The following is a 72089-nucleotide window of genomic DNA, read 5'->3' on the forward strand; positions in this document are numbered from 1 at the left end:
CATTTCATTTCTCTCAAAACATAATTGACGATGACATTTTGTTGTATGGTTAGGTAATCTTTCGAATATATTACTCAACCTCAACAACTAGTGTCTTCATCCATGAATCAACACACACAAGAGACAACAAGACAGCAAAAGGTGAGGAGAGTCGAGCTGCCATGCATGGGAGCAGAGAAGATGAAGATACATTAAACACACTTTATATAAACCTGGCTCCACCTGGACTAGCTGAACAAATTGCTGAGGCAAATTAAATTAGATTTTTAACTTTTTAATTGAAATGTTTAAAACTGCAGGAGATTGTCAAAAGCATGTCTACACGTAAGTTTGACATTGTAAATATTGTCTTGTTGCCATTATGCTAATCAATGTCAAACAGTATTAACAAAAGATCAAATGGTTATGTGCATGTATCCTCATCTCTACAGAGCGCTTCAGCCTCTTTCAACCCTTTTGATTTGGATTTATAGCCACCAACTTTACCATTTTGGTTCATTTCCAGATGTTCTCAACTAAAAAGCTCTGATAATCCCAAAGTTAGCAACTAGCTGGTGAACATTGAGGAGCATTTAGCGAGATTTACAGTGGATTTGTCAGGTGGACCGAAACACGTCTCCAAACAAATGATCACACGTAAGTTGCTCTGTATCTGATATGTAAGCCACAGTTAGATATAACATGTTCCCCAAATCAATTTATAAGGTGATAATGTGTCCAAATTGTGTTTATAGCTATTTGTCCTGCTTCCAAATGGCCCCCCAAGAAATCAGGTTCAACCAATCAAAACTCCTTTTATCTTCCTGACTATCCACCAGGACTATTGGAAAAATGATGAATAATTAGCTCTTCAATTTGTCAGGCAAAGCTGTCAGAAACGTATACTGTAAACACGCCTTCTATGATGTATTATGTGTACAATTATTGTTACCTTGTAGCCATATACTTTATTTTTGTAACAAGCCAAGAAGACACTCACTTGCCTCACAATTCAGTCATCCTCACACACAGCAAACAACCTCTCAACAGGTCGCTTGATCCTTGAATGGTCTCTTCCTGCTGACAGCATCACATGTGTGACTCGGGTAATGAGCATCAGATCAGTGTGAGTGTGTGTGGAAAAGGTTTGTATCAGTGTTGTTTGTATTGGTTGAGAAAAGCAGTATCCTAATGATGAAGAGGCTGCTCTTTTATAAAAATATTTGTCACTTACTGCTGTGAGCGTTCTGCTTTTTGTCAGGCCTAGCAACCTTCATGACAGCATTGCTTCCTGGTTATCATCATTTGACCGTTTAGCTGTTTCACTCTCATATAAAGTAACTGCAGCAGATTATCCTCACCCGACGCATCAGTCCTCTTGGTCCTTTGCACCACTTCTCATCTGCTCGCTCCCTCTCCATTCAGCAAGTGACACACTTTCCCCACTCGGTCAGACTGAATTACTCTTTGAAGTTAATGAGTCAAAACTATCAGTCGTTTCGCTTTTAATTAGAAAACGGACAGAATGATTACATTTTTAATTGAAGCTGTCACTTTCCATTAAGATGACATCCTTGAGAAGCCCTCTCCTCTCTCCACTCTTTATTTATTAATTTGTCAGCAGCTTATTCAAGATGTTACAGTCATTTGCCTCCTGATCTTTTTTCTCTTCCTATGTCGCTGTTAGGGACCCTTCTCGTCTGCAGATGACCACCGAGGCTCTGATATCAAGCACTTCCTCTGTCTTTAATGCTTTCATTTTACTTACATCTTACAATCATCATTTAACCCCCATTATATTATAGGTATTGTTTCTTGTATCTTTGGTCGACTCCCCTCCACTCCCTTTCTCCCCCACTAACTCATGGGCCTTGATTTCCTCTTATTCTTTTATAAGTATCACTCTTTCTTTCCTCTTTGATAAATGATTGAACACAAATATTAGGACGTGTGTCTTGCATGGCATCATTATTGGAGTTGATTTTGTTATTAATTGAATTACAAATGATGTTTGGTAATCTCTGCAGTTACTATTCGACAGCACAAAATGTTAAATTATTATATTATCTATGTATTATTCTCATGAATGCTAAATAAATAATCAATGCAAAAATACTGGGCCTAGTACCGTGTATAAACATACCTCTTTATTGTGCATTCAATACTAAGCTATTCAAATAATACACAGGTTCATATATTCATGTTTTTATTTTAAACATGTGCAAGGTACAGTGAGTAGGGAGGCCGTGCCACTGCCATTCATAAACATAGCATGTCAGCTGATACCAATGCCAATATCAACATTGACTGTCAATTGCATGATAATCATGCATACAAGCTATTCAAATTGACAAAATTCAAATATTCTAATATTTGTTTTTTTTAAACATAAATGTGGAAACGAAAAATGAGTGATGGCCTATTAGTGCCACTGCAATGCATAAGCATACATGTTATCTGTCATACAATACTGAACTATTAAAATAATGGACAGATTTACAGGTTTGGGAAAAAATAAATAAATCAATTGTCTAATCAACCAGAACTTAACCCCCTGAAGTACCCCTGCCTGTTGAAGACCTCTGCTCTAACAGATTATTTTCTGTAGAGAACAGATACATGCCAAGCCAACCTTTAATGGGAAAAGTACCCCAAAATTTAGTTGAGCTGCTGCAAAATCTAATAATTGGTGAGCTCTCTTTGTAATTTTTGGTAGCAGATTGTGAGCACACAATGCTCTCCAGAAAGAAACTGTGGTGAGTGATCAAGGCAAGGAAATGTGCTGTTGATTTTTCTTGACAAATGCATTCTAAAAAAAGATGCAGGGTGGCTGTCTTTCAAGGCACACTGTCAGTTTGTTTTGCCAGGCTTTAATGTGACATGTTTGTGTGGATTTATATATATATATATGTCCTATTCATTTTATTTTATTTTCAGAAAAGTCTTGCATAGCATTTCAAGCACTGAACTGTGAACCGTGAATCTTTCACACCAGCTATAATACATTATGATTTTAAAAGAATTTAGTAGGAGCATTAAAATATCAGAAAAATGCAAATGTAGAAGACTGTGTGCTTAATGTATTTTAATAGGGAATGAAATGAACACCATAAAGTGTGCATACATCACTGCTGCATATACTCTTTTTATGCAGGAGCATTGCTGGATAGCCAGCAGGATGCACAGAATATAAAAACAGAAGTTGCAGTTTTCCAGCGCTGTTTTCCTTTTGTATTTATTCTTTTGTTGGCAATTGGAAGAAAAGCATGTTCAATAAAAGGACATCATGTCTGACACCAAAACAATGGTGAGCAAGTTGTTAACCAATAGAGAAAACGTCATTTGGGCTTTTCCTGGTAGCCAGTGGAAGCAGCAGCGTATCTAACTGGTGGAACTTGCAGTGTTGCATTTCACTGACAATATAGACATAAACAATCATTTCTAAAATAGAAATGAAAAGCTGACTGATTCAGCTTCTAGTGACATACCGTATATATTATAATTCCACAAGTTTGTATAGTAAGTGACATTAAGGTTAATGATTCAGATTTCTCTTGCATTTTGTCTTCAAACTTCATTGAACTCAAGTTCCGTTAACCTAACTCCGTTGGTTTTACATTTTCTAAAGTCATAAGAAGACTTTGAACTAATTATTTAACCAAAAATCACTTAACTCACATTTTAAAGGCATCGGTTTTCTAACATTGTTAAGTTGAACCTGCTGAAAATGATTTACAGTCAGCAGTAGAGTGAAACCACACTGAAACTGATTAACTGCATTTCTGTGTATCTATGTTGTATCTATTATAAACAGTTGCTGAGCACAGTACAATTTACGGTGTATTCACAGAGCACGTTTCAAAACCTGGAGTGTTTCATGCCCAATTTCAGTTCCGATATTAACACAAAAATTGAGTCCGGATGAGGGGCAAAACAAGTGGGTCCGAGATTTCCTAGAGAGGGTGGTCTCAACTTGTCTCAGTCAAATCATGCAGCGGTTTGTTTACGATCAGAACGCAATAGACCCTTCATTCCGAAACAATAGACTTATAAACGTAATCAAATCAAGTTTACCTGTCTGAAGAACAATTGGCATGCGAGTGTGTGACGGTATGCACCCATCAGAGCTTATCTCTGACGGCGAACTCTTGAGGTGACACGTCTTCTAATAAGATGCACCAGGACATTGTTTTCTAGTCGCAGCGCAGATGCTCGCTGGAGCTGGATACTTTGTTCATTTAATGAACGCTGGTATATAAACCACATAAACGCAATGAAAACAATTAGCAATATATGTTGTTTGAGCTCCATAATTAAGAAAAAAAAAGAAAAAGGAGAAGGGGCTTTGAGCCGAATCTTTCCGATTATATTTCTGACCAATGAGAGAACAGCATGCTTAAGGCATTTGTTAACAACGTGTGGACTGCTCTTGAATGTTGCCATGTGAACACAAACAAACCAAGGGGCAAAAAAATATATAAAATAAAAATAAAGTCCCTGAATTGTAACAAAGCAAACGAACTGCAGACCTGAAAATGCCTTTGGTTGTATTAGAAATGGGTTATAAGATACAGTAATTATCTATCATTGTGTTTGTAGCCGCTGTACTATTCCACATTTATGTGCCTTAATCATATACAGTATTGTCTTTTCTTCTTTTCCTGTCCTTCACACCCACATTTTTTTCAACCCAGTCTTTGCACGTTCTCTATTGTCTTCCTCTTCTCTTCTATCCTCCTCCCAACCCAGAGGAGTGAGTGGCTGGTGGGGAGGCTCTTGAGTGCAGCCCGAGCCATTCTTTCCCCGGACAATGCTGTGTTCTCATTAACTCTTATCAAAGTTCATCTTGCATCCAAATGCTGCACTGAAAAAAGAAAATGAGAGAGAGAGAGAGAGAGAGAGAGAGAGAGAGAATCATGTAGATAAAGGACAGAGAAATAATGGTTTAATGGTGATTGAGAACAGGCAGAATAATCACTGCAGTCCTCTGACTATAGACTGAATATTGGTTTGATGTTAAATTAACTGTGTTCATATCTGAAACTCTGATAAGCATGTTATGTTGTTTTTTTTCTATAGACCAATACGTTTCTTTGTCCATTTTGGATTTGTAGAGCTGGAAAAGAAGTTAGAGAAGCATAACTGGTTTGGACAAATAATTAAATAGAATTTATAATCATAATTCAATCTCACTCACACAATATAGGCCCTTTGATGAATACCCTCATGTTATTTGCTTTCAGTCCAGCATCAAAAGAGAAATGCCAATACTCACAAACCACTAGAAGGAGCTCGGCAGAGATGAAAACACTGTCCCAGCTTCAGTAAACAGAGCACACGAGCAGGTGGAGACATAAAGCGAGTACTTAGTGCAATCTTTACTTGATTTGTTCAGATAATTAAAAATCACCCTGTAATTCTGTCTGTAAGTATCATTTACCTCTTCTCAAAAAAACACACAGTTACTCCTCCTAATGTATCATCAGATCCTACAGTGCAGCTGGATTTCCTCATTGAGATGTAAAGAGCGATAATTGGAGACTGATTGCAGCCTTCAATGACTAACACAAGATGCTTAAACACACAAGAACTCTGCTTATGATAAGAAATCCTGCTGTCTGATGAGAGCTTTCATCTAAACTTGTAAAATAATCTGATGGATAGCTATTTTGTACTGTGTCTGTATCTAACTTTGCATATGATGCCTAGCCAACGTACTGCTAACAGCCCACAAAACCTGTGCCCAATTGCTCTAGTCCCTGTTAATGACTGTGGTGTTTCAGATTAGCAGTCATATTTTCCTGACATCAGCACACTAAAAATGTCAGGAGCCAATACTGTTGTCCAGGACTGAATAGTGTTTGTAGAGGACAGTGTTTGTAGAATTGACTTAAATACACTACAGTGCCCATATTCATTGTAATCTCTGCCAGTATAGCAGTGTGGCTAACTGATTTGTTTTAATAGTTTTGCTAAATGGCACGGAGGAATAAACTGTATCAGGCTATGACTACACAGGAAATACTATTCAGTTTTCTTTTTGTTTTTCTTTTAGAGGGGTTTGTTTCCCAATGAGAAAGGGATAGAAAGGAATAAGTTCCACTCCATGTGGTCAGAGAAGTTACTGTCGTAGTATTGGGGTATTGTTATTATATGTTAGCTGTCACGGTTCAGTAAAGGACTGGTTAAAAAGGGGTTACACGGGTCAGAATGTGGACAACAACTCTTTACACAGCTTTACAGATGTGTGCTTTTATAGCATTTAAAACAGCATGTCAAAGACACGCAACCCGCTGCCTGTACTCTCCATCTGAAGTGCTTGTTAGAACAAGAGGTCAAATACCTCACACCTGTCCGATGTCCGACAATTTCAACTTTACAAAACCTCAATTTGACATTAAGTGACAAGACGCTGTATGTGTGCTAGCAAGTTACACCATTGCCTAAAAATGCTAATAATACAAAAATAAAAATAAATTTTTCAGCATACAAAAGTTTGCAATGATATTTGTAGATCTTTGCGAGTAGTTTGATATGACAGCGGTCAATATATCAATAACAGAAGGAGACAAACAGGACACTTGCTCTTTGAGCATTGTGCATGCCCCAAGAAGACTGAACAACACACATTTAAACAATTGAAGATATATATGTTATTTCAATAAGTATCACAAAATGTTTTTGACTGTGAAAACTGGAATTCTAAAGAGGATGGAGAAACGCGTTTGAATAAGCAGTGGAAATAAAAATTTGAAAATGTTTTGGAGGGAAGGTGGCTGCAGATTAAATGAAGCATTCAAGAGGAGTGTTTTTGTCTCAGGAGAATTGACGGTGCTGCGGCGGGTGATTAATAGTAGTGTTGCTTAAAACAAACTCATCTGGTTCAATGGGCTTCTTCTTAGTTCAGGGCTTTCTGAGTCCCACAGCACACATGCACTTTACTCACAGCTCAGTAGCATGAAGAACTGTGGAAACCTCCATCGTGACTCAGATAAACACAGGGGAGACTACCTGCTACTATTAACACCATGGAATTTAACCATGATAGATGGTGTTGGAGAGTGTTTCCACTTTTCCCACGAACTCTGTCCCCCAACTCCAATATTTAGGCATTTTCAAATCAATATCTTGTGTCCCTGAATCTGTGGACATAGTGTGCTGAATAAACCTCTTGAGTTATTTAGTGTAAACTGCCTGTTCCCCCAAAATAATCACTTCTGTAAGGAAAAAGATAGTTTAGGGGATTAGATGTTCTTTGTACAAAGGAAAATACAGCGACTCCCTATTGCTTAATGTGTGTGTTTAGAGACAGCCTTAGGTCTTTGCGATGGCACTGTCCTGCTGCTCCCACTTTAATTGGCTGCTGGCCCCTCAGCCTCGCCTGAATGGGAAGTCATTTAGGGACCTTTCACTCTCATAGAGGATTGTCGGTTGCTGCTGCAGGAGAAATTGCATTCCTGTTTCCATACAATGGCTGGTCTGAGTTGGACGGGGCAAGAGTATCACTGTCATTATCATGACAATGGAAGCTAATTCCACTGCCAACGGCGCCATTCTGAAACCCTCTGCAGCATCCGCTTATCACGGGGCACCATGAGACCAGCAGGAAGCTGCGCTAGCGCCGCGTCTGTGGTAAAGATTTACACATACAGTACACACTCACAGGCAGCTACACACAAACACAATCGGAATTCATATTTTGTTTAGAGAGGCAGTCACAGGCATGAACCAACTAATCAGCAAAAAAAGTTTATTACACAGCACATCTCACTTAGTGACACACTGTGTGCCCAGACAATAATCTAAATGAATGTTGTTATTTCTTCAACATGGACATGATACATATCTGATCTAGTGACAATGTAAAAGTGTTAGTGTTTAGTGTTAGTAAAATAAATGTAACTTCTTAATCCCAGTGACCCATCAGTAGCTTAGTGATTACAAATGTTTGTTGTGCAGCCAAACATTGTCAAAACCAACAGAAATGTATTTTCAATTCTCAAAAAGAACTTACATTTTCCAAACATATCAGTGATACAACTCTCGTTTTTGTTTGTTCAATAGAAAGCTGGACACACAAGATTTTGGGTTTAGCTTAGCATAAAGGCTGGAAACATTAAACTGTCAGCTGACTTGCTCTTTCCCCCTGTTATCAGTAAAGCCCTTTACACACGTTTCGTGCAATTAGTTTGCACGTCAATATATTTTTTCCGAGCTGTTTTTTTGTTTTTGTTATGAACATTTTCACACACAACGTAAATATCACACCGTGAAATAGCTACATACTTTTTTCGGCACAAGGTAAAATTTTCAATCTTTTGCAGTGCGAATAAAGGCATCAACCAATCAAGTGATGCGGAACAGGTTGAGTTGCGCCTATATATACGAAATGACAACACAAAGGCTCCGTAGTCCGAACCAAGTGAGCAAACTTTATTGCTCCTTTCAACCTTGACAAAGGCAGCGCAGACCAGATCCACTCCTTATAAGTTATTAATTATACCACATTGTAAAAAGTGATAATATGAAAACAATATACGAAATAGACTAAACAACTCCTTGACTGTGTGACATATTGAGCATATACTTTATATGTCAATTTCTTGTCATCTTCTCTAACTTGTGGCCTCTACATGCAGACAGATCCAGTTTTGTTTCTGGCTGCTGAGTCAGTGTTGATGAGCGCTGTGGGCAAATCAGCAGCAGAAACACATTAAGCACCTTGAGGTTTGTTGTTCGATGTGATATTTAAACAGAGGTCTAGTAAATCTATCGCCTCCCGTATACTGAAGGCATTACCATACCTGTTACATCACAGTAATTTCATTGGTAGGTGTGGATAGTCATAACCTTCATAGAGGCCCTAATGTTCCAGAAACCTTCGCTGTCCAAGGTGCTGAATCAATCTTTCATCAAATATAGTTTTCTCTGCAACGTTTTTCATGATGATAGGACCAGGATTTGAAGCCCAGTAGGCCAACATTACATTTTTTTAAATCTATTTTTTGTAAGCTTGGTCATAGTTTGCTTTTTCTCTTCCCGAGATCATTTTACTCGTCAACACTATAAGCACTGCCTCACAGGACTGCTCTCTGCAGTTGGAAAGTGATTTTAAATACCTTGTTTTTCTTTCTCAAATGAAACATTTAAATCCAACTTTGTTGTAAAGTTGTTATTATCAACTTATTGGGGATCAGAGAAAAAAAAAAATCAGTTCACTTTAAAAATAAAACACTCTTACTGTATTGTGCTATTTTCTTCCTCTCGGGTGCCTATCTGCTCTATCAACGATACTGGTATGACAGCTGGCTCGACTTACAGGAAATCTGAGCTTTAATCATCCAGTTCTTTGCTTTAGTGTAGTTTTAGTGCTTATGTTATTTGCCCTGTCTGCACTTTTCTCTGAAATGATGTGGTTTCAACGTGGCCCACCATCACAACTGTAAGAGTTCTTCTCTTTTCATTCTCCTCATTTCACTGAGCAGCATTAAGAGAACTGCCGACCAAATCGATTTTCGAGGTCACATGATGGTGGGTGGAAAGGATACAACAGCCTTTTTTTATTTCAACTGAAGCCACTCACTCAGAGGACATATGCAAAGAATGAAATAATTCATTTTCTGAGTAACATTCAACCATTTAATGATAAACAATTGCAAACTCAAACATGTACAGTATATACAGTACATCTAAACTACATTGATCTGTGTACAATGATTGAAAAAAACATGGCCATTGTCCCAACCGACATTAAACACATACTGCACAGTTAGTTTCACCCCGTTTGAGAAATCCAAGTCAACTGCTGTCCTCCCATTGGGCAATGTGCTTAGCAGCTGTGAAAGGCACACAAACACACACATTATAGATATGTGCAATGCAAACATTTACAGAATTTTGCATGTTGAGCACAAAAGCATTGTCAAAAAAAAAGGAAGTTAAGTGTGTGCATGAATCCCCAATAATCCTTCAATACTATACGCAAATGTGGCTGTGAGGAAACTTTTAATCTGAAACATGACATAAGAGACTGAGACTCTTTAAATGCATATGGAAACACGCACACACACCCAGACAGCGCTCTGGAGAAACACAGCTTAGTGTCTGCCTCAGGCTGTGTTATATCCACTTATCATTTTATCACCAATTAACACAACACTGCAATGAAGGCTGGAGATCACTCTGAAGGGGTGGAGGGCTCTGTGTGCTTATAATCAGCTGAATTTATGCATTTCACTCTTTGTTGCTTCAGTGAAAATGTCCTTTTATTTCGAGAGGACGGGTCGGAAAATTATTGATCAAAGAATATTCACATATGTTTAGCTTTGTTAATGACCACTACAGTATGCAGTTTAATTAGCTCTGATATATAATTTGACCAATAAAGCCCCTTTTGATCATGATCTGCTAGTCCTGTTTTACACTAACATAAACTACACAGAGAGAGACATTAGCAGGTCGTCAAAAAGCAGGTTGTAAAAAGGTGGCACTGGCAATGTTGACCACATTCAGAGCAGATCACTCATTCAGCTATGGGTGATCAATACCAGATTACACAGCAACCACGAACAAAGACACACTCAAGTGGGAAAAACTAAACATCTGCCACCCTCTCATTCCTTACGATCAATGTAAGTGGTATGTGTGTGTCCAAACACTGCAGGCCTTTGTGGGGCTGATGTATATTGATTGCTCAAAGGCTCTGGATGGCGAGCACAGAGTGCCATTGATTTAGACTGAGTGCCTTGTTTAAATGTGTAGGCAGGATCACACAGATCTTTCAATGGTGTGTTCATATCATTAATGGACACACTGGATTAACATTTTAGACGTCACTCTGCTGTGATTATCAGCCACAAATAATTAGAGAACAGCAGGTGCTACTATCCAAACGATTACAAAAAGTTGTTAAGCTCCATTAAGTGATATTTTTGACACTGAATCTAATCAATGTCTCCACTTCAGTCTTCACACAGATCTTCAACAGATCACTGTTCAATCCAAAGGCTCCACAATAATCCCAGTCCACAAGAAACCCTCCATCACAGGTTTAAATGACTACAGGCCTGTCAACTTGACGCTGTGGTCATGAAAACCTTTGAGATACTGGTGTTGACCCACCTGAAGGACATCACAGGAGCCCTGCTGAACCCCCAGCAGTTTGTCTACCGGACAATGATGCACTACATCCGGCAACACCACGACTTCAGACTGGCGCTCCATCATGCCAGTCATCCTACTCACCAAACTCACCCAGCTCACTGTACCGGCTTTCGCCTGACAGTGGATCACAAACTTCCTGACTTTATTCACCCTTCCCCAGATGGAGCCTTACCATGCAGGCAAATGTATCGGTTCTGCGTTTTACATCGCTGGTCGTTCCAGTTAAAGGCACTTGCTGCCTGCAGCTCCACACAGTTTCCAAAGCTAGACAGAGAGAGATACGTAAGTGACTCTGTGGACAAGTTTTTCTCTGCATCTTATTTTTTTGAGCTGTTGATCAGAAAGCATTATTGTAAAGTTGAAAGGAAATTTCTTAAATACTTTTTCAGACCAGTTTTGTTTGTTTGAATTTCTGATGAAGCAGAGGATAATATAGGTTTTTACTACAGTCATTTACTAAGCAAACAAACACATATTTTCAAATGTGGCCAAATATATTCAGATACAGATAAAGAAATCAGAAAATAGTATTTAATTTAAACAAGACTACATGATAAAAACTTGTTATTAATAACTAGTTTATTATGAAAGTATTACAGACATATATGATAGCTGTTTAGATGGATCGATAGAACAGAGGAAGAGAGTGAGGCAAACACAGAAAGAGAGAGACATCTAGTGGTAAATGCGGAGGTTGCAAGTTAATCTCACTGTCTTTTCCAGGTAATTCCATTTATAAACAATAAAATGTATTTGAGTCAACCTTAGTGGATCATTTCATATTAAGTGCTATTCATGCTGGATGTTATTTCAGAGATGAAAACAAATGAAAGAGCAAACTACAGAAATCTCTTGCAGTAATAAATTATACATGTTGCAGATCCTTAGCAGACACATCAGCAGATTGAAAAAAAGCCTGAATCTCACACCAAAAAAGCAATTTTCTACCTTTCACATTATCTGCTTTTTGTCTGTTTGTTTAGCTCCATTGCACTTGGCCGTCTGTTTATGATGTGCTCCGCAGGAGCTTTTGTCTGTTAGTGAATGTGTCTCTTACCCTTGGTTGTCAGGTTGCCCGAAGGCAAAGCTGCTGAAAGTAGGGATCTCTCCTGTGTCCCAGCGAAATGAGTCTTTCAGAGGCTTGTATGTCAAACCTGCGGAGCAAAAACATTGCTGTCTTATCCGTGCAGCATCTCCATAACCTCCACCCGGTAGAACATCTGTTCAAAACTACAGCAGTGTCTGCCACCTAATCTGGCATTGCTGTTCGGTGTTAGAAAACATTATCGTATCTTAAATTGTTTGGAGGAAAGACTATACCCATCCAGAAATTTCGGGTCTCAAAGTCACTGTTGGTGACCTCGTTGCTCGTCTCCAGCTGGCTGAGGTAAAACGCCAGGATGTCCTGAACCTTCTGATTGTGGATCTGAACTAGAATACCTCGTCGGTCCTGGTGGTGTAAACAAAAGACAAGGCTACACTGGAAGTTGAATGAAATATGTAGAGTTCTATGACAGTATGACTGTAGAGCTTGTCTCACTCTCTCAGTGGACGACACACACCTGTCTCTCACCTGACAGTGACTCTTTGCTCCATAGTAGGTGTCAGTATCTGAAGACACCATGAAGCAGTCACCATCTATCATCACATCACAGCTGTGGAAGGGAAACTGCACTTTCTCTGTTGGGACACAAGCCACCAAAATACGCTAAAAATGAACAATAGTGATTCATACCATCCATAATGGCTCAAGCTCAATGAACAGACTTAAATATCTTCTAATCTTTTTAGCCATTACAGTTTTGAAACCAAATCAATTTACAAAAAATGCACAGAGACACATTCTGACAGTGTACGTAAAATATTAAAGGTGTAAAAATGTACCTTCTACTTCCTATACTGTGGATCATATTGCCACAAAATGGTGTTTGATGCCACCTCTAATAAATCACTATGATAGATATTTCACCATGTTCTCTTCATGTCACCAGACTCTCTTAAGATAAATACAGAATGTAGCAGCAACCACATGAATCTCCTCAGTATGTGTGTTTCTGTGCGTCTCAGAGTGTAAATTGCTGAGGTATATGAAAACACAAAGAAGCATACTGCACTTGCCTGCGCACTCAGCACCACCATAGCCAACATCACACAAGCAAGAGCATTCTTCTTCTTTGAACCGACCGTGTACACACTGCACACTGCACCGTACTGAAAAACAGACACTTGGTACAGTGAAACCGGCCTCTCTACTTTGAACTTTAAAGAAACCAGATCAATTTAATGAGGCCTGATATTAATATGTGTACTATATCCATACTGCTACGCTTGATGTTGATGATTGGTACCCTGGCAGAGGCGTCCGGTGAAGCCTGGGTCACACGTACACTTGCAGGATGAGATGTTCAGATGGCCGTGTTGACCACAGCTCATTCGACATGGATTCCTTGGGATTTCTGACAACAGATGTGCAAGCACACATAAATGCACACACAAACAGTGCAAAATGAACACGTGGAAATCTGATCATTTTAGCCAAAATCAGCAGAACTCTAATTCTAGTGAAAGTGATATAACCAGGATAGCATGGAATACACAAAATACTTTGTGAATGACAAAGTAACTGGCATTAATGGTGAAAAACTGATTTCATACACATATATAAGCTACTATGTACATGTGTGCATCTGCCACCTTGGTTTAATTGGATTAATATGTATTACTAACAATCGCAAACATATCATTGATAGGTGTGCAGAAATGGCCTCGAGGAGCACAATGGTCATCACTACATTAGTGGTAGTAGTAGTGGTATAAATTCTGTTTCTATACTTCAAAAATACAGTGAGCATGACATGCATGTCTGTCCCCTATATATATATACACACACATATAAATTGTCTTACCACATAATCCACCTACATGATCCCAGAGTCTAAAGCAGCCAGACATGGAAGAGGTGCAGAGAGAGCAGTACAGCCCCGTCTTATAGGGCATCACCAGCCAACCATTCACTTCCCAGTTACCCCTGCAGCAATACAAATACATACATCACACAAGATCTAGAGTAGCATAAGGGGGCCTTAGAACCATATTAATGTTCAAAATGTCTAGAACAGGTACTTGATTTTACAATAATCATATTCTGAGTCCTTTAAATAGATAGTTGTATCTTTTATTTTCTTTCTAGTAGCAGGAACTCCCTGGAATGCAGTATTGACCTTTCATATAAGTAGAAGATTTATGAGCTGGATTGCAGATAAAACCTTTTGTATTTTGTTTAAAACTGAGTATTCATTTTAAAAGTAATATTTCATTTTCAGACTTTATCCTTTGCTGCTCTCAGATGAATTCATCAATTCATTTTGGAGGAAAACTTTGTAATTGTTACCCAGGGTAATATGCACAGACAAAGATCTCCGATACATCTCCTTCCCTCAGACACAGCTGGCTGGCACAGCCCACGTTACTTGAAGTGGCCCACACCAACTACACAACAACAGAAGATTTAGACACACTACATCAGCACATACAGTTTTTACTGTAAAAGTGTGACTCCACACAAACACAGGTAGAGATTGTATCTGCTTGTTTGTACCTGTGTATAGTGTTGACAGGTGGCATTCTCCCTACATTGCCCACTCAAGTAGAGAAAATCTTTCCCCTCCTCAAACCAAGAGTGAATAGCATCAGAAAATGAGGTGACACCATCAGCAGAGAGATGTGTGTTCCACCCAATATGGCTGAAAGATGAGGCGTGTTGAGGAGCGGGGTCTGTGAGACACGATGCTGCCCTCTTCTTTGCAAGTAGGGCCAACTTCTCATTCCACTCCTGTAATGACAATAATAAAACACACCTTTCACTTCTAACATTTACAGTAAAACTCGTTAAAGGTAATTTTTGTCTCTGGCAGTATCTTACATGTGCACAGGGAGGTCTACTGCTAACCAGCACACTGACTGTAGTCTGAAGAAGCTAACATTAAGTTACCATAATTACTTTATTGTATCTGTGTGTTTCAGAAGCTTTCTCTGTCTTTTGATTAAATAGTGTAAAGCAGATCTGTTTGATAAAATCAAAGGTTTTCATCTCATCCTCTATAGTTTTCTGTGTCGGGCTCCAACAAACCTTCAGATTATATATATCATGTACACTTCTTGTCAGATTTGCCCATCACTATTAGTCACAGGTCATCTGTTTGCTGCCTCATGTACGTCAGAAACCCACGCAACATTTCTAGGACTTCTGAAGCTGTTTAATTCCACATAAATAATGAATAATGAATTATTTATTAAATTGAAGAATTCATGAGCGCATCAATTATTACCAGCAGGAGATGTTCAAAATCAACTCTTTTAATTATGAAAGTATGTTACTGGGGTCTGTTGGAGCTGCACATTAAATCTCAGATGAAGGTCATATTGTACTTTGTAGATACTGATTAAAACTGAATGAAAGAAAACGCTATTTGGCATGAAGGTCATTCCTAATAGTGCATGAGTGATTTTCTTATCCCGCATAATCCTTTTCAGGGGTCGGAGCCAGTCTTAGAGTACAGTTGGCAAAAGGCAGGGAGACATCGTGGGCAAGCTGCCAGTCCGTGGCAGGGCCAACAAACTGACACTCATCCTGTGCTACATATAAACATTTCACTAAGTCACACATTCTCCAAGATTTGTAGTGGCTGATTCACATAAATAACTGGTTTCCACAATCAATCACTCTGCCCCATAAACTGGAGTACAAACGTCACATTCAGATATTCCCACTCGGAAAGCCAACCGCATGTGGAAAGTTATAGATTCAATATGGAAAATGATAATAAATGAATGAAATGACACATTTGAGTGAAGTTGAATCAAGTTGAATGATCACCATTAAATATCAGAGCACTGGAAAAAAAAATCCCTGTTTAACTGATGCTGCTCATTTGTCGCTTACACTTTCCACCTTAATACCGCCAGCTCTCATCCTGTTAGTAATGGTTCACCACCATCAAAACCTTACAGGTACCTTATTAGAAAGTAATACATTCTCGTAAATCGAATCAAATATCTGTCCAGAAACTTTTCTTTATGGTTAGACAGAGTCTGGAGGACAGACATCAGAAGTATGAGTGTGGCTTAGAAAGGCGGAGCCGCCTTGAGCTCATTGTTCACTCTGCTCTCTGATGTCTGCCAGGCAAAGTCATCGGCTCACACGTTGATGCCACCAGAGGTCACTGGGCAATATTTCATCTAAGACATTTCATTTCAAGGCATGTCATGTTAAATCCACTGTGCGATTTGAATGTCTCACTAGGATATACGTATGTGAGTTATACTCTGTTTTGCCTACTTTGTGGCGCAATCAACAACTGCACTATACCAAATTAGCTAAATCAATAAAGCTTGATATTTCTCTGCAAAGTTTTGCAGATCTGTTTGTCCCCCCCGCAACTGCATTCAAATGGAAGTGCTGGAGCTGAAGAAGATCTGAGCATGGTTAATAAAATACAATCTCACAAAACGATTTGAATATCAAAAGTAAACGCTGAACTTTCATTTCTGTCTCTGAGAGTGAATATATGACCTCATAATACTTCCTCAAGAGCTCAAAGAAAACCTACAGACAGGGTGTAAGAAAGGGAGGAGCATCACTCATTTCTTAAATATTGGTATTTTATCTCACCCTGAAAGCAAAGCCGAAAGGTCTACATTATAATCACTTCAACACAATCTCCCCACAATGCTTACTGGTTCATTCCTCTGTGAAAAAAAACTCATTCAGATATTCACAAATACAGCCCGAGCCTTGAGCCTTTTAACGTTTATCAGTAAAGCTCTTTAATATGCCTCTTCAGCTCGGCAAAGCTTCCTCTAAGGGTTTTCACTGGGAAATTACCTGTAATACCACAGATGTGAATGCAGAATGATTATCCACATCCTCTTTTTCTCATTACTGCCTTATCAGTTGAGAACAGTTCTCCGAGGCTGAAGAGCAGTCGAAGAAAGGGGGCTCAGTCTGTACGGGTGGCTTTGAGGATGTAATCTATGACAAAGTGACAGTTTGCCCTGGCACCAATCTCATATTAGGCCCGGGTGATATCTAATGCATTGTGACTTTCATAATCCATCGTTACCTTGCAGCAATAATCACATGCAGACGAGACAGTTGTGCGGATAAGAATTGTATAGCGCAGCAATTGATGGAGTAAGATAAGGAGAGGATTTACTGTAGCTTGGCTGTTTTGCAGAGACTGGAAAAACCTGAGTCAAACATTAATATTAAGAATTGCTGCACATTCAGCAACACCTCAGCATGACCCTTTATTAACTTTATCTTTATCACTCTAAGACAGTATTTTAACTATATGTGTTGATCATTAAGAGACTAACAAATGTAAAATGTTTCTTAGGTTTATTCTTATTCTGTAGGAAAGAAAAATCATTGGTATCATTTCACTCAATTGATTTTGGCTTCATTCTGAATGTCCACACTATCATTTAGCCTCCAGCAGAGTACAACAAATGATGCACTAAGACAACTATCTCACACTGTAGATATCAGTACCACAGAGGAAGACAGCTCAACTAAAAACACTTTTCCGATTCATGCCTTTGTTTAGTCATTTCACTTCTAAAAAAAATAATATTTTTGTGAAATAACTGGCGGTTTTGATGGACTTGTCCTCTAATAACAGTTGTCTTGTACAGGGACCAATGCAAATGGTCACACTGTGGTGGGAGAACTGGAGACTTTTGATTGATTAATTGCTTTGTGTGCCATATTGAGCTTTGACTGTGTAGTTAGATTGACAAACAGTAAAAACAGAGCTTTGTTGGAACTACAAGCCTCTCAGAACTGTTGACACCATTACTGATACCATCATCATCATCATGATCATCATACAATACAATACTATTTTTCTCTACTTGGGTTTTGCACGGGCAGCTGCAAGCTTGTTTGAACTCAAAACCATATTGGTTGAAGTTTGTAACACATGGCCAAATATCTTCCACTGGTGAAGGGAGAGAAAGTCTACAGTACAGAACAGCAACTCCTGACGAGAGACAAATGTGTGCTGCAGAGAAAGACTAACCTTTGGTTTGAAAATCAGAATGCAGGCTGACAATAATTTAAACTGCCTTAAACTCACATTTAGGTGACAGCAGCATTCATACAATTCAGACACACACACACACACACACACACACACACACAGAAGAAACAGACAATAGATGCCACAAACCATTTTTTGCATGTTAGCTGCCATGGGTTTGACCCGGCTGCGGAGTCTATTGTGCTGGCCTACAATCTGCGAGTGCTCCTTTACCCCCAGCCCTGGAAAAAAACAGAAACGCTCATTTAGTTACTATGCCCCTGCTGCCGTCACCATGGCAATGGAATGCAAATGTTTTGGGACGCTTGAGTGTGTGTATGTGTGTGTGTGTGTGTGTGTGTGTGAGAGAGTTTGCAAAGTGGATTAGTCTGTCACAGCTTCCCTCGGGGTCAGTTGGGTTAAACACACAAAAATTGAAACGAAAACTCAAAACAATATTTTTACAAATTGTGCCACGTACTGAGTAAACAAGCATCCCCTAAAACACTTAAAATTCCTAAAAAATAGGATTCTTAGGCCGACAGTATAAATACAGTATAAGCACTATAGAAACATATAGGAAGATAATGAATGTAACACAAATGTATATATGTGTCTTCATAAGAGCAGTCATAATTGTTGAAGGTACTGTACATTAATAAACATTTAAAATGTCATTATATCTGCCTAATTATAATATAGTTATGTTGTAGTACATGTTAAACCATTTAGGTCAATATACTACTTCTAGATAAAGGGGTTAAAATAAAGTGTTACCTCTTCAAAACTTTGCAATCTTGGTAGCTGCAGAATAAATCCTATATTACATTAAATTAGGTCTGATTGGGTCCTGAAATCATTAATATAAGGGCAGATTGTACATTTATAACATTTTAGTGTAGAGTTTCATGTTTTAATCAAATAAAACTTTTTCATCCCTTAAAGTTTCTTATTACCAATTTCACCTAAAAGTTAAAGAGTAGAGAGATCTGCTCCTCAATGATAGGTTCATAATTTCGCCTTGCATTTGGCAAAATGCCATCAAAATGGTAATTTTTAAGCTGATGCCAAACTGCTGTACAGCAGACAGAAAAGTTGAGCCGCTGGTGCTTTGCCAGGTGGATTTGGACAGCTAAGAATGCCCACTTGAGTCCACAGCTTAAAGGATTGCCACTTGATTGCAAGACAACAACTTGCACTTATAAAACTTATAAAATCGTATTATATTACACTTACTTGCTATCGTTTAAATTGCATCTCGGAAACATGTCTAAATTCTATTTAGCAGTCAAAATAATGTGTGTTTGTTCGTCATTCTGCACGAGGTCTAGACTAGAGTAAGCTACCGTCCCTCGTGGCCACCTGACAGTTTGAAGTGTGTTTACCGGTGATGGTGGATTTCTGGAGCTCCGGTGTGTCTGTGATAATCCGGTTGGCGTAGATAAACGGCGGTAGCAGAAACAAAACAACAAACAGATCCCAACACCGGGACGCTGTTCCGGACCCCATTGTGAACTCCTGAAGTTTCTCCAACAAAAGTGTCCACTTTGCTCTCAGTTACCCTGCCTCTCTGCCTCTCCGCCCTTCTCCTCCCTCTTTTCACTACAACAACTTTCACCACGGGCTGCAGCGAGCAGAGCATACGAGCTATCTATTCAAAGTACTCTCACTGTAGTTAACTCTTCAATATTTTATTAAATCATTAGGATATTCTCCTAATCCTTCTTTTTTGAAAAGATGCTTGACTACTAAATTGCCTTTCAACGAGATAGCGCAAATCTCCAAAGTTGCACGATGACAGTAAATCCTCGTCATTCTCATGGAGGTAATTATAGAAAGTTGAGATTGACCTCTCATACTTAAAGAGTGAAAAAGAAAATTGCAGGACTGTTTCAGGATAAAAGACAAAATAGTTTCAATATCATATAATTATTAATGTATTAGAAACAAAACAACTTAAACAAATACATTGAATCAAAGACACTTTCTCATAGCTCTTTATTATGCTTTTCTTAACATGGCTTTGTTTCAATATACTGTAACTTTGGGGAAAAAATGTAATGTTTTTTTAAATGACTGTACTTCTTTACTTACAGTCATCACAGCACGTGGAATTATTGCAATCCTTTCCTTAAGCAAAAGTAACCATACTAAACTGTATCTATGCAACATTATAAGAGAATATCATGCATCCAAAATTTGCAAAACTAAAAGAATATGTGTTTCATTTTAGAGAGTTACATGTTTCTAAAAATTATTGGATTATTATCACAGATACATTAGAATGTTTAGCCAGCTTTTTGAATTTAGTCAGTTTAGTACTTTAATCCATAACCAAACGTTTGTAAGTTGAAAATGTGAATTGTGTGTGAAATCATGATGTGTAAAGTATGACAATATCTACAGAAAAAGTTAAAAGTACAAGTTGTAGATTAGAATAACAAAGAAAATATAGAATCAACATACTCAATAAAAAACAAGTATCTCAAAAACATAATTAGTACCTGAGTATATTTAAAAGTAAATACTATTTTCCACCGCTGACAGAGGGTGTGCTGCTAGTGCCAGTCAGCCGTCAGTCCTTGATGACAAAACATATCGCTTAATCATATCTAGCATCATTTCCTGTTCTGAATGACAAAAAGAGAGCTTAGCGTGATGGTCCATCACTGTTGAATGAGCGGAAGTTTGTTTTGAGACACTGACGTCCATCATTCTGATGAATCAGATGAAGCTGTATTCCTGATCTATGGGCAGGCTGAGGTGCAGGAGGTGTTTCTTTTTTTAAGCGAAACCTGATTGTGATATTTTTCCAAAGTGTAGCAGAACATGAGATGGTAGAACTTTAAGTGGTACAAAATGATCCGATAGAGGTGTGAGTTTAGAAAGGTACAGGATGAAGCTGTCTGGGTGTCTGTTTGAACATGGTGACAATGTTTTTCTATGGCTGCAGCGTGGGATGACTCAGTGTGTGAAAATGACTGCAGAGAGACACAATAGACTATGAGTTGTCTCCCCTGTGGGCTGAATGTGATTCAGTCTCCTTGCTGGCCAGTTATTCTTATCTCTTTAATTTTGCTGCATCAGAAAAGGTACTGTCTGAACAAACAACAGCTTTGCACACAATCTGTTCTGGGCGTAGTCAGACCTGGCCACTAAGAGGATTTCTCAGGGGAATCCAACGACCAGAGGAACCATTGCTTCCTTCCTGCTTGAGCTCCAATCAGTTCCCAAGAGCCTTAGCCTCCTCATTACTCTCTGAACTGCAGTGATGACAGAAGTCCATCTCCAAACTAAATGTTTTCTCTACAGCAGCAGAGTTCAGTTACTTTTTTATTCTCAGACACACTCACATCTTTAACCTTTCATTTAAATTTTGGATTTCAATTTGGATTGCCTTTGTGGATTTTCCACAAATGCAATTTTGTCTGTAGAATTGACGTAATTTGACTTCCTCCATAGCCGACAGTATTAAAGAAGATGTTGACGATACAGACAACTTGCAGAGTGAAACTTGCAAAGTAATTTGAAAGAGCTGAAGAGCTGGGAGCTGGGTCTAAATTATTTCGATGTAGTGGGGGTAAATGTTAAGAAAAAGGAATGATTATTTTTACAGCTGTAAATGACCATTGCTATCATCCTTCAGTATCAATATACTAAGAGAAAGTTGATATCTACTACCTGTCATCTTCATTCATCTTTTTATATTCACTCCAGTGTCATATCGCCAACTAAAAAACAGTACAGGAATGCATAGTGACTATACTCCTGTAGAGGGCACAGCTGGTCTGTAGCTTCTCTACGTCACTGTGAGTGAACGTTGTGTCCATCACAGGTCAGAAATAGCACTCTGACTTTAAGTTGAGCTGACAGATCCTAGTCAGATGAGTTAGATGATGTATAGTAATGGAGAAAATGTTAGAATGTATATTTTAACCATTTTTACAATTAATATATATTTTTCATTTATCATAACTGATAATTTTGGCTTGATTAAATCTTCTTTAAGGATTGCTGTATAAATAAGCCTTTAACAACATCTGAAAACATTAAAAACTAGAGATAGCAGGTTAATCCTGATGACTTTCATCTCACTTGTGATCCAGAACATCTTTTCCAGCGGAGATCAGTTTCCTTCCACTGATAAACGAGATACAAATTAAGCTGCTCAAACAGAGAGGAAGTGCACACCAAATTAGGTAAAGGGATAATAGTGAGGTCACATTTTTCTTAAAGTCTCTTTTCCTGATTGGCTCCTGAAGAGTAAACCCAACATTCCTCAGCAGTTCTCTGCAGCAGATTTTCCAACTGCCAACTGTGGTCATTCTCTCACCTGGAGTCTCTGCTTGCACTCAGTTCACGCTGCCTGAGACTTCTAACACATTTGAGGACTGATCGTCGACGTGTTGGTTTGGATCAGTGGAAAGATGATTGCTGCGATTGTCAGCACCTTGTTGTGTTTCTGCTCGCTCCATCCTACCTTTGGACAGGTGAGTGAACTCAATGACACAGGCTAATGCAGTTGGAATAAGTTGAACGCCCTGACACATGCTCACAAAGACAGTTCTATTTGATCTATTGAACTGATTACAATATGCCTCTTAACTATCGTGTATAGCTTGAAAGGCAAACACTGTTTAAATCTGACTATCCTTTCTTAGAACAGCTCTTACTGTGAGTGCCCTTGCTTGGCATCACAGAAAAGATTTTTGACAAAGCAAACCTTGAGTCACCTTCACTCAGCATGCAAGCTTCAGAAACAAGACCCCAGAGGCAGTGAATGGATGCACTCAATATAGCTATGCTTCAATGCAACCCTGCTAAATGTTTCCAAAAAGCCACATCTTTTGTGACTGACTCTCCGTAGGCCTTTGCATGCTTGTCTTTGTTTGTGCATGCATGTGTTACTGAGAGATGGCCATCATGCTTTACTGTGTTTATGAATGTGTGAAGTTGGTGTTTAACATTGTATTTCAGTGTTTAAAAGTGATATTAATCTGTAGATTTGATAGTACTGTACTGTCATCTTGAGCTCCAGAACTGCATGCCACCTACACACCCAGTTAAAATGAAGCCATGTGAAATGTTGCTTAGCACAGGCAGAAAGAGGCCTTTGACAACTACACTATAAACACCAGCTACCCCTCCCAGCTGACTGAAGCCTGTCCAAACCCTGGTTCTTTCCAAATCAGAAAGGTGTTTTCAGCAAATATTGACCCTTCTTACATAACCCTGGCTGGACGAAAACACTAATTGGTTGTCTGAAAACATGCATGAGAGGACAGGGCAGAAGGCGTAGAATGACGCTGTTGAAGAGGACGTGGACAGAAAACAAGTCAGAGCCACTCCCTCGTCCCTGCCGCCAATAGAAAGGGAGGTTGTAGCAAAGGTAATGTTTATGCTGAGGGCGTTCATACCCGACAGACTGACCCCGAGACTCTAAATCCACCACATCATAAAGAGCAAGTTAGCTTTTGCTGATTTCATCCCCTCTCCTAAAAGGACACATGGCAGTTACATAACTTTATGTAATGAAGCTTTTAAACATCCAGACGGGGTCATGCGTGAAAACCACATCACAAGAATAGTGAACTTTGAGAGAGTGTTCCTGTGTTTATGACTGAGTTACAGTATGGCTTTGCTTTGAGAGGAGGTCCCTGCTTGCAAATACTTACTTTGGCCAAACATACGGTGATCCTACTGCATTTACTGGCTCATATAACAGCCCAGCATCTGTACTGCAGGTCTTCAAGGGCAGTATTTCAGCCGACTCGTTTGTTTACATGCAGTGAAGCTGATTGTTTTTTCAAATTTTGTTTAGAGTCATGATTTAATTTCATCGTGTACTTTAAATTAAACCTTCTACTTGCACATTTGAGTCATAAAGCAATAGATTTTTTTTTTTTTTTTGGTTGGGTAACCTCAGGTATGAACGTTTTAGGTAATTCATTATGCACACAGTATTCTCACAAAATGAAAACATGCAGGTGTAATCTGAGGTATAATGTGGTGGCTACATTTTCAATCATAAACAGAATTGTGGTGATAAAGAAAGTGCAACATGATTGAGTGTGATAAAATGGAGAATGTGTGGTAACTATAGAAAGCTTTTTAAAGGTAAGTATTTTTTTTTGCATCTTTAACATCGTTTTGAGTCTTGTGGATGAATGGAAAGTTAGTTATCTGGCTAATACATCAACAACATCTCTGGCCTGTGGTCTTGCGTTCTCTTTTTCCATGTCGACAAATATTTATTTCTCAATTTGTAGCTTTTCTGTATTCATAAATTCAGCAAAACAGCATTCCTTTTTAAGACAACTTGTAAGAGATTATAAAAAAATTGTATTTCTGTATATCTTCAAGATCCAAATAGTAAAACTATGTATAATGCAATACACTCTTTAACGCTCCTGTGGTTCAGAAGAATATAGTGTTAACACAAATCATATGTTCTCATATCAAAATCATTGAATGAAAATGCTTACCATTATGTGGCTACACTTACTTGTAAAACATAAAAATATAGAAAATAAAAATGGGAAAATTTGACGTACTTGTCAGTGAATTATAGCTTTGAAAACGTTGTTGTGAAATATTAATCATTACTTAATGACATTGGTCATCCTCTCTATTTTTGTTCCAGGACTGTCCTAGTAGACAGGAAATACAGGGCTCTCTGAAGCAGGTCCAGAAGCTTCTCTCAACCCATGAAGCCTCGTACTTGCAGAGTCTTCGCAACCTGAAGAAGAAAATAAACTTGTTGCAGAGCAGCACTGGGAAGACGATCGCAAGACCCATCAACAGTAAGCAAAACCCTCAGAAAGACAGATTTATTCAAATGTTAGATGTGGAAATATATCGGCCTTTCTGGTTCTTTATCACCTTCAGGTACCTGCCCGAAACTGGACGCGCCCATCAATGGAAGGAAACTCGGCAAGTCACACGGCGTGGGCCATGAGGTTCACGTTGTGTGTGACCCTGGTTATGAACTTGTGGGATCAGAGAGCAGGGTTTGTCAGGAGAGCTTGACCTGGAGCGTCCAGCAGCCTACCTGCCGAGGTGACAGACTGCCTCCTCCTCATCCTCTTCCCACCAGAATCTCTCCTCTTCGTCACCCTGACTATCCCTCATCCTGTTATCTAACCCACTGATCACTACAACCCTGTCATCGTCCTTTTGTAACCTTCCCCTCTCCTCCTCTCTATTGCCATTCCTCTTTTTGTGCTTCATGCTTGTCACCAACGTTTTTCTGTGTAGAGATACATTTCATGTGTGACCCATGATCATATTTCCTCTTTATATACACTGGATGTTGTCCAGAGAGCTTATTGAATGCTGCGACATGTGATATTCCAACCTGCATGTCCTCTGACAGCTCACTGACTTTAAGATAACAGCTCAAAGGCTGTTTGATCAAGACAGGGTTTCCTATACTAACATTAACTCATCTGCTCCATTGTTTCCTTATTCACTCTCTAACTTGCATATGCAATGATATCACATCCTCTGATCTTCATGCATCAAAGATATTCGGTTGCATATGTCCTTGTATCTCGAGAAGGTTCAAATGTAGCAATGTAGTCTCCTTCTACAACCTTCCTGTCTGTCTTTTCCCTCAGATGTCAATGAGTGTGCGTCCTCTCCGTGCCTGAATGGCGGGACATGTGTGGATGAAGTGAACCAGTTCTCTTGTGTCTGTGCCAAAGGCTGGGCCGGAGTGACCTGTCAGAGCCCCGTGCCAACATGTAAGTATAAAGCTGTAGTGCAGTTCAGATACCTGGGGTTTGGCCCTCGGGTTGCACCAAATGTTTTGATAACTTATTATTAGCAGATGCATATTACAAATAAACATACAAGACAGCCCTTTACTGCAGAGCATATTTTTATAGGCTAGTATCCAAATCCTCCCTGTCTGCTCAAGGTGATTTCATTGACCAGTTGTTCTCATGGGTTCATGTTGACGAATCAGGTAAAAACGATATATCGACTCCTACACTGTATTTTTGAGGTCAATATCAATATTTGAGCATTTAGAAATTCGGATAATGTCTGATGATGATATATTGCCTTTTTTATTTACATAAAAACCTAATATAGTCAAACATTTTAGAATGATTCATTAAATTACTTAAGTAAATCATTTGACAATAACATGTACAGAATACGACAGTAGACACAAAAAAATGACTTGACATCACATGTTATATGTGTATTAAGACTAAGTGATACAAACATCTTCACATGGTGATTTTGACCCAATTCCTGTGTACAATATAATTGTCCCAAACCTTGCAAAAAAAGATTTAAAGACAGCCCACCTGTTCAACAACCCCAATTGAATTACATGAATCAAAAACATACAAATGTTGCATTTTGGAGGCCATTTTGGTCATGACATGATGTTGAATTTGCAAATAGATTATGGCATAGATTATCTGCACATGGGATTAAATCTGTCATTGGACTGAAAAACTTTGAAATAACTGCAAATATTACAGTAGAGAATGAAAACACTTACTATTTCTCTTTTTTGTCTTTCTCATTCAGTCTTTGTCACCATGACAAACACTTCTGCCGCCACCTCCCCAGCCATTGCGGCGGCTGCCACCCTGCCGGCTGCCACCATGGGGCCTTTTGTTCGTCCATCACGCTGCACTATAATGCAGGGGACCACCCACTGCACCTGTGAGCCAGGATACACCATCTCTGGCAGGGACAGCAACACTTGCACTGGTAGGACTAATACCTCCCCTGTAACCATTTCTTTCCCCATGTGGAATGCTAACTGTGTGTGCGTGTTCTTCACATTTAGATATAGATGAATGTGAGCTGTTCCATAATGGCCAGGCTGGGAGACTGTGTTTACACGCTTGTGTTAACACACCTGGAGGCTACCGCTGTTCATGTCCTATCGGATACAATGTGACCCGCGATGGACGCAGCTGTAAAGGTATGTTTTTCTTTTTCTGTATTTGTTGTCACTTTTCATTTTCTTAATTTCAAAGTTTTCCACAAGATAGTTTCCGATATTCCCCCTACTAGCCAGGGGCCAATTAAAGATGAGTAAGTGAGGAGAAAGCAAGCAGTTAATGGTGTCCCAAATAACCTTTCTGTATGTGTAAATGTCTTACTGTATTTATGTTTCCTCACAGACATTGATGAGTGTGCCACCAGACAAAACAACTGCACAAAGGACCAAATGTGCATTAACACGCACGGTGGTTTCCAGTGTGTCCGTGTGGACTGCCCCAAAATCCCTAATGCTACATATGTCAAGACGTCGCCTATGTAAGCATCCAAAACAGGTTACCTCCCCAATGTAGAAATAATAGTGATTTTTTGTGCTTGAATAAGTAGATATGGGGATGCAGTTTTAGACCACATATGAACTTTGACACTAGTCTGACTCCATAGATTAAAAAGCGTTTCTCACTCCTGGATTAACTCTTTTTCCAGGCGTTGTGAACGTAACCCCTGTCCTGTGGACAACAAGGCATGTTCCCAGACACCAAACTCCTACTCCTACCATTACATGGCTATCGTGTCCAACCTGTCAGCTCCTCGTGTCATGTTCAGGGTCTCAGCATTACGTCCAATTGGAGACACGCTTCGCTTCTCCCTGCTGGGGGGAAGGCAAGCTCGGCGCCACTTCACAGTTCAGCGTTCAGACCGTGTGACAGGTCAGCTGATGCTGGTGAGCCCAGTGCAGGGCCCTGCCACACTGGAAGCAGAAGTGGAGATGAGCGAGCTGGAGAGACGAGTCCACCTGGGGAGGTACATCACCAAAGTCACCATGTTTGTTTCCCAGTATGAGTTCTAGAGTGAAGGATGAAGGTGGAAACATACAGCACAAAGGCCAAACAGAAGTCTGGTTTGGATTTAATTAAGAACTATTGACAATCTGATGTTTTGTGGTGACTATCTTTAAAGTGTGCTGTTGCTAAATAAGTTGCTGCAGCCAAGTCTCAAACCTGTAGTGAAGTCATCATCAACGAGCATACTGACTCTAAAGTGATGGAAGGATAAACACCTGTCTTGCACAGCTGCGTGCAATACATGTTTTAGAATATGGGTTCTGAGTGATGTATCTTTGGGTTGATTTAGCTAAAAGAGCAAGAGTTTTGTATGGATAAACTGAAACATATTTATTGCACAAATATAGAAATGAGTTTCGGAGATATAAAAAGTGAATGACGTGATGTAGCAAAGAGGGAAACAGCTTTCAACTGGAGGAACTAGAAAATGTGGACAGTCCATCTTGAAAGAAAGTGCTATTTTTGTAATTGACAGTCCTGCTATGTTGACATTTATATAATCTATACTGGACTTGTAGTCATGACATATGAAGATTTTGTAATTCTCTTTAAGATCATGTTTTATTTATATTCTGGTTTCAGTACAACTATAATACAATCATTAAAACACCATAACCTGAAAGAGTTGAGATTTTTATTTGCAAAAGCATAAAATGTTACCTTGTGCAATATGCTGTAATAATATATACATATAAATATATATACAGTATATATATATACAAGCAATGATATATGTGAGCAGTGGTTGTTTGGAAAAACCTTCAGTTCTCGCTGTATACAGAGCAGTGCTGTTCAGCAGAAAGCCAAAGACAGGCTGCTCAAAGAGCCACTGTGTTCTTACAGTGCATGAATAACTTTAACTTTTAAATCTGAAAAACAAGTACACACAGAAAAAGGCACATGCACGTAAGATACGTGTGATGACTTTCCCTTCATGGGGAGGTGTATATTTGGAAAAATCGTGGCATTTTCGTGAAGTGTGTCACTTCTGCGCTGTATACCAGACATCTAGTATCTACTCCTTGGCATTACACAACTGTCACAAAAGTGCATCTGTGGATAGAGAGGCAAAGTGTAGGTTCACTGGAGACAAACAGGATGTCTTCAGTTGCAGAGGAGGCTCCATACTGTGGCTGAGACTCACTGAGGACACAGTTGAAGGGGCGGGAGAGCTTTAGCCACAGGATCCTAAAACGAGATTGCTCGCTGAGTGAAGAAAAAAGATGCTTAGCGATAGGGAGGCAGACAGAGAGTGATGGCTGAATAGAGAGGGCTGAATAGAAGACGATTCACTCCAGCCAGCCAGTCACTGGCTGAGGGGTGCAGGCTGAATTAAAAACTGCTGTCTTTATTACCGCAGCAGAATAGACCTCTCACTGTTCTTAAGTCCATTGCTGCCAATTCGGTCTTAATGAAAGAATAAGCCATGGAGGAGGTGAATTGGGAGGCCGTTCTTTAGTCTGTCCCTCAGGGATCCACAAGAGGTGTGGATTCAGTATCCAAAGTTTACTCCTTTTCTACTCCTGTCACCCCATAAAACCCGAATACAACTCCCTCTATTCATCTGCAGCTTATACCCTTTATGCGATTTTTGCTCTGCGTTATTTGTGTGAGGTCCAGCCCAGTGCACAACAGCAATCTTTAAAAATGTATACAAACTGGACTCTGAGAAAGTCTGCCTCTCTGAGAGCACCTGGTCTGAAATCTGGTATTTTGTCCGTGCTGTTTCACTTTTCACCCCTCACTGTCCTCTTTTCCTCCCCACCTCTACCTCATCATGTTACATTCACCATCTCATCCTTCTATCCCCACTCCTCTATTGCCATTACCCTTTCTCTACTGCTCTCTCCAATGTGGCTGAGTCACACCGCACAGATAAAAACCCTAATGAGTGCTGGCAGTGTGTACAGAGACTGAAATCAATATCCTGATCTCAGACTGGTTTTGAGGTACGGTCATAAGAAACCAGCACACACTCTTTGACAGCAGGTTGGGTTATCACTGGTACTTACTTTTGAAAGGGAATACCTCAGTCTCCTCTGAAGTTTGATGGAACAAAGGAGAGTGTTACTGGGTCTACTGAGGCTCCAAAGAGTGCCGACAGGACTCCAGTCAGTTTGGCTCTGGGCCATTTAATGTGGGCATGCAGGTGAGGGGAGGAAGGAAGGAGAGGAGATAGTAGGCATGCCAGTAGTGCCACTGTTGCTGTTGTCAGGGAAGCTAAACTCCCTTGCGCTGCAAATTGCAGGACGTGAGGATAGGGTAGCCCATTTGAATCCTACATCACAAACCCGATCTGCTATTGCATCATTAAAACACTTCCGTTTTCTTTCTCTCTCTGTCTGTAACCATTCTCTCGCTAAGTGTCATTACAAACGAAAACTTGCGTTTTTGTGCACGTTTTCAAACCATGGTGTTACACTGCCCCCTGCTGCTCCCAGAGGAGACGTGCTGCCTCTCCTTTCAAACTGATGTGTTTGTTTCATCGCTTTTGAGTGTGTTGCTGCAGTTTGTAACACACAAAGTGGCAAAAAGACCCCATTCACATTTTATGGAAAGACTAAGATTTTACATTAAGTTAAATTTTGGGTGTGGGAATATTTGTTAGGACTGATATTTGTATTGATACAGTTTTGAAAAGAAGATACTGCTGGATATATTATATAAGATTGAGTATATGAAAGGTCATATGAAACATCACAGACAGGAACATTGTGGAACATGTGTTTGCATCTTCAAAGTGATGCAAAACTTCAGTCCACCAGGGATGTTGTGATATACTGTATATTGACATAACTGTGATATTTAAAAAAATAAAATATTGATATTATGTTCATAAAACACAAAAGATAAACTTGTGCAAATCTCTGTACGAAAGATCCTGTCTTTCACACACAGCGAAGACTGCATCAGCTTTGTTTGTTTGTTGTTTGTGACTCATTATTTTATTTTTTTATCCAGCAAAATGGCTTTAAAAACTGTTGATAAACAACAATAAAGGCATCTCAAAGAATTGCTGATACAGTGCAGTCGAAACCTATTAGGGAAGTGATTTTATAGTTTGGGCTGTACTCGAGCTCTTTCAAACAACAAGCATTGCTGATGGCAGAATGCAACACATTCTACACACAGGTTGGGTTAAACCTTAAAAATGAGTCAGCACTTTAAAGTTGGCGTTACCTATCAAATCCATGAGCTGAAGTACAGTGCCAGTAAAACAACAGAGTGTCAGTGTCATAATACTTATATATATATATATATATATATATATATGTATAATATGCACGGGCCCACTGGAAACAGGCCCAAGGAGTCAAGGCCCCTCTATATGCCAGACCCCAAGTCACGCTGTGTGTATTGTTGTTAGAGTGTATCCTTTTTTCACAGAAACACATTTTGGCATGTCACAGTAACAAAAGCACAGACGTAAATAATATCAATGATGGCTGAATGCCATTAAGCTGCTCTAGTTTCAGGGTCCTGGTATTGTGCATGCTGGCTCACCATCACACTGTTATGGATCACTGGGAAACTTGAATTGAACAGAGCCATCGCTAATATTATCAACACCTATGCTTTTCCTACTATGACTAAGTCGAAATGTCTGCTGAGAAAATGGCATCCTTGGAATGGAATGGACACTTCACAGGAAAGCTGGTAAAAAACAACATGGTTCCAACAATGACTGCAAACGTTCTCAACACTTCTCCAACACTTCTCAACATTGTGGATTCTGACATTTTCCCTATTTACAGTTACCCGTCTTTGCATCGGCTGTTAATACTAATCAAACAGTCTACCATTGATATGTGAATAAATCAAGTTATGGTGATTATCGTGGCTCAGAATGTGAGAAAGCATGTTTATTAACAATAACATTCCCACTGATACACCAACACTTTCTCAAAGCATTTATTTCGGGGGAATTGTCTCCATGGTAGCGATGCTTTGAATATCTAACAGGGACTTGTGAAGGAGCCCTTAACGTCTCTCTGACTGTGTCCTTTCCTCGACCATGTGTAACTGTCAGTGAGGACAAGGACAGGTCTGTTACGTTCATGACTAAATCTGATATACAAGTGGCCTCTTTTATTTTCATCTTTGAGGCTATGTTGATGTGATGAATGAGCATGTTGGCTTGCAGCTTAAATTCTTTAACATCGCTGTTCACAAATGAGAAACTTTTGTTCCCAGGTCTTCGTGCACATACAGAGTAAAATCAGTCAATTGAATGGGTGTTGCTGTGACTGGCTGCACTGTATGTAACAACAGTGTTCTTATTGATGATTGCCCTCAAGTATCTTTTGTCACTGTCCACATTGATCTCTATCTATGATTTTAAACTACTTGAAGACTGACATAAATTGCACATAATATGTTGCAGTATCGAGCTGTCATCCTTACCCTCATCATATGGCGCTGTCTAAGAAACTGTGCTGTGCAAAAGTTACCCCCAAATAAGTGATCGTTACTTTTCATTAAAGATCACTGGCCCCATGCAATCACTTACGATGTGAGAGGAAGGTGCACAATTGAGTGGGTCTGAACATATCCCTGTAAATTAAATGAAGTCACACCACAAGTTCAACTAGACGCTCAATGGCTGAACTCTGCTGGGACATCATTAACAGTTTTGTGGTCAGAGGCCTGGCTATATTTTCCGCACCATGGTGCAGTGTGTCACTCACTGTCAGATCACGTGTGAGCAGTACACTTGGTGTCCAAACATGCCTACCCACAGGATACAAGTTAGGTGATGATTGGTGGGCAAATTAATAGTTGGGTGGGAAATTTTGTGAACTTATTCTGTTTCAAGCAGGGTTTGTGAGAACTGACACCCTGCAATGAAATAAGAAAACAGACGACAATCATAACCGATGAATACTGTAATTATGAAGAACGGTCCATTACAATAGACAGAATTATTCTTTGCAGTGTTATAAATATGCAAAAAGAGTTTTCGTTTTAAAAATTCAAATCTCCCCCACTGATGTAGAAAAGATAACAACAGAGTAGAAGAGAAAGGATACCTGTTGATGCTGCTGCGGTTTGTATCGATGTTTATGCTATTGTCTTATTATTATTATTATTGTTATTATTATTCAGTGTGTTTTGTTTTCCATCTTATTTTTCTTGCTTTTATATTCAATCTATTTATATTCTCCCCCTTCTTAAAGCACTTTGTGCTGCAATACTTGCATGAAAAGTGCTATATACAAATAAAGATTATTAATGTACAGTAATTATTATTATTATTATTATTACACAGAGCTATTGCAAAACAATATACACACATATCTCAATTTGACTTTAAGGTACAATATAGTTAGTGCTCTTAGCATTTACAGCTCCAGGCTTGTGACGTCAAGCTGCTGTCAGGCCACTGACCTGCCCTATAAAGGACACAACACCAGAGCACTCAGCTGGTAGGGGGGCTGACCGCGGTCTACACAGAGAAACAGCACGGGCAGGTGAGATACAATGATATCCAGAAATATGTTTGAGAGACATGTGTTTGTGAGTGAGAGAGAGAGAGAGAGAGAGAGAGAGAGAGAGAGAGAGAGAGAGAGAGAGAGACCAACAGGTAGGGCAAGCTTTAAAAACTTGTATTTTAATTCATGCAATTTATACATTTCTTTTCATTTTCCGTATAAAATGTCCATTGATGACATGTGGTGACTGCCTGGCTGTGTGGGGTGGCTATCCATTTTCAGACAAAAACTATTCAAACTACAGAGAGTTAATGACAGTTAATCCCATTGTATTGTCAAATTATTAAGTCTTCTTTCTGTTTGACCAAATAAGTTTCTTAAGATGTTTTTCCAGATCCACCGGATTTCAGCACCACAGTGTTGTACAGCAGCAGCCGCTCTTCTTGTGTGATGTATCATTATTTCATTTTGATTTGAATATACTGTACAACTAAAATATTACTAGAAGCTGAAAAAAGTCTTTAAAACTCTTATGGTGCCCACCTCAGCAACTGAAGGATCAACATTTTTCTCCATTGCTCATCCATCTCCTACTGAGGAGTGGCAATTGTGTGTTCATTGGGTCAGTCATGCTGCAGAGATTAGAGTCTTTATACAGTAACATTTATAGATGGAGCTTAACCAACAAATCTCACACAGATGCAATACAATGCAAGGGGCTGGATTCAGAGACTGCTGAAGCATTGCATTGGAAGACACACCATGCATGCAGTAATGTGTATAGATAACTGCATTTTACTCATAATAGTGGCATCTTATATCTGCAGGTCCCTGCCTATCCACCCTCAACAGTATATATGAGGGCACTCTGTTCAAGGTAAGTATATTATTCTTACTGTGTAGTTCTTCACAAAGAAACAAATACAATCTTGTAATGATGTATCAGCCATTTATGATGTAGATTTAACACTTAAAAAGACCATATATACAGTCATATCAACAGTTTGTTGAATGATGGCTCTCAAACATGATGTATTTGTTTATTATTTTGTGATGTAATTTTTGTTGGTTTTCTGATGTTTGTGTTTGAACAAAATTGCATTGCTGATTGCCTCATTCCCAGGTGAAAATGAAAACAGAATAATGTGAATTTCTACGGCTCTATTCACACATTTGGATTTAGAGCCTTGTGGCATTAAAAAACATTTACATGGTTTTCAAAGGCTCATCTTATATTTCAAACCAATTTTATTAGTTTCATGTATGAGTTTGACATTATGTGTGCATGTGTTTAGTGCTATGCCAAGAGGAACACAATTAAATCATGCTATTTTGATGCAATCTTTCCTTTTTTTCTCCCTTTTTCAAAGGATGAACCCATGTTCAAAGCAGAACAAATGTCAGCAGAACGTTTTGAATGCTTTGGAAGACTGATGTTGTTATTGTAAGTGCACTGCTCAGACAACAACTCACTGTCTTCCTATTCAAAATGTACCACTCAGTCACATTGGAATCATTGCAATCTTCTGTTATTTATGATCATGGTTATTTTGCAATTATAATAAAAATATTGCTGATATGTTTCTGTGAAATTTACCTGCAGAGGTTTCCATTAAAAGACAAGAAATCACAATTTGTTTAATCCCAGTCATACCATGCACACCATAAGGATGTCAAAATGTCTATGACTCAATATGTAACAATGTCAGAACTGTTCGTGTGCCCGAGTAATTGGATGTGGAGTAGAGTGTGGATAATAGTGTTGATGCTGTCCTAAGGTCACATGCAGCCTTTATCTACAGTGGCAGAAGTAGTCTACAAAATACTGGAATAACTGTGGTGCTGCAATAGCGGTCCAGCTGCCTTTTATTTACTAGGTACTAGACATTGAGCCCATGGGGTGAACATGTTTCTACTACGGTCAGTTTGGTTTGGAGCACAGATGATGCCGAATCTTCTCCCATTTCGAAGGTGTTACTGGTGGTCCTTAGAATACCGTGTTCAATCTTGCTCTGCATTTAATACGAGTCAGATATATGTTAGTTTTATAGTTATTTAATACACTTTGGTATTATGACATAATTCACAGTAGTCATGTGTTAAATTCTGCAGCTATAAATCACTATGTTTTATAGCAGACTGAACTGGAAGGCCAACATCAACGCTCTGTACAAGAAGGGGATGAGTCGACTCTTTTTGTTGAGGAAACTTCGATCCTTCAATGTGTGCAGCAAGATGTTGGAGATGTTCTACCAGTCTGTTGTGGCCAGTGCACTGTACTTCTCCGTAGTCTGCTGGGGGAGCAGCATTGGAGCTGGAGACACCAACAGACTTAATAAACTGATTAAGAAGGCCGGCTCCATCATTGGCTGCAAACAACACTGTCTGGAACAGGTGGTGGAGAGGAGGACACTGAAGAAATCATTATCCATATTGGACAACCCGGACCACCCTCTCCACCACCTACTGCAGGGACAGCGGAGCACTTTCTCCAACAGACTGATCCAGCTCCGCTGTCACAAGGACAGATACAGGAGAACATTCCTGCCCTCTGCTATTAGACTATTAATTAGCTATTAAATCACCTCTGGCCAGATCATCCTTCACATGACTACACACCGCTACACTGTTGTCGTTTGCTGTTGGTTGATCTTTGCACTACTGTTTTTTTACCTAGTTAGTTCATTTAACACTATTCTATTTCATTGTATATACTGTGTATTTTTGTTCTTTTCTTTTCTTGTATTCTTATATTTAATAAGTTCTGCTCTGTTATTTTATTGTATATATTGTGCATTTTTCATACTTAATATTTTTACTCTGTTACTTCCTTTGCTGAAGTATATCTTTGCTGCTGTAACATACAAATTTCCCCCTGGGGATGAATAAAGTATATATATATATATATATACTTTACCTCTGAGATTGGGCCCTCTGAGCCGTGATGGTTTCTAGAGACCACACCCAAAATTCAGCCCAAACTTTGGGGCTCCTCCCCCTGCTCTGCCTGCCCCTCAACTTCCACACTCCATAAAAAAAAACTCCAGTGTTGTCCTCAATCCATGGTACAACTTCTGCCAAATGTAAGTAAGTTGTTCTAACTGTTAGCGGTAAGGAGACCGTACCCGATCAATGCACGCAGTGTAACGTGAGCCATCGCTCACGCGATAGTGTTCCCAAGTAGCGGCTCGAGACAACGATGTCCAGCCTCATCCTCATGTTTTGATTTTCTTGTTCGGACTGCTGGCTAACGTGCTAACTTTAGCTTAGCTAAAGTGTTACCAACAGGCGAGTAAACTAGCGTGTGAGCTTTAGGGATGCTTCTCGTTGTGGAATATTTAAGAAAAGCCGACATGTGTGTGTTTTTTAATGGGTAACGGTAACGGTACCTACTAACTACCTCACGTGTTTACTTTGTTAAACAGTGGTAACGGTTAGCTAACGTCAACTTGCTAACATGGTCAAAATAAGTTACATTTAGCTACTTTATTGTGGACCACTGTGTTTTATTGTGTCTATAACGATGACGTTAGCCTGTTAACGTGAATCTAAGTGACGTTAGTCAAAGTATCTATGTTGTCCCACATTACTGCAGTAACGGTCGCGTTAAATAAAGAAAGAGTCACAACTCGTACTAACATTTGTAGTCACTAGCTATATGTTAGCATTGGCTGTTTTGTATATCTAATCGTACCAGAGTTAGTGAGTAAGGGTCTGTGTAGGTGTAGATGGCTCGCCCAGGACGGGACTGGCCCATCCAGGTCCAGGTCTTAGCTAAATAAACGCAGTGCCAGCTCTGTAAATAGTATCCAAACTAAGATGTATCTTATGTCTCACATCTATTCTTCAGTTATTTTCCAATTAAATGTTTTTGATACAAAGCAGCTGCAGAGTGTGTTGAGTTCGCATTAACATGATAAACACTCACACACTTGCATTTTGACAGCCGTCCACTTGCTTTGTGCTCACACAAGTGTAAACTTGCTGAACTGAGAGAGACAATATACACTCAATGCAGGACAATTTCATTGTACATCAACGTGATGAAGTACTTTGATTAGTCAGGTATTTAATTTGCTTGATAATCAGACATTCCATTCTGGTTATTCTTTCTACTTTTAAGAATAATTACTACATCACAAATATAATGTATATTGGTTGAATTAGTAAAGGATATGCATACAACCTTCTCCTGCTGGAGGTTAAAGTGTGTTGTACAATATGGTTTTATGGCAAGAATTGTTGTCTACCTGCTTTTGCTGCTATGTCGCCTCATTGCATTATCATGTAATCATTCACATTCTCACTTACATCCTTCAGCCAGACGACATGGGATTTTGAAAAAAAACCTTCTATCTGCTCTAGTGGCCCAAAGATGATTCATACGTAGCAGAGGATCACAGAGGAGCTCCAGCGGTGCAGCGGAAATGTCTCCCAAAGTGCCCAGTGGTCAAAGCCGAGGGGATTATTCTGCAGTGCAAGTCGCTGTTCGAGCGCGTCCCCTGGTGCCTAAAGAGCTTCTTCACTGCCACGAGAGCTGTATCACTGTGGACTCGGAGCTGTGTCGAGTTACTCTGGGCCACGACCGACACTTTCTCTGCGACTACCTATTTGAAGAAACCTGCTGTCAAGAGGAGGTTTATTCATCGTCTGTCCAGCCACTCATAGATGCTTTCTTTCAAGGTTTCAATGCTACAGTCTTTGCCTATGGGCAGACAGGCTCAGGCAAGACTTACACCATTGGAGAAGCTAATATTTGTAAGTTATTCCTTTATCCTTTTTTTCCATTGTTTGCTTAATTTGTTTTCAGCTCAGTTTATCCTGTATTGAACTTAGTTTAAGTTTGTTTAAGCTTGTAAAACAAAGTAAACACTGCTCTAATCAAGTTCTACCATGACAAGACAGTTGCGTTAAGTTGTGTGTGTTTTAATTGTGTTTCAAGGTTCCTTTAGAGATGAGGAGCAGGGTATCATCCCCAGAGCTGTTGCAGATGTCTTCAAGCTGCTGGATGAAAATGACCTGACAGACTTCTCTGTCCGAGTGTCTTATCTGGAGGTTTACAAAGAGGAGTTCAAGGACTTACTGGAGGTGGAGACAGCCAGCAAAGACATCCACATCAGGGAGGATAAAGGCAACATTGGTATAGAATAGGCAGCTTAATTTGTCTTTAAGCGTGTCTTTGTGGTTGTGATATGAAATGTTATGCAGCATTGTACTTAAGTGCTTTGTGTATGTATTAATCTGCGTTTTATGTTTTTGTCTCTGTGTCTTTGTAGTTTTGTTTGGCGTAAAGGAGTGCGAAGTGGAGGGTCTTGATGAGGTGTTGAGTTTACTAGAGTCAGGAAACACAGCCAGGCACACTGGTTCAACCCAGATGAATCTAAACTCCAGCCGGTCACACACCATTTTTACCCTGTATATGGACCAGCGCCGGGGCAGCTCTCGCCTCTATGGGACCGCTACAAATTCTGGACCACAAATGTTGTCTTCCAAGTTCCACTTTGTTGACCTCGCGGGGTCAGAGCGCATCTTAAAGACGGGGAACACTGGAGAGAGACTGAAAGAGAGCATCCAAATTAACAGTGGTCTTTTGGCTCTGGGGAATGTTATAGGGGCACTGGGGGACCCGAAGAGGAAAGGCTCTCATATACCATACAGAGATTCTAAAATCACAAGGTACTTTTTAATACGTTTTAGCATACCACGCTAACAGAAACGGTTGTGAAATGTCTCTTTGGTTTAATTCATGTAATCCTTGTTTCACCTAGGATACTAAAAGACTCTTTGGGAGGAAATTCAAAAACACTGATGATTGCCTGCATCAGCCCATCTTCCTCAGACTTTGATGAGAGCCTGAATACACTAAACTACGCCACAAGGGCCAGAAACATTCAAAACCGGGCAACGGTCAATTGCAAGCGTGAGCCGGATCGGGTCGAGGGGCTGGAGCAACAAATCAAGGCCCTTCGCAGAGCCCTCGAAAACCGCCAGCGTTCAGAGACCCGCATCATCTCTCACGCCGATCCAAACAGGAGACCTCGACTTGGAGAGGGAGAGATCAGCAGACTGCAAGCCCAGAGCGCCCACTATAGGACATGCACAGACACTGCTTACAGGTTAAAGCACAGTGATTGATCAAGTTAAATGTAGTTTCCAAAATTATAATTTCTTTAGCTGTAAGGGTTTTGACTGCTAGTAACTATCTTAGTATGTATTCTGCATGTCTTTGACCATTGACTGGTAGGTGACTGTGTATATTTTATATTTATAAGCCTTGCAAAAGGTCATGATATAAAACTAAATTAAGGATATTAAATTATGGTCAATTATGTTCTATTTTATGCCATACAGACCAGGCATCTTTCCTCCTGACTATTGTTAATAATTTTGTTCATTCAAACCACCGCCATCATATGAACTATCCTAATTCCACTTGAGCCAAATTAAATCCAGTTGCTAGCGTACATTTTAGAAATTTCACTCCTGTGTATTTTAGAGGCAGACAATTTGACTATTTTTGATTGAGTGCAGCTCACTGCTGAAAAGAAGTCAATTGCTGGGGACATGTTTTTGCGTTAACACTGGCTTGTTAGCTTTAGGAGCTGAAAGGGATACATGACACACACTCTGGTAAAAAAAGTGGAGTTTGTTGACATGAAGCTATAGGTGCTATCATCTTTATCAATGTGTATCAGGTCTCTAATCCTAACTGTGAGATGTGTATTTGGCTTCATTTTCATACATTTAGATTTAAGAAGTATGAGTGCTTCCTTCATTCAAATGTATTATTAATATATCCCAGGTTGCTGCGGGAGCTGCAGAGTGAAGGGGCTCTGACTGCAGAGCAGAGTCTGAGAGTGAAGGAGTGGCTGTGCTCAGTGGAGGAGGAGCGCAGTGGACTGACCACTGCCTCAGGACCAGACAGTGGCATCGAAAACAGCTCCACTGAAGACAGTGTTGCATTAAGGAGAGGAAGACCTTCTGTGAGGAACCAGGTTTGTCTCTTTCACACTCCCAAGGAAATGTAAAAAAATGTTTTAGTCAGAACTTTTGGTATCCAGCACTGATACGTTTATGAATGTGTTAAACAACTCTTACCCAGGATCCAGAGGCTGCGGAGGAGAGGTGGAGCAACGAGCATGGAGAGAAAGAGGACAGTATTGTCCTGCTTCAGGCACAGATCCAGCGGTTGGAGGGAGAGAACACAGACTTTTTAGCAGCTCTGGAGGATGCTATGGAGCAATACAAGCAGCAAGTGAGATGCAATTTTAACACTGTTTTTCCATTAGTGCAGTGTTTCACAGTTTAATCATGGCATGCCACATTCATGGGTCACCATCATAATTTACTGATTTTCAACATGCTGTAACATGTTGAAAATCAGTTCCTTCGCTGATGAAGTTACTTTGATTACTTTTCTTCTTCCTCAGAGTGATAAGCTGCAGGAACAACAGGACTTGATAGAAGAGCTGCAGTGTCTGCTGTCTACTCCAGGGCTCATGGGCCTGGGCCTTAACTTGAGGCCGCGGCCGCACACGGCCCCTATAAGCTCCGTGCAACACAGTCAGAATGGAGGCACATACAGACAGGTAACCAACCAGCACGGGTCATGTTTCAGCCTGTGGTGTTTTGTGGATTCAAAAGTTTAAAATGTAGTAAGAAATGGAGGGGCATGCTCATCAATGGGGTGAGCCTATACCAAAGTTTTAAGGTACCAGGTTACCATCTTATTAAAAAGAAAAGCCCAAACACTGACAAAAAAAAAAGATGCACAATTTGTTTTAGCTTATTTTAACTATACTCTTTAGACAGATCCAAATGAATTCAACAGTTTACCAGATAATGTTGTAGCTTACTCGTTTATAGATCTGAGAGTTCATGTGTGTAGTTACAGGTCAGTCCAGTGAGCAGTCTTGGTAATATCCCTTGTGGGGATCATGATGGTAGCCTCTATGAGGAGCAGGAGATCTCAGGAGGAGCAGACACAGAAGAAGAGGGCAGTCAGTCCAACCTCAGCCAGGAGAGACGCAAGTACGCTGTGTTTATAGAAATCATAGCTTGCACTATTTATATTGAGTGTTTATGATATTCATATTGCACACATAACGATGAAATGTATATACTGATTCTGTCAGACAGGTGAACCTGACCTGGAACAAGGGGGACATGCTATCAGGGGGACTAGCAATTGGTGGTAGAGGACTCTTCTCTCTGCCTGAGCCAGACCGGCACCTCTGTTTAGCCAGAAAAGCATGTAAGTCTTAACAACCTACGGTGTCCCTATATGTTAGCAATGTATTTAGTATTGATTGGTGAGGCATGTTAAATTACAGGATCCGGTGGATTTCCGCTGTTTGTGTTCCTGCTATTGAAATCATTCATGTATTAGTCTAATTTGTAATTTTATTTACATGTTCTCTCATTGAGAAAACTTTCACATAGCTTTTGTAGTTGCACAGAAAAGACGTGCTTGAAGTCTTTTAGAAACCTTTTTGATCCCTCGTGTGGTTCACCATGTGTTTGTGGAGAAGTTTCTACAGTGTTGGCCTCAGATGTTTAGCCATGTTTAGTGAACTGAACGTGTCCATTTACAAGTACATTTAGGAGACACCAGCCACATATGAGATGACAATTAATATAGCTTTTTTTTAATTGTGTTTTAGTTCCTTTCACAATCAGATGTTGCATGTTGTCCTGATAGAATCAGAGTAACTTCAGGGTTTGAAATATTTTCTGCTTACATTTTTCTAAATTCTGTGTTTTATGACTTCAACAAAACTGTCCAGTCATGTGGTGGATGAATAACATTTCAAGAATTCATAAGAAAATACTCAGATATTAAGCCTGCTAGGTGATGCATCTGCGAGCAACTGCAGAGCCTATGCTAAGTTGCCTCTGAGCTGGGGCATTTATCAGGAAGCTCTGGTCATTTCAGAGGGCTTCTTTGACATAGGGGCCTACTTTTCTTTTGCCTGGTTTTAGTGTTTACTCTCTGGTCCACGGGTCACATTACACCCAATTCATGCCCATATGGAGGACAAGAGTTAAACAGGGAGTACTGATCTGTGTTGTTACTAAAGGAAGATCACACACTAGGGCTTGTACCTTTGCAGTTGCCTTGAAGCTCTGTTATCTTCCTCATGATACCACCCTGCTGACCGCCTGTGTATTCTCTCCAATCTCTGTAGCCAACTCCAGTAGTGGGGAGACATCTGTGCGTGAAAGTCTGAAAGGTTTTGAGGGCGTTTCAGAGTTGGGACTTCTTCAGGCACAGCAGAAGATCAGGGAGCTGTCTCTCACCATCCGTATGAAGGAAGAACTCATCAAGGAGCTGGTCAAAACGGGTACCAGTTTTGATCTTATTACCCTTCCTTAGCTGCATCCTAAATAGGTTCTCTATTATTACTTGATTAATTGTTTGTGTTTTCTTTAGGTAAGGATGCCCAGGCCCTGAACAGGCAATACAGCCACAAGATCACAGCTCTGGAGAGTGAAGCCGTGCAGGCTCGACAGGAGCTGCAGGAGGCCCAACGGCAGCTGCAGGATCTAGAGAGACAAGAGAGAGAAATCAGCACGACAGACAAAACCAGAGCACAGGAATGTCGCAGGAAGATAGCTGCTGCTCAGAGCAAAGTTCAGGTTTGACTGCTACACCTCTGTATTTATGCCTAACCACTAGATTTAGTGATGCTGAATTGTGTGGCATCTGAAGAATATTTTTGAGCAGCTAAGGTACTATTTTAAATAATCTCCCATGTCCTTTCCCTGATGTGTAATTAGGAACAACACACTGTACTATTCTTTATTTAGATTATGATACACATAACCTTAGACCTGTACTTTTACATGTCTAAAAATGAAAATATGTTTGGTTTCGTCCCAGGTTCTCAGTCAACGTCAGAGGGATACAGCTCGTCTCGCTAACCTTCCTGCTCAGAGCGAACGTCGCGTGCTAGAGCTGGAGCGAAGTGTTCAGAGTATGAGGCAGCAGCAGGAGCAGCTGCAAAAGCGGCTGCGCCAGGAAAGTCAGCAGAAACGACGTCTGGAGAGCGAAATGCAAAGAAGAAGTCACAGAGTCAAGGTGCTGATATGATTTTAACACAGGGCAGAAACTAAATCTCCTGCAGCAGTGAAAGATTGAAACTTTTAAAGTACGAATGACATGACCCTAGTGGCACACCTGACTGGCACCAATGCTGCGTAAAGGCAGTAAGCAACCTGGTCTGGACATTTTGGGAAAGCTCTCTCAAGCTCAACATCAGGCCAGGGAGGTGTGCTGAAGAAGTTCAGGACTTTCAATACTATCAGGACATTTCACAATATTTCCGATTGCCTGATGAAAACATGTAATATTACCACTACCAATCGGAAGTCCAAATGTCTGGCAATGGCTTGAGGTAAAACGTATCGCTATACTGTATGAGGGCTAAATGCATTTATTTCTTTACGGCAGAGATATATTTGATCTATACTAATCCTGTAATTGACCTTTTGTCTTCCATCCCTTCTGTAGGAACTCGAGATAAAGAATGAGCAGCAGCAAAAGATTCTGAGAATAAAGACGGAGGAGGTCGCTGCCTTCCAGAGGCAGAGACGCAGCGGCAGTAATGGCTCTGTCATCTCTTTAGAAGAACAACAGGTGGGACGAGAATCTCAAGGAGATTATACCTCTCCTAACTTTGAATTTATAGAAAACAAATTGCCTCTAAACGGCACATGCATGGAATTTTGCTTGTGCGGCTGTCACTCCCCTGCAGCCTTAGTGTGTGTGTCTGTGTCTATATTTAAGCATGATGAGTGGGCTTTTGTGTCTCGTCTCCCTGTGAGCAGAAGATAGAGGAACAAAAACGCTGGCTGGATGAGGAAATGGAACGGGTACTGGACCAGAGGAAAGAACTGGAAGATCTGGAAGGAGAGCTCACTAAACGAGAGAAAATCCTGGCCAAGAAAGAAGCCCTGCTGCAGGAACGCAGTGAACTGGAGACCAAGAGGCTCCGCTCCAGTCAGGTAGTAACAACCACAAACAACTCCTTTCAGTGACACGGGCAACTGGCAAATGCTAAAACATTTGTATTCGTCCTCCCTCCAGGCCTTGAGTAAAAACCTGGTGATGCTTACGGGGCGCATTGAGTCCCTTGAGCAAGAGCTGAGTGAGAGGAATGGTCTTCTTCGCAGCAGCAGTGCTCAAGATTCACAGCAGATTCGCCAAGAGATCTCCAACCTCCGTCAAGAGAAAGATTCACTGCTGAAACAAAGAGTGGAGCTGGACGATAAGCTGCGGCAGGGAAGCCTGCTCTCGCCTGAGGTCAGATATTACTCTTGGGTTCAAGCTAGGCTATTATGGTAAGACAGTTTACCAGGGTATTTAGACATCCTTACGGTATTATTAATACCGTCGTGACTACACACGCTCCGTTTTCTATGCTGTATTGTAGTGCACAGCACACGTCACCAGAGGTCGGTCACTGTGGTGCAACAGGCAGCTGAGCTCAGAAAGATGGTAACTGTTTTTTTTCTTCGGTTTAGACAGTTTAAAGTCACATGATTTTATTCAGCTGCCAGTCTGCCACCAACAATCACATTTCACCTCCGTTCAGCCCCTCTGATGTGCCTACATACTGTGTGTGGGGTAACATTAGCAAATATGAAGTTATCAGTCCTGTTGTAGCAGTGCAATTGCCGAAAGGCTCTCTAGCTTGCGCACGATCATAGAACATGAGGATGATTGCTTTGTTTCACTGAGGCATCTGCAGTGATGGTAGAGAAACACAAATCTGCCATTATTGAAAAATATATTTAATAAAATACCATAAAAAATGCTTTCCATTTGAAAATATTCTATTGTATATCAGCCACCATCCATTCAAGTGTACCCAAAACGTTATGTCAGCATATTTTCAATCGTGTGGCAGAGTAAGTAAGAGAGATATTGCTGTGCAGAAAACCTTGAATTAAGTACTTCACATGGCAGTTATAGTAGTATAACAGTAATGAAGTCTCACTGGAAGCTGTGATATTACCTGTTTGTGACTGAATGTTCACACCCTCATCCTCATTAAGTCCATCTATTCCCTCCCTCCCTCTGACATTTGCAGGAGGAGCGAACAGTTTTCCAGTTGGATGAGGCTATCGAGGCTCTGGATGCAGCTATCGAATACAAGAATGAGGCCATCACTCAGAGACAGAGACAGCTGAGGGCGTCTGCCAGTATGCTCTCCCAGTGGGAGATGAATCTTATGGACAAACTCAGTTACCTGTCTGCTTCTGAGACCAGAGCTCTGCTGTGCAAGTACTTTGACAAGGTCTGTGCAATGCTCAACATTCAGCTGTTTTTTGTTACCATGTTCTCACCTACTTCAGCATTGCAAAATGTGTTTATTTGTATCTTTGAGGCTTTGTAACAAGCTGACTAGTTGGTTACACTACACTGATGCAATGTAAACATCAATAACATTAAACGACCAATTGGAATGGAAACACTTGTTCACTCTTTCATAAAAAAAAGCTGAGCGAGGTGTCAGACCTTATGACTCTTTATGTCTGAACTCATCAGTATATCAGCTAAAGAGTGTTGATGCTTCCTGCAGGTGGTGACTCTGCGTGAGGAGGAGCGTAAGCTACAGCTTGCGCTGGCTGAGTTGGAAATGCAACTGGATGAGCAGCAGAAGCTGGTGCAGTGGCTGGAGAACGCCCTCGATCGCACACAACTCGACACAGATCGCCGGCTCACACAACAGCAGAAGGAACATGAGAGGAGTGTGCAGCTCCTACTGCAGCAGTGTCGAGGTGCAGAACTGTTTATCTGTTATCTCAAACTAAAAACAAGGGGTGCCTGCAGGTGTATATGTGGCTTGCGCCACTTCAAATATATTATAAATCCCACACTCTTTGGTCTACACTGGATATAGTTTAGATTTAAGTTGTTAACCATTTTAGTTAGAATATCTTCAACATTTTATATATAAACAAGTTGCTGGATTATTTTCATAATCATCTCATGAAAGTGATTCTCCTGGGTGTCCTTCCGCCTCCACAGAGCAAATAGACGAGGGCCTGGCAGGCAGGCAGCGGCAGTATGAAGGATGGATCCATAACCTCAGCAAGGAGCTGACTCACTACAAGACGGCAAATCTGGAACTAAGCAACAAACTGAGGGAGCTCTGTGGTTCAGGCAGCCAGCCAAAAGACCTTGGTAAAGGTAGAAGTGTTATTAGATAAAAGTGTTATTTTAATATTCATGATTATCATAATCATTTATTTACACACAAGTGTACATCATCTGACATCCTATTGTTTTTGTTCAGATATTTAAGCCCTCAGATCTCCATCTCAACATTTGTTTTGTCAATAAGCTTTGAGTAAACTCCAAATAGTATCACTCAAGTCTGTTGGGTAATTCTCACTATTAAGATTAATGTTTTCCGGCAACTCTAACTCTCCTTTTGACATGTGTTGTCTTTCCGTTGTGACATCTGATGGTAAACCAACAGGCATTGGCAGCATGGAGAAGCTGACCCGCTGCCCTGAAAACAGTCCCGGAGGCAGGGGGACGGGCCAGTCTGACAAACCTTCCAGGTCCAGGGAGGAGATGCGTGAGCTGGTGAACACCCCTCTCCCGTCCACGTGGAGACGCTCCTCTCTCCCTACAGAGGAACCTGCTGTCATGGAGGAGTTATGGCTTCAAGCAGCTGGGGAGGTTCCTGCTAACCGTGTAGTTCAAAGTGGTACGGGGTCCTGGGGTGGGCCGGCATCCCTGCCTGTGGTTAAGTCTCGCAGAGAGTCCCGCCGCTCCAGCCTCAACATCGGACCACTGACTTCAAACAATGCATTAATTGATGTGCGGAAGAATCCCGTCTGAACATAAATGTGTTGTGCTACTTAAGACCATTCACATAGATCTTTATTATGTTTCTGAAATATTTTTACACTAGCGCTCTTTAGTTTCTGCATTTCATTTTTTGTACTTGTATAAAAAAACAAATGTAATACACAAGAAAACCTGCTGATTTCAATATGAAGCACTTTCAGTAAGGTAAAGTTTATGTATCCGTGTCATTGGTAGGTCTATGGTCTGCCAACCATGAAAGTCAACAAGGTAAATAACTTGCGTCATTACAAAATGATCCTCTCTAATCATGTAGCCTTTTTACCTTCTACAGTATTTTATATTAAAATGTTTTTGCCACTCACTTTCGTCTGGTGTTTTTTTTTTTTGGGGGGGGTTTTTTCTCTCCATGATTGATTTCTTCCACAACTTGAGAACCAAGAATCGGGAAATGATTCTTGACGTTTGTTCTGTAATCCTTTTTTAAATCGATGGTCAGTTCACAGCTGATGTAGATGAGGCTTGAAAGTTGCTGTGACATGTCAGATTAGTGTACGTGTGGTGTTGGTTTAAATGCAGCCTCAGTGGGTCTTAATTTGTCACACAGTCTGTGTTTTTTTTAAACCATACTCTACTAATGGTTTATGACAGAATACATTCATCAACATCTGAAAAGGAAGCGTGGAAATTGGATTAAGTTCAGTCGACTTTGAGACGATCACCGCCCAGACAAAACGCCACCAAACTGCCCCAGGGAGGAGAGACGAGATGGAAGCCAAGTTAAACCAGCTAGGACCAAAGGCTGCTCCACTACCCGGTCTCCTGCTGGCTGTCTGATGCCAGGTGACTGTTGAGCCCACATCTTCAGAGACCTGGCTCCATCGTTCATCCCGGATCAAGCTGCACTTTGACGGACGGAGCGCAGGACTCCAGAGGGACGAGGGGAGGTGGACTCTGTTTACGCCATAAGCATGGTGCCCAAACACAGTCAAAGTTGATGGACAATGTTTTCCTCATTTTGAGTTTTTAATGTGAAGATGTCGGCCATATTATCTGCCCAGAGAATTGTTTTTGTTGCAGCTGTTTACATTACTTATGATGCAAATTCCAAAAAATGTGCTACAGGAATGTTTGTTTTGTTTGTCACCTGTTTGTTGTGTTACAAATGGGATACAACTGAATTTCGTTGTGCATCCCTGTGTTGCAAAATGACAATAAATGATCCTTGAATCCTCTTTTGTTCTTTTCTAACAGTATATCATGGTGTTTTTATTACTTTTTTTGACATACTATACTTTAACTTTTATGTTTTTTGTTTAACATATACTTTACTGTCATTTTATTTGATATATATCACTTTAGTCACTTTACTGTGACTTTTTAATGATTTTTTAAACATACTATGACTATAAGATGACTAACACACCACATTGTTGTTGGTTTTTTACTTCTTTTGACATGTCTACTTTCAGCTTTTTTGGCATTAAATATCAAATACTATACTATGACTTTTTAATGATTTTTTAAATATACTGTACTATGACTTTTTTTTACATACTGTAAGATTACTTTTTTAACACTTTATTAGGTTTGGTTTATTTACTTTTTATGACATATTATACTGTCTATTTTATGATTTATTTAATGTACTATACAATTATTTATTTTTTTACATAATGTAAAGTTACTTTTTTAACACAGTATACTTTGGTGGTTTTATTACTTTTTTCGACATACTATACTATGACTTTTGACTTAAAGGATGATTATTCCCCAAAAACAATTAAGACAGGCTTTTAGATCTGTATTTACATGGAGCTTCATTTGTTGCATCTTCTCAATAGCTCAATTCATCTGTCCTGTTACATACAAGTGGAAGACAAATCAGCCAGGACAAGACAGGATCTTTCTTTTAACAATCATCTCCCTACATAATGGAGTATAGAGCAAATCGATCTTGTGAGGTAGGAGTGTGTAGACACCATCTGAGCAGAAGAGGGCGGTAGTGTGTAATATTTCTGTACTCATCTCATGCGCAGTCATTTTTGTTATTATCTTACTTTCCATGAACTGAAACTTAGATTCTTCATAAAATATTTGACCCTTTAAAAACAAACCAGATTAAGAGTTCAAGTGATATTGCTGATTTGGGGCAGATATACAGGAGTGAGCAATACATTCATTCAATTGAGCTTCACGCAGATGAGGGAATAACGATTTTGGATTAATCTAATAAATTATAAATGCTTGTGGTGCTGGGGATGGCTAAGCAGAGAATCATTCCAGAAAGAGAGCAGCATTTTATTCTGGGACAGAGATTATCCAGTTTATCTGTGGGGAACGGCTGGTTTCAGGACTCTGAACACTATGTAACAGAGCAGGTGGGGTGCAGGGTATCTTGAAGTTGATTTGTGTCCTAACTGCGTCGTGTTCATCCTAAAAAAAAAAGCTATTTAAGTGACTAAACTAAACCTGAATTGTTCTGAGCGACAAGCTTCCCTAATGCAGGAGGAAAAAGTGAATCTCCTAAGAAGTTTTGAAATTATGACTTGGACAGTGTAAAATGGAACATTTCACCAACAAAACCACCGTTTATCATGGCCCATAAAGCAATGTAATTGTGTTTATTTAACTATGACTACTCTGGTGAAGTATAGAGCAAAGTCTTAGTGAGCTGGTTAACTGTTTTGTATCTTGTCCCTATAGACATGAGAACACAATTTTACACTACACTAAGTCAGAGGTGACCTGATACACGTTTCTAGCACAGGGCTAAAATGCATATCAGTCAATAGTTGCTGGTGTCTTGAGCTGTAAGATGTTTATGAGCTAACTGAGAATAACCAACGAGTTATGGCTTAGAGACACACAGCACTGAACCTAATTGTCTGACACAGTTTTTCACTACCACAAAGGGAAGGAGGGGGGTCCAGACTTTTTTAAATTCTATATATAGTGGCTTTGAATATAAAGTTTATGTATACATTTTTTAATTCTTCAATGAAATTAAATTTATTTTGTACAACCCAAAAATCACAGTTTGTCTCAGAGGGCTTTACAATCTGTACAACATACGACATCATGTGTCCCAGGACCCAGGCATCGGAACAGTATACCATCTTTGGAATCAATGAAAATAATCCAAACTAAAACCACTTGAGCTATAGATCATGAAAAACAGAATGAAACGTATCAGCGGGCTACAGTTCTATTTGGTTCCTGCTCCACAGAGTTAAAACAATGCAAGCTACATCGGAACATCGAACACACACACACACGCGTGGGACCACATGCGATTGGTTATCAGCAACTTGGCGTGGGTGTGACGTCAGCGCAAAAGGAGGAGGAGGCATTTAGAAATAAGGCAGAGAGGAGGTGAGAGCATATCACTGGAGGCTCCATCAGAGGACGCAGCGCAGCCTCAGGACCTCTCGGACTGAAGGAAGACACTCGCTACACACTGCAGATGAAAGGCCGGCCCGTCCCACATCTCTGCGCTCATTTGCTCGTGCACGGACCTGCAGAAAAACCCTCCTGATCACGGATACAAACACACAATTCAACGAGGATATCGCACCCAAAACCTACCGCGAAACCCAGCCTCGGCAGAGGGTGTGGGATTTATCGATCTGATCCACGCGCTCACCTGTTTGTCAGAGCGAGGCTGCACGCAAAGTCAAGTGTCCTGCACATCTGGAGCCTGAACGATGCTACCGACCGTCCTCGTCACCACATGTGGATGTTTTAGTCTCCATGGACACAGGATGCACGATGTGAAAGTGAGTCTTTTGGCTTCAGTCGTCCTGTTCATTGCATCTACATGCATGTTTTTAATTAAGCCTAATGCATCTCAGTCTCAGCATGCAGATGAATCGGCCTTATACACATTTAAGACCAGGATATAGACATTCTGCATTCATTTAACCGTGTTGTATTCAAGTCTAATGTTTCAAAAATGTTTCATAATCAAAGCCACAACCAATAGATAAAGTCATAGTGGGCTAGAATGTCTACATTTCTCGCATTAAAATCACACATGGAGTAAATCTATAAGATATGCTACTGTTTGATAAAGACATTAAGGTACTTATTCTAACAACGAAGCTTCAGGCCTGTTTAACCAAGAGCCATTCACAAACCCTCCAGTAGACTGAGTCAATATAGAGGCAACTTCAAAACCCACAGTGCGAGATTTATTAGCCTAATATTTCCTGTCACACACCGTCTTCAGTATCTTGTCCTTCGAATATGTTGATTTATATAAGGCTATCATAATTGCAGTAATATGTGTGAGAGTTTTCTCCTATACAAAGAAAGTGACGCTTGCTGTGAGTGCATTTACTCCCCAATTAAAACGACTGACGTCAGACGTACTGACTAAGAAAAGCGTGAGTTCATCACGAGGTTATTTTGAGTTAGGGTATATATTATAATAATAATATGAGAATTCTAAGAATTACTGGTTATTTCAATTGTAACAAAATGTATTTGTGATATTAATTGATATTATTGTAGCAGCGTGTGGTTTTAAAAAGGGAAGAGTTTGATAACAAATGGCACATTCAATAAATTACAAGGCACAAGCACTTATAGGCCTATGGCCCCTGAAAGTGTCCACAACCCAAAGATTTGTAATAGTATTGTTAAGCAAAGCTTTGATGAAGAAATATCATGTATGGAAATGTCAAAGGCCGGTTCCCTTCTCAGAACAAAGCAGGGGAAGCTTTCTTGAAGATTTGAAAAGTGTGGGAGGCAGAGACTGAAAACTAGATATGTACATGTTGTATTGTTTAAAAGTAGCAATGTAAAGTGCAATAAGAGCTGACAAAATGCTTGTCAACAGCCACATATACTGTCAATCTACCCCACCTTTTTATAATTTGTTAGCTACTGTATTTGCCTAAAGTTTGAAGTAATTACAGCTATCACATACAGTCTGCAGGTCCCTCTGTGACTGACAGAGGGATAGAGCATTTGAATGTATTGAAATTAAAATAAATAATGCATTTCTATTTGATTGAAAGGCATGAAAAAGTTTGTTTCAGTTGGTAGAAATTTTAAGATTAACTTAAGACAAACATTAACTCCATTGTACCTTTCTTTGTTCCTAGGAAGCTTCAGACTTACCTTTTGCTGTGACAGCAAACAACGGATCCTGTTCCTGTCTTTGGTTATCTAGCTGTATGAGTGTTAATCCTCCATCATAAAGCTAGATAACCGAAAGTAGGAATGGCCTCCAAACCCTCAGCTTCCTGCGACACCATGTATTTTGAGGTGGGTTATGAAACACTAAAGTTTTTTTAATATGAAAATTTAAATAACTCACAATTGGAGCTGCAACAAGTAGCAGATTAAGTTGAACAAAAGAGAAACAATCAGCGACTATTTCAACTTATTCTTCATTCAAAAATTGTTCCCATTTCCAGCTTCTGATGCTTTTCCTAATCAAATGAGACAATAAATGGAGAATCTTTGGATTTTTTAAATAGTTTAAGGCATTATTTACTTCATTTTCTGACAATTTATACCAATTCAATTATTTGTTAATTAAATATATATATAATTATTAGTTGCAGGCTAATGCATCAAACATCTAAGTCTTATTATTTTAGTTTCTTAAACACTTATGTCCACATGTCCCTCTTAGTGATTTAATAAATATCTCATCCAATAAATGTAATTTGTTGGTTTCTTGTGAGTCTTTCAAATACCAATTATTAGTCCAAGTCCCACTTTAATTTACTTCAATTGGAAGGCCGGAAGCAAATAAGATTTCTGATACTATCAGCTCGAATATTTACGTTTCTGTCTGTGAGATTTTACTCATAAAACAACAGAACTAACTTTCCTGAAGGATGTTTTCTGTCTCCTGAGACCACAGGGGAACATGGGAATAATTATTTAAACAAATCAGACACTTTCCAAAAGGGCCCCTGCTTAATCTATTCAAACAAATGAATGTTTCTGTCCCGCACTTCCTTTAGACACAGACTTTTGATACCCGATGCATCGTAGTTCTTGCTGTTGAGTTGTCCCCAAAGCCTCTGTTGAACAAACATTAAAACAATGAAATACACTAAACCAAGTTCACTCTGGCTCAGTGTTGCTATTGCTTTGATAAACTCAAACACTTTAAATCAAATCTATAACTTCCATTATAAGTTTAAACATAGATATTATTCTTTTCACAATTGAAATTCTTAAAATTGCATTAAATCATAAATGTCTTTGCATAATTGTATCAAAACAGGTGTCCCTCTTTTGCTGCTTTTAACCACAGTGCACAATAGATTTATCATTTCTGATTGTAAACCAGAACTCACATTTTAAATATTTTCACTGTGAAAAAAATAACACAGCTTCCCAAACCCCTGTCCTGCATTTATGCAATAAAATATAATATTAATTCCAAAAACTGGTCCAAACTGTGAAGCAAGGCAACAAAAGGAAAGAAAACACATCATTTCATTTTGAATGACACAGAATGTTTTAATGTAATTGCAGGCATTATTTGATGTACAGACACAGATTATCCAACAGTTATATATACTGCCAACAATTTCACAGCAGGTTTTAGAAATGCAAAGGAAATCTAAAAACATTTTCCTAAATCTACATGGCCATCGCTGTGGTCTTCTTTACTCTGAAATAAAGGCCTGCGTCAAATATTGCAGGTCAGCCTCCTTCACTGCCAAAACATCATGCCGTCTACATGGAAGCCATCTTGAGGGAGTCTCCCTGCTGCCTCTAAAATGGTTGTGTTGGCACATAGCAGGGCGCTTTAATTGGTCCATCGTTAGCTGTCTATCAGCTCCCTAATCAGCGCTGTCTTTAAGCCTTCCTGTCCTTTACAACACGTCTCCTCTGTGGTGTGATCTCACTAAGAGATGTAGCTTATTAGTGAGGTCACGTTACTGAACCCAATCAATGAATCACTGTACATGTAACTGCTACTGTGACTGAACAGTGAATTAAACAATCAGTGATTTGGATGTAGACAACCTCATGACATTTGATTTCATTAAAGCAGCTGCTGCACACCTGACACCTCTAGGATCCCACTAATGTCAAGTGGGGAAATAATAATTCAAATTAGTCAAATGTAGAGAGACAACAAACTGAAGCAAACCTAAACTTTGATAAGCAAGTAGGCTGTACTTATCAAAAAGTACCTGATTCAAATTCTGCAAGTTAAATTAATTGTTGCTTGTTATGGAAAGCATGATATATTCAAAATAAATTAAATAAAAAACATTCACAGATCTAATTTGATATGTGTGATTTTCCAAACTCTGGACATTTCAAGGTAATTAAAAACTGTTAAAAGCATGCAGTCACCTGTCAGATCCAACGTGACTGTATCCTCCTTATGCCAGACCCACATACAAATATCAAAAAAGATATCTAAATCACTGAATTTATTAGAAAGGAAAAAGTATACGCAGATACAAATTAAAAAAAGAAGTAAAAACACTTAACAAGATGTGTTTGTGTGTGTTGTCTGTGTTTATTTAGTCATTACAAAAGACACATATTTCAAAGGAATGCTCCAAAATGTTGTAATCTTACATTTACAGAAATGATTTGATAATAATTATTTTAAATATATATAGATAAACAAGTCTTAATGGGCCTTGAATAAGGCCCTCATTCAAAACATCATCCTGATTACCCTTATTTCTTATCAGAGACTCACAGGCCTTTAGTCTGTAAATATGCTTTGGTAAAATTTTATCCAAATCCTGGATAAGATTAATTAATGTAGACTATTAATTATTATTAGTCTTTGTGTAACGGGTACAGAACCTCGAATCTGTCCAATGAACAATGAACATGGAAATACACATTTGTCAACAACAATCTCCATCAAAGCGCTGGGGTGATGAGTAAAACAATGGTGGGAGCAGTGCTACTTGTTTTCGTTAACGGATCAATAAACATTAACTACAGTAAAGAAGTCAAACTGAGAAGGAGGCCTATGTTTTCAATAAGCATTGGGCACTTTTTCCGAAAAGACCTTAAGGGCTGATTAATAATGGTATGTAATAGAGAGAAAAACAAATGCAACGTTCCCTCCTTAACCTCCACTTCAAACATCTCTCCGTTTATCTCTACTCTGCAAACACCGCTCTGCGGGCTTAATTGTGTCAGGTGGACTCATACTGTTCAATACAATTACATTTGTATCGTCAAAAATACTTACAGAGCGGTGTGTTTTATCCGCAGTGTTGAGACAGTGAGAAGCTCACACAGGACAATGCGCTGCAAACATAAACGCCTCTTGCAGAAAGTCTTTATCAGACGTGCGCGCTCTCTTTTGGTCTCTCCGCCAGACCATTGCTGTGGAATAAAGCAGGCATGCCAAAAAAAAAAAAAAACACGAGTGGCCTTACACAGATGGGAAATAAAGGAAACAATCACGCAACTCCAGCCGATAATGAATAGAAGCCAGACAAGCTCCGCATATTAACATAATTGCATAGAAACGAGGGGAGCAGAGAGAGTATTTAAAGGCGCAGCAACACACCGCATGTCCCTCCATCGGCAGCCTGTCTGGAGAACACACACAATATGAATATTCAAATTATAATCGAAGAAAATGGACAGTCGATTCTATTGACATTAAATATGTGTTATAAAGGTGCAGTATCTACTTTGCTCTTAAACCTCAACTCAAATATCTTTTAAAATACTAGAGGTAGTTCATTAAAAACTGAAAAAATATTTTAAAAAACACACCCAAACAGCTATAGTTATAGCCTTCAGCCAGGGCTGTAGAACAGACATAAGTCATTAGTCCATGTCCCCCCAATGCACCCAGCATCCAACCCACCTGCCCTGAAACAATCAAAGTTGTATAATGATTTGTCAACAGTTCATTTTATGAAACATAAAAAACGAAAATATTTTGAAAAGCTGTCTTGCCAGGTTTTAAATTCTGGTGAGGAAAAACAGAAGACTTTATTTATTGTTGACTCAAAGGTACACAATTGTCATTCAAGTTTGAAAATACTGAAAACAGCCTACAAAAACCCAAAGTGTACATTTTTTTGTAGAATGTAATTTCCCACAGGTTGGTACAAAAATGTAACATTTCCAGAAATAATTGAAGTAGCGACATTCGTGCTTTGAATTGCTTTTTTAAATAATTTGTCGTCATATAATTCGAAATAATCAAATGTTGCACAAAGAGACTGTTAATACTGTGCAGTTATAGACTATTGAGATACAATCAGTCAAAGCTCATCCCTGTTCTCTCCAGAGTTTCATATTGTGACTTATAATGCTGTTGTCCACGTGCTTCCTAAATTGTACGTAACAATCTGTGTTTAAATGTTGCTGTTTTCTTTTCATGACAAAGGCAAGTATTGGTTTTTATAGTCTCTACGCCACGGCTTGAAAAATAAAAGGGTGACTGTTCCTTTATTAGACACCAAGCTGTAATTAGACAAGCAGCTGGGGGGAGGGGCAGGTGTGAAGCTGGGTGATAATATGAGCTCATACAGCAAAACACTGTGTGACCACATGTGTTAGTCAGCCTTATTAGTTTGTTAAAAAATGGTTTTATTCTAAGATTCAAGCATTTCTGTGTGTAGATGACTCAGTTATACATCAGTACTTGTGCATCGATGCACAAGTACTGATGTCTGTAATACTACTGATAAAAATTATTTCATACAAAATTGAGGAACTTACTGAAAATTATTTTTGAAAAAAAGGATTTATGAGCCAATAATAAATAAGTGAATCAATAAGTCACCTACAGGTAATATGCATCATGTAATATACACATGTAAACACAAACAAACCTCCCCTGATACATAAACACAGTGCAGCCCTCTCACACACTGCATGTCGGTGCTGTCTACTGCAGCATCAAGTGACCTGTTGGTAAACAGCAGCCAGCGTCCACATTATCATTCTGATCCCGGCTTCACTACACAATTGCTGCTTTGTGAAAGGAGCACTTGACAAAGGTCCTCCATTTCTTTTGCCTAACGTTGTATATGTGAAAGGGCGCTGCAGTAAACCCCGGGCAGTGAGGTGGGAACATCGTGTTAGACCAGACAGTGCAGATGCCTGCATTAGCGCTGCAGCCATGTCTCCTGGAAAAGTTACTCCTTTGTCTTCCTGCCTCTTTATGTCTGCGAGTGACTCTCTCACCGTCAGTGTATTGGTGTGTGTTCTCATGCCAGCGTTAATGAAAAAGAATAAGGTGTCAAATGTGTATCCTACTTGATTCATATTAGAGTTAACTCAATAGAGCACATTTTGCTGCTGATTGACGAATATGAAATCTCAAAACAACAAATCATAGGAAACTCACACATAAGACAGCTGTTTAAAACGAAACAGTAAGAAAACAAAAAGAAAATAAACTAATTGTATCCAAAATGGAACCTGGCCATGAGGAGACAATACAACTAAAATGAAATAAAATAAAATAAACTATAAATACCTTATAACAACAGCATAATCTCTGAAATCCAAAGGATTCAACACATTTTGTCACTAACGTTAGAATACACTGAATGGATACTTTTATTGAAGTATGATAAATGTACTATAAAAGCTATCCGTTATTGATTTCCTTTAAAAAAAAAGAGTAAATGCACTAAAAATACTAAACAATTGGCAGCTTTAGAGAAAGACATGTTTCTGAGCCTCATGGCAACAGAGGCTGCAACTGTTATTTTAACACAGAAGGAGACGATATGATACACAGATCAGGCTGTAAAATCAAACCAGCGATAGATAGCAAGAGTGGTGTAGAGCGACGCTTTCATTGGTCTCATCCTTCAAAAGAGCCGTTTTGTTTTCTGTTGTGAAACCTTGCTCTCACCAGAACAAAGCAAGGTGTTACAGAATATGATCCAGGCATCCTGGTCCAAACAGGACAAACAGCCTCATAGCTCAGTACCAGAGTCTGTGTAGAACTGAACGACTGTGAGCTCTCCTGAAGGCAGGACGTTGTATGTTTTATGTCCCTGCAGCCCCACATGGATACTACAGCTGCGATCCTGTCTTAATCTGGGGATAAACGTGATTACCCTGCTATGGCTTGTTCTTGGCTTTGTAACAGCGACAGGGGATCTTTTACAGCTCCCTCTTTTCCCATGGTCGAGTGGGTCTGAGCAGCTAAGACCCCCAATGTGGACCAGTCGCCATTCATCGGCTTTAGGCTGGAGCAAACAAGCACGTCACACCGACCCTGAGGCTGATAGATGGAGATAAACACTGCATGTTGAAAATATTAGGTACATTATTAATGAGCTGCAGCTTCTAACAGTCCTAATCTCAACTGTCTCTGAAGATAATTTAAGAAATCAAAAGATAATGTTTTTGTGCAGAAATACTATTGAGTAGTACAAATACTGTTTTATAACTACAGAATCGGACATGTGATAATATAAGAAGAAACAATAAAGTATTATCATTCTGTTAATATCATCATTGTTATTACATTATGATTATTATTAGTTGCAGAAGTTCTAATAGTTAATATTAAGTGTTAATATACATTAATATTTATTGTATTATAACATTTATATTATTTCTTGATTTCATTATAACTGGACAATTTATAAAAATGCTATTACAATGAAACTTTTCATTTTTATATATTTCACCAAAATAAATGAACTCATTGTCCACTCCAGCCTTTTCTGGAACCTTTTACTGCATAATACTCATGTTAATTTGAACGATCCCAAATCAAGATTTACTCGTAATAAATCATTAGTTAATTGATGACATATACAGCAGATTGTTAACGTTCAACATATAAAAGTGTTGTGGGAACTAAATCGCAGAAGAAAATCTATGGATTTGTTGTTCAGACTGTCAGTCAAGTTCAAGTTCACAGGGGTGGAATGTCTCCACTCTCCATTCACTTCTGTCGTTCCTCCCCCTTAACTCCCCCCTCCTCCTCCCCCCCCCTCCTGTGATCTGCAGTGACTGTCTGGTGTAACTATGACAGAGGGCCTGTGCCGTTGTTATGGCAGCAGGCTGGACGGCCCGGCTATGCACTGGTGAAAAGGACAGCCTGTCAGAGAGAGAGAGAGAGAGACTCAGGTTCTCCCCAACAGCTGGGCACATGCACACACCACAGGAGGGCCGCCCCCCCCCCCCCGCGGCCCCCACGCCGAACACGATATTCCCCCTGCTCCCCCAGGCCTTTCAAACACCACCCAGACTCTGGGAACACCAAGAATTTCACATTCATCATCCTCTCACACACTGCACGCCTCTCTCTTCCTTCACAGCCCACTCCTATCTCTTGTGTCCATCCATCCACCAGTTAACATCACTCTTCACCTACACGGCCAGCCACCTTCCTCCCGCACACACTTCTTCATCTTCCTCTCTTCATAGAGCCTAATGGTTCAATTCAATTCAATTTATTTTATTTATGTAAAATCCCAAATTTGCCTCAGAGAAATTAAAAGAAATGATGGTGAGGACAAGAACATTTTCAAACAAAGTGTGTGTGTGTGCGTGTGTGTGTGTGTGTGTGTGTGTGTGTGTGTGTTGGGGGGAGGGAGGTTTTGTTGAGGTCTCATTCAACTTTGAGCATGAAAGGCTGATGATTTGCATAAACTGCATGCTGTCTGAGGGGCTCAGGGGTGGCAGCCATACCGAGAAAAGATATGAGAGAACATGAAAAAAAAAGAAAGCACAATCCTGCATTGTGGAGCTGCAGGAAGAAAGAGGAGGTTTGAATAAGAGAGAGGGTGAAAATTGGCAAAGAAAAGGTCTTACCATGTCTCCCAGTGGGATTAAATTGTCCTGGATCCTCTTTATATATAATTTGGTGAATATGGCAGCGGCATGGCTGCAGGGCTGATCTCACATCAAGCTCCCGCCCGAACTTCATAAGACAAGAGTGCATGTGCTAGATGATGCAACCAGTTTGAGAAAAGTGGACATGTTGAGAGTGGACATCATTTTTTCTGACTATACCTGCACATAAATGTTAATGTTGAATTACAGAGCTGATTCAGATTCTTTATGTTTTTGTCGTTTTTAGAAAAGGGCCGATGGTGCTGATGCTGCCGTCCGGTGGAGGATCTTCAGAGCTCTTAGTGTGTTCATCACATGGATTAACAGGCCACTACATGGGGTTTGGTCTCTGTGCACCTAGGATGCAAATACATTTTTTTGCCATAGTTCATATAGAAATGGTTGACCATTAAACTTTTGCATAAAACAGCAGTTTTGATAATGAAAGAGAAAATGCTCTAAATGTAATGGTATTGACTGTTAATTATTTGCTTTTTGAGAATCAGTTCTAAAAAAGGATATATTTATATAAATGGTATTTGAGATTATTGAATCGAGACGATTGATGTTTTGCTCCTTACTCAATAAAATGAATGTTGAAAAAATATGATAGTGTGTTATTTACTGTGTTAAAACAGTTCATGAAGGCAGGTGTGTGTGTGTGTGTGTGTGTGTGTGTGTGTGTGAGGCACCTTGAAAAGCGCTTACGGTTTGAGCCATTTGGAGAGACATCTATTCAGTGAAATAGCCACATACTGTATTGTTTGCATTGTAGTGCTGTTTAAATCTGCCATATAGCTACGCTACTTTTTCACAAACACCAGAGTATGGAGAAAGAAGATGTTTTCTGTGTGTAAGAATTTAGAGAATAATAATAAAATGGGAAACATTAACAGACTCCAACCATTCACTTATTCAACAATGAAAGAGATGCCATGTAATCTCACATGAGGGTATTATAAACCAACTATTGAACTTCACTATTCATCAACAGTCTGTAGTGTTTAGCTGCAGATTAGTAAACTGCCTCCCACAATGTGACGACCTCATGTCCAGGGAGCTCAATCTGCTGCTGGATGGAGGGAGTCATGACCTTTCACTCTCCCGGGACACAACTTGACCCGGCACAAGCCGACAGACACGTGTGTGTTCCTCTAATGCTCCGGGTGTTACAGCTAATCCAGCGTCGTTAAATGAAACCTGATATAATGTAGGATTATACTCTCTAATGGGAGAATATTTTATTTTCTCTATCTCATACAAGAAAAAAAGATAGAAAGAAAGAATTGTGTTGTGAGGAAAAATGATGTAAAAGTTTGTCCCCAGGGGGCCTTAGAGGAGTCAAAGGTCATGCTCAGTTCTCTCTGTTTTTAATCACAAACAGTAATATATTTCTTGGTGACAGTGCAGAGTGAGTTTAATCACAGTGCTGTCTTAATCCAACATTATGTCCATCACTATGACATTATGTTCAATCATGCAATCCTCTATATATTTTTGGATTATTCAAGGTTTGGCCAATTAGTTCCAGTTACAGAAAAGCTTACTGCAGTGAACAGTAATATATTGAAGCGGGGTTCAAACTTTGTGGCAACCATTTCAGGATGTATGTTTCCTGTTTCAATATCACAATACATAAAGAGAGCTCCATGAAGAAATGGTAATCAAAGTTTGGTGTGGAAGAACTTGACCTCAACCCCGGCAAGGCCAGATCTCCTAACATCAGGGCTGAAACTCACTGATGCTCTTGTGGCTGAAACTCACTGATGCTCTTGTGGCTGAAACTCACTGATGCTCTTGTGGCTGAATGGGAGCGAATCCCTGCAGCCAGCATCCAAAATGTTGAGAGTGAGGAGTGGAGGCTGTTATAGCCACATATCAAAGCCCATGGTTTGGGAATGAGACAATCACATAAGGGTAACTTTTGGCCATTTAATGCCTCTGCCTTTCTCATGATTTTATCATGTTTGAGCATCAACGCCTGATTTATCTTTGACCAGAGGAACTCATGAGCTGCTGGCTGCAGGTGTTCTCTCTCACGACACTCAGTGTGTATTCATTCATTAATTCTGCTCTGATTTTCACTTGTCAACTGATAGAGACAGATGTTGTCTATTGTGGTATCACCACAGGTCGCATTACTCACCAAAGCTAAGAAATTAATTTTCAGGCCACGCTGCAAAGAACAAAGCTGTTATTATACGACAATTAACTAATACTTATCGTGACATCCCATTCATTACACGGCTTCAAACTACAATATGAAGTACAGGCATTTTCCATGAGACACAACTGGATTCAATACTTGTTGTTTTTCAGAGCTTTCATGTGAAAGTGCCAAACTTTACACTCGGTAACATCATCATGTAAATTTCGGAGTGAGTAAGTGAAACGTGAACTCAGACGTGGTCACTCTGCCTCATGAATGATGAGTAGGCAGCTGTAGACTAGGTCTGTGTCTGCGGAGGGCTGCAGATGATTTTCCAGTCATTTATATCTTCCAACTCAGTGAGCTTTAGGTCTTGTACTCTGCGTTTGCATAAGAATGGAATCAGGTCCTGTGAACTTCCCCAACCTATTGACCCAGCTCCCCAGACATGAATAGCTCTGCTATGAGGCTCCCCAGCCTCTCAAACAGGCTTTAACCATGCCCTAAGTCCCAATCATGGTAATTTAATATATCTTAAGCCCCTGGCTGTTTTGCTGGAGCCCCTCTACAGTTTGTTTTAGGCATTCTCTGCTTCTCACCTCATCTGCACTACTCCTTATTTGGCAAATTTAACGGGCTGCTGTGGCCCTACAAGTTCCTTTTCAGCAGATTCCAATATAATTAGAAAAGGTTTTAACCTATTATTATTCAGTCTTTTGATTTAGAAGAAAGACAAAAATCTCACCAAAGATATACAGCTGAAGAACAACATGATGAAACAGACTGAGGCTGTCTCAAATTGATCAGTGGCTCACAAGTAGCATCTCTACGTCTACGTCTAGCTGGAGTCATCGGTGACATCTATAGTAACAAAACTATTTTTACACATCATATAGAGAAAAAACAATTGAAAACCAATTGAAGATTTGGCCATAGGCACCTGTGCCATATTTTATGTAGCTATAGACTAACAGCTACGAGTTTGTGTTACAAAAACAACGATATGGGAATAGTGAAAAATGTACTAAAATGAACCTGGACTCTTAAACGCCTCCACTGATGACAGCAGCTTGAAAGCGTCTCTTATTTCATTCCTATTTTATCTCTCTTTACATTTGAGGGAGTACACCATGTCAGCCAATCTCTCTTTTCTAGCCTTGTGAGGTTTGGAACATATCTTCTCAAAATGACATATAGAAGCACCTGTGCTGAGTTATTAAAGGAGGTGTCACAGACTTCCTAAATACACAGGAGCTGCAGGGACCTCTTCAGGAGAATGAATACAATATAACAAGACTGCAAGAGTGACTATTTACAGGTATGCAGGTGTTATATTGTTTTCTCTTGTTGCAAATCAATCCAGGTCAAAATGTGGCAACCACAAAACTAAACTCTACTAAAGGTAAGCAATGCAGACATATCAGTGTAGCATCAGGAGTGTCACTGCTTGGTTATCGGTACCACGATATAGACTCGTTAGTATGATTAAAAAACTTGAAACAGTATGTTTTACATCCTCAAAAACAATGAACATCTTCATGAGGTTATAGTGACTGTAACGAAGGTAAGAACACAGCTCAATATGTTTTTTAATACTGGAATGTATGGATTTTAAATACAAATTGACATTCCCTTCTGTTCAGCGGCTTTTGTTCAACTGGCTGATTGACTTGACTTTCTGTCAGTGATAACTTGATATATTTTATCCACAAAACCAAATGCATGTCAGGGCATGTAACATAGCACAGGAGCCACATGCGTGCTAATGGGGTTGCCAATTAAAATAACATTTGACTGAGTCATCATTTACCGAACTAGACAATAAAAGTGATGAAAAATGTAGGTGGGCTCTTGATACTTACTGAAGCTTAATTTCCTGTAATGAAACTTTAAAACAAAAGTAATTGAAGATAAAACCCATTGACAAACATTAGCAAGGTGCTGCCTTGTCTTGACGTTAAAAATGGCTATTCAATCTAAAGACAGTCAGTGTTCCTTGTACATATTTATGTAAACAGGTTCAAATTAAATGTTTAAAGTAGAAAATATAGTGTTTCTCCAAACCAGATGGATGGATCTGAATATATGAATTACACTTTACTTTTTCTCTATGTTATTAGCCCAAAACATGAACTTTTTGGATATATTACAAATCACAGGTCATTATGTTTTGCTATTTCCATAATGATTAACTTTTCTTTCAGCTCAAGAAACATGCCACTACCTCAAAAGGTTAATTTAATGTTACATTATTAATACATAAGACGTGTCCTTGAATTATTTGTAACTGTTCTAATATAAAATGAGAGTAAATTTAATTCATTGGACATACGGGTGTTAGAGCTGTGAATTGTTTGTATGTGTGTTTGTTCTATAAGTAAAACACATGTTTCTTTATTTTATTCGATTTTGAACATTTAATCTATGTACTGAGTCAAATGAAAATACTAGACATGGGTAGTGAATTTATCATTCAAATTAGGCCATACTTTATTGTCAATTGGACTGGACAACATATTTTCTAGGAGGTAGTTGAACTCATAGTACAAGGAACAATGACATGAGACTGAAGATTACCCATCCTAATAAGTTACTTGAAACTGAGGTTTTACAGTCCGCTAGGGAAAAAGCCCAGGACACTAAAAATAACAGTGAGCTCAATTTGTAGTCAGAGTCACAGTGTCTGACAGTGGAGTCCATTCAGCAGCATGAATGAGATGAAACTGGATTTGTGGAGTGTGAAAGAGGAAGAGAGAGCTCTTCCTCCCACTGATACTCCCTGTAAATATATACTGTATACAAACCAGCCATGTGGCCGGTTACCTCTGAGCAAAGCATTTCCTGACAAGTTGTGGTGATATCTTACTGAGAGGCTCCACCGCGTGAGTCTAAATGTTTTGTGGGGTGACATCCTCTGCTGCATTGTGATGACTGCTAATGACAACTTGTATTTTGATGCTTTGGCAACATTGTTCTTGAAACCATCATACAAATAAAGCCCCTTTGGAATTAATGTGAGTTGAAAATATTACGACAATCTGTTTTATAGGTTAAAATCAAAGTATTTGGTTGTTTGAAAAGATATCACATTTCTTGTCACTTCAGAGTCACTAATGAGTTTAGAGAAGCAAGTTACCCAATTTTCTCATGTTTAAAAATCTGTTTTACAAAATTGTGGGTGGGTTGGCACTTCCGTGGAGCTGTTCATTGTTGAACCACATGGTAGAGTGGTGTGAATAGGAGAGACATACTCATTGTATCTTTGAACAGACAGCCTGAATAAATCGAGTGAAATAAAATTGAAAGAAATTGTCTGTAAAGAAATGTGTTTGACAGAATAAATGACCAGCCTGTGTCATTGTGGCACCACCTGCTGGAAAATTCAAGGTCTTTCATTGATGCCTTCTCACCTTCATTTACCTCCTCACACATGCAGACCAAAACACACTATACGCACACGCAGAGGTCACCACCTGCATATGTTAAAGTTACGTTTGCTGAGATTGAAGCCACATGAAGCAACAAGTTGGTGAAGGATCCTGTGATGGTCCTATATTAAAACTAGTTTTGCTAGTTTTGTAAAATGTGAAAGTCTTATCAGAACCTTTTTGAAAACTGATAACTCACCATGCAAACAGCAAACTACACATATAAGCACTTTCAAACCTCCGTCTCATTTCTTCAATGCAGTGCACTGTTTCAGCTCACTGGGATGGCTGATGAGCTTGGAGGATGGGGCACACATGGATATTTTCCCAAAGACAGAGATGGGACTGGTCCTAACATAAAAGACCTCATCAAAGTTTGGGACACAAAAACCTTCCAGCTCTGCAGATACATAAACCCATGAGAGGAGAAATGTGTACAAGACAACAAAGCCCACATTTGTTTCTCTTCTCTTCACGTCCCAATCAAGGCCTCTAATTAACACAGTTTCTTTTCAGATAGAAGAGATCAAATAGTAGCAATTATCTGTGCACACTTTGATGAGGTGGAATGCCATGCATTCATGGCGGCACATTCGATAATAATCTAAGTCCACGGCCTGGTTCACTGCACAACCAGAGCTTAGTGAGGCCCACTCTGTAAAAACAACTAATGATCTCTAATGAAGGTCCGTACAATGATCCGTGCCGTGCAAAATTGCAGGACACAGAGCTGACACACACACAGACAAACACACAAACACACTCTCACACACACACACACACACACACACACACACACACACACACACATCTACATACTAACGATACAATATAATGAGAGGAAAATTAGTTGGATTGAGCAATCACTTTAAGTTTTGTAAATTTACGATAAAATAAAATAAACCTGGACTCTATACAGCAGGTAAAGTTTGGAGAGTTGTGTTTCACACTTGAAATGCAGAATTGTACCGTTCTCTGCTCCCTTCTTAACAACCAAGCCACGTCTCAGCTGTGTTTCAGCCAAACCAGAAAAGAGCCTCTCGGGATGGGACATTCATCTCTGTGCTTTAGATTCCTGTTTTAAACACACACACAGTTGACGTTCTCAGACATGCTGTGGTTCTAATGGTAATGTCGTCCTCTTTGATTCAGGCTGTGAAGTATCTCACCAAATATGGATTGCCATGAAATTTAGAACAGAATGTAATCATTCCCAGAGAATGAATCCTACTGACTTTGGTGATCCCCTGACTTTTACTCTCATTTGTGGTTTTGTGTTGACAACTTTACGTGGAGTTTCCATGAAATTTGGTGGTCAAACTCACTCACCCCAGGATGAATTGTAAAAACTTTGATCCCGACTTTTCATCTGCCATCAGCTATTCCTTGTGTTTAGTGCCAATTAGTAAGATGCTAAACATGGTAAACCTTATACCCACTGAACATCAGCATGTTAGCATTGTCACTGTCAGTATGTTAACATGATGACATTAGCAGTTAGCTCATTTAGCTGCCGTTTTTTATCGTATAATAAGCAACTGCAGTGTTCATTGGTCACAAATTTGGGGCTTAAGTTCATTTGTCATTTCAACTGCAAAAATACAGTACAAATTAAATAGTACTTCTGGACCACATTACAAAGTGACAAATTATGAAAGCATCAAGACAAACCCGTAATCTTCATCATCTTAAGTCTGAGTGCAACAAAAGATTTGAGTATGTTCCAATGCAGTGGATATAGCAGGATACAAATGTAATGTATACAGACTGTACAGTGTATACGTACATGTAAGCATGCTTTTACATACATATATGTGCAAAGTAGGCACTAGCCAGAGCAGTGGTGGATTTGATCACATTTGATGCAAATGTTGTAACAGGAGATGAACCCAGCAGGGACTAATCGGACCACCTTACTGACAGATACCACTGCAAGATTGATGCTCACAGTTTTTGCTAATTTGCAAATCACATGCACAAAAAATCCAACATGAACCAAATCACACCCTAAATTGTGGTCTAACCCAATGGTTCTACTTTCACAGCTAAACCTAAATACTAAATGTCTGCTTTTATGAGGGCCTGGAAATTAAGTTTGTTCTTAACCAAAAAACTAATTTACACACAGCTACACTTGTGCACACACGTACACGGACACACCAACAGAGTTTATAAAACCAGGATCCCTGTGTTTGTGCGGCTGGCAGGGAAAGGCTGAATTTCATCAGGAGAGCACACAATCACAGGGCCACAGTGTGTCTCTGTAGCCAGACAGGGCAATGTGTGCACATCAGGTTTTGTGAGGCTCTGACAAGATGCGACAGCCCAGCTCTCACTCAAAGATCCCCAAATTTGGTCCATTTTTCTGCCTTTTCCATTTACAATGCTTCAGTGGAGATTTCTTTATTTCAGAATGGACAATGGTCTCTTTCTTTCTCTTTCCCTACATCTCCCTCTCTCTCTCACACACACACACATACACACACACACACACACACACACACACACACACACATAAAGCTTCGCTGGCATACACACGCACACTTGCTTGCTGTCATGCTCATTTTGATGGTAATTAATGACATCACCACTGCGTGCGGGTGCATGGTGGTGTGTGTGTGTGTGTGTTTGTGGGGTTGGGGGGGTGGGGCGTTTGTTTGTTGAGAAAACCGTGGGAACAGGGAGCTCTCCAGGGTGGCGAGTCAGGGCCTCCAACAATACATATGCTGTTGCTTTTCACCCAAACACCCTCCCTTCCCAAGAGAATCATTCCTCTCCCCTCCTCTCCTGTCCCCCTCTTTCCTTCCTTTTCTCCATGACTTTACCTCCTTCGTTTGCACTTGTCGCAATATGGACTGTGGGAGATTACTGCCCCCTCTCTGTCAGTGTGTCTCATCAGCTTAAACTTGGAGCTGATTGTCTCTGTTGAAGATACAGTAAGTTACCTGCAAGGCTTATGTTATGTTCTAGTGTACTTGTGTAAGTGTATATTTGTATCTGGTATGGAGTAGGAGTATAAAGTCCACTTGCATTACTGTTAAGAGCTGTTTTATCCTGTACACACATCTAAAGTCAGTAATTCTGCTTTCACAAAGGTAAATGTTTCTGTTTTAAACATGTTCTCCTTCCTAAATCTATCTTTGACAAAGCTCTTCTTGCAGAAATGATAGATACTACCGGCCTACCACTTTGTACATCATCACCCGGGAAAGGAGAAAGATTTGTGGGTGGGATGTTTGTATTTACAGTATGTCAGCATGCCACTTTGTCCCTTTGAAGAGGCCAAGTGTTCATTTAGTTCCACATACAGTAAAGGGAACGGCATCTTCAACTGGGCCGAAACTGTGAAAACAGATCGATTATGCTGGGGATTACTTTTCTTTCGCTGTTTTTTTGTCCCCTATATTTTTTTGTTCTAGAGAAATATAACAGTAGTTTTACATGGATTCGCTATTGCTCCCTCCACACTCCTTCATCTGACCTAGAGGCTCTCTATGTGATACCGTTACTTACCTCACTGAACTCACTTTATTGTCCATTTTACACGCATCTCCCTCAGTACCCCTGAAGCAGTTAGAAGATTACACGTGAGCTGAGATTTAGTCACAAAAACATCTCAATTCAAAATCTGTGTATAAACCTTCCCCATTTAGATGATTGTATTATCAGTGTGTTTGTGTCTGCATGTGTCTGCTCATGCATCTCTGTATGTGTTTGTAAAAGAGCTCTAAAGCATGTTCTGTAAAGGCAAACTCAAACTCAAACACCCAGCACTGACATGCCACAGGTAAGGCCCTTTCAACCACAAACTCCCAAAAGATGGAGGTGCTGACAGACTGACCACATGCACTTTGCAGCACAGTCTTGCCGATAGCGACCAGCCTGCAGTGAGACACCCGCAGCAGCATAGTAGTGAGAATGTCTTACCTTTTGTCAAAGCTGTGATGCAGTCCACAAAAGCATTTTTGTGTCCAGATCACAACATATCAATTCATCTGATATATCGGAAAAAATAATCCTCCATTATGGGACTATTATTAAACCAAAAAGAGATACAAAGGAGCGCATGTGTTTCTGAGGCACGTTCAAGTGATACTACTGAACGGACCCAAACAAGTGTATTCATTTAGTGTACCTTCAAAATTCCTTTCTCTTATCCATTACTACTGAAAACCATCTATTTTCTGTTATTAGTGTCTCTGAAACACCATTATGTTTTTTAAGGTGCATAGGGGCACTGGTATAAGGTCTCTCTCTTACCTGTGTGAAAACCCTGGCACTCAAGTTTGCAGCCGGATATAATTCCAAACTGTGCTTAATATTCACCTCTTTCCGGAAGCATTTGTCTCACTATGCTGAGCCAAAACACAGCAGACCGAACTTTAATACAAACAAACGTTGACCTAACAAGAAAACAAAAAGATATAGACAAAGACAAAAGTATTGTCTATTCTGTCATATCACCCGTCTTTATGATTCGTGAGGGTGGAACTGCACTTTCTTCTGGAAAAGATGAAAATTAGAATTGAATGTAGCCAATAATCAAATTTCCCCTGGTTGGGGAACTTCTTTGAGATCCAAAACAAGTACATTTCCTGCTATTCTTCATGTGAACTGTTATGCAAAGAAAATGTGAAATGTTATAGTCCTGTTTTAATTGAATGAAAGTATTGTCATTAATTAAGCAATGAACAAGCAAAAATAATATTTTTATGTTAGGATTTTTATTTCTATCATAATAATCAAATACTATCTCTTATGCACTAATCAGGGCTCTGGGGCAGGTGGAGCTCCTAATTAGCTAAACCATTCAGTTTGGATTCCTCACATGTTTTAAAGCAGCTCTGATTTCTACTTCTTTCAATCTAGGCAGGGAACTAGTGGCCTTTGTGGCCAAAATCAAAGCACTCCCCTGCTATGAATAGTGATTTTTCGGGTTCTCCTTCTCACCAGTGCTGTCAGAGAGGCTGTCCCCCCTGAGACTTTCCCCTTTGACCCCAATAAATGGACTCTTGTCAACTCAATAAAAAAGCGGTGATTGGCCTTTAGTGATGCCTGTTTTTCGGGCAATGGACGTTTGGTGAGTAATCACAATAACAGAAAGGATCCTACAGGGAGTTTGGTGGAGCTCAGCACTCAGTGGGATGTCTGGTGATATGACATCGGCATTACAAGCTCTGGGCAGTGAGGAGGTTAATTCTATGAAGGGGTTTCTCTTTACACAATTTATTGCATCAACAACAAATGTTGTGTGTTTCTTTTTCTAATGAGATAACATGATTAAATAGTCTGGGAGAAAGCATGGGGATGTGACTAACGATTGTCAATGTCATGTGGCAATTAGATGTTGTGGACCTGTAGACTGGCAGGAGCTTTTCAGGAGTGGCTGAGTTTTTTTAGATCACAAGAGCCCCTGGTATCTTGCTGAGTGGACCGGTGAGACCGCTTGGCGAGGACAGTGAGAAAATGTAGGTTGTTACGTCCATCTAAAAGCCCAGATGGTCTCTGCAGCCTGCTCCAATCAGCTCACAAAGGTGATATAATCGCCAGGGCAGGATGGGACAAGGCCACCGCCTTTGGAGTTCTTCAGTCTCCTCCTTTTCCCATTGCACCTATTCTCTCCCACTCTATACTCACTGATTATACTCCCCTCCCTCATTGTCCCATTATCCCCCTCCAACAACAGGCCAATTTGTCCCTCCAGCTTGGCTCCCGCCTCCCCTCCTGCTGCGTTATTTAGCCCCTCTTCTGCACTTCAATGGCAGGTACTGATTAGAGAACTTCCACGACCTCTTCGCTATTCCTCAAAAATCCCTCCTCCCTTTCCCAGCAACCTTTAATCTGATTACAGGCTTTCTGCAGCTTTTCAAAGGAGGCCAGTCCCAGGAGGACAATGGCAGACCAAGTGGTTTCACAAACACACTCCCCGGGGTCATATGATTCACAAGAGGAGCTGCGTCCACTCTCCTCAGTATCAAATCGCTGCAAGGCCTGTCCGCACAATGATTTAAGAGAAACATCTCTGTTACAGTGGATCCATCTTTCACCTATTGGACCCTGTCATCAAAAATCACAGCAAACTTCTGCAGTGTCTGAAAACACTGGATTTGAGTCAAGATCCCAAAGGTCTGTCTATTTATAGAGGATAAACAACTGGAGCAAACTGATTGATTTGTAGCCATTGACAGTTAAAACAAACATTTTGACACCACTGAGTCTTCATCACAGTCAAATCCTGATTATGTTGGTGTTTGGGTGAAAAGATTTTGACTCCAATGCAGGTACAGCTACATTAAATGCCGCAAATGAGTGTGCTCCAGTGCTGTGTTACCACTGAAGTTTGCTGAGAAGCACCTGACTCTGCTTCACAGAAGGTGTGTCACAGGTTGATGCTGTACTTTGTCTTGGTTTGAAATTCCCATCAGTCCTCAGA

At 39.8% G+C, this 72089-nt stretch overlaps 3 protein-coding genes and 1 long non-coding RNA gene across 9 annotated transcripts; 3 read left to right on the forward strand and 1 right to left on the reverse strand.

Annotated features, from left to right (window-relative positions):
• Positions 1-9604: 9604 nt before the first annotated feature.
• LOC116382972 (C-type lectin domain family 18 member A-like) lies at positions 9605-19759 on the reverse strand. 2 transcript variants are annotated; one of them, XM_031846463.1, is made up of 12 exons: positions 19610-19759; positions 18375-18466; positions 14741-14974; positions 14534-14631; positions 14049-14170; positions 13491-13598; positions 13261-13353; positions 12716-12822; positions 12463-12592; positions 12200-12296; positions 11315-11406; positions 9605-9815 (listed from the first exon to the last, which is right to left on the reverse strand). In XM_031846463.1, the coding sequence occupies exons 1-12, from the start codon at positions 19731-19733 to the stop codon at positions 9778-9780; spliced, it is 1335 nt and encodes a 444-aa protein (XP_031702323.1). In that variant the 5' UTR covers positions 19734-19759; the 3' UTR covers positions 9605-9777. The 2 variants fall into 2 exon arrangements, with proteins under 2 accessions (XP_031702323.1, XP_031702324.1); XM_031846464.1 differs by having other exon boundaries at positions 12463-12822.
• Positions 19760-22584: 2825 nt separating this feature from the next.
• On the forward strand, positions 22585-28661 carry LOC116383143 (fibulin-7). Its single transcript, XM_031846739.1, has 8 exons — positions 22585-22714; positions 24868-25027; positions 25113-25283; positions 25844-25969; positions 26772-26957; positions 27037-27174; positions 27377-27512; positions 27681-28661. Exons 1-8 carry the CDS (start codon positions 22652-22654, stop codon positions 28042-28044), a joined length of 1344 nt encoding a protein of 447 aa, XP_031702599.1. The 5' UTR covers positions 22585-22651; the 3' UTR covers positions 28045-28661.
• Positions 28662-36476: 7815 nt separating this feature from the next.
• kif7 (kinesin family member 7) lies at positions 36477-47660 on the forward strand. Of its 5 annotated transcripts, none has more exons than XM_031846814.1 (20): positions 36477-36554; positions 37792-38229; positions 38414-38611; positions 38748-39147; positions 39240-39587; positions 40274-40466; positions 40574-40726; positions 40902-41060; positions 41360-41502; positions 41607-41725; positions 42660-42815; positions 42905-43110; positions 43355-43552; positions 43985-44110; positions 44302-44478; positions 44561-44776; positions 45567-45773; positions 46059-46257; positions 46508-46669; positions 46962-47660. In XM_031846814.1, the coding sequence occupies exons 2-20, from the start codon at positions 37899-37901 to the stop codon at positions 47327-47329; spliced, it is 4059 nt and encodes a 1352-aa protein (XP_031702674.1). In that variant the 5' UTR covers positions 36477-36554; positions 37792-37898; the 3' UTR covers positions 47330-47660. The 5 variants fall into 5 exon arrangements, with proteins under 5 accessions (XP_031702674.1, XP_031702677.1, XP_031702678.1 ...); XM_031846817.1 differs by having other exon boundaries at positions 46508-46663; XM_031846818.1 differs by having other exon boundaries at positions 41366-41502.
• A 3021-nt stretch (positions 47661-50681) lies between these two features.
• Positions 50682-54419, forward strand: LOC116383151 (uncharacterized). The gene is made up of 2 exons (XR_004212756.1): positions 50682-51075; positions 52408-54419. It is a non-coding gene; the product is annotated as an uncharacterized LOC116383151 (long non-coding RNA).
• The last annotated feature ends 17670 nt before the right edge of the window (positions 54420-72089 follow it).

Source organism: Anarrhichthys ocellatus, unplaced genomic scaffold, assembly GCF_004355925.1.
Source record: "Anarrhichthys ocellatus isolate YVR2014 unplaced genomic scaffold, GSC_Weel_1.0 scaffold6, whole genome shotgun sequence".
Lineage (NCBI taxonomy): Eukaryota > Metazoa > Chordata > Actinopteri > Perciformes > Anarhichadidae > Anarrhichthys > Anarrhichthys ocellatus.

Excerpts from the sequence above, each read along its gene's own strand:
- LOC116382972 (XM_031846464.1), bottom strand. The coding sequence starts at position 19,733 with ATGGGGTCCGGAACAGCGTCCCGGTGTTGGGATCTGTTTGTTGTTTTG. Across the intron at positions 13,354-13,490 it reads CACCGGACGCCTCTGCCAGG|TACGGTGCAGTGTGCAGTGT; the intron begins GTACCAATCATC and ends TCTGTTTTTCAG. Across the intron at positions 9,816-11,314 it reads CCGATACATTTGCCTGCATG|CTGCTAAGCACATTGCCCAA; the intron begins GTAAGGCTCCAT and ends TGCCTTTCACAG.
- LOC116383143 (XM_031846739.1), top strand. The coding sequence starts at position 22,652 with ATGATTGCTGCGATTGTCAGCACCTTGTTGTGTTTCTGCTCGCTCCAT. Across the intron at positions 25,970-26,771 it reads TCAGAGCCCCGTGCCAACAT|TCTTTGTCACCATGACAAAC; the intron begins GTAAGTATAAAG and ends TTTCTCATTCAG. Across the intron at positions 27,175-27,376 it reads CGATGGACGCAGCTGTAAAG|ACATTGATGAGTGTGCCACC; the intron begins GTATGTTTTTCT and ends GTTTCCTCACAG.
- kif7 (XM_031846814.1), top strand. The coding sequence starts at position 37,899 with ATGTCTCCCAAAGTGCCCAGTGGTCAAAGCCGAGGGGATTATTCTGCA. Across the intron at positions 41,061-41,359 it reads ATGGAGGCACATACAGACAG|TTACAGGTCAGTCCAGTGAG; the intron begins GTAACCAACCAG and ends TCATGTGTGTAG. Across the intron at positions 43,111-43,354 it reads CTGCTCAGAGCAAAGTTCAG|GTTCTCAGTCAACGTCAGAG; the intron begins GTTTGACTGCTA and ends GTTTCGTCCCAG.